This window comes from Magnolia sinica, chromosome 10 (genome assembly GCF_029962835.1).
Source record: "Magnolia sinica isolate HGM2019 chromosome 10, MsV1, whole genome shotgun sequence".
Classification (NCBI taxonomy): domain Eukaryota; kingdom Viridiplantae; phylum Streptophyta; class Magnoliopsida; order Magnoliales; family Magnoliaceae; genus Magnolia; species Magnolia sinica.
The window spans coordinates 67614417-67686505 of NC_080582.1; the positions used below are offsets into that span (position 1 = coordinate 67614417).

General features: G+C 41.3%; 1 protein-coding gene, 1 long non-coding RNA gene and 1 other non-coding gene across 3 annotated transcripts in view; 2 read left to right on the forward strand and 1 right to left on the reverse strand.

The window, feature by feature from the left end:
- Positions 1 to 1136, forward strand: part of LOC131216912 (uncharacterized) — a 3376-nt gene extending 2240 nt beyond the window's left edge. The window contains exon 5 of the long non-coding RNA XR_009157112.1: positions 934 to 1136. This is a non-coding gene — a long non-coding RNA (uncharacterized LOC131216912). The remainder of the gene's footprint in view (positions 1 to 933) is intronic.
- A 900-nt stretch (positions 1137 to 2036) lies between these two features.
- Positions 2037 to 2107, forward strand: LOC131217979 (small nucleolar RNA Z267). The gene has a single exon (XR_009157559.1). It is a non-coding gene; the product is annotated as a small nucleolar RNA Z267 (small nucleolar RNA).
- Positions 2108 to 25960: 23853 nt separating this feature from the next.
- LOC131216913 (peptidyl-prolyl cis-trans isomerase CYP28, chloroplastic) lies at positions 25961 to 45791 on the reverse strand. The gene is made up of 3 exons (XM_058211523.1): positions 44848 to 45791; positions 27237 to 27476; positions 25961 to 26216 (listed from the first exon to the last, which is right to left on the reverse strand). Exons 1-2 carry the CDS (start codon positions 45638 to 45640, stop codon positions 27268 to 27270), a joined length of 1002 nt encoding a protein of 333 aa, XP_058067506.1. The 5' UTR covers positions 45641 to 45791; the 3' UTR covers positions 25961 to 26216; positions 27237 to 27267.
- Positions 45792 to 72089: the final 26298 nt, after the last annotated feature.

Below are 72089 nucleotides of genomic sequence, written 5' to 3' on the forward strand. Positions count from 1 at the left end.
CAGATGTCTAGCTGTGGAAAAGGGAGACCAAACCATGACAATTACCTGGCATGAAAATTGGCCTATCCATCTGTTAAGTGGGTTCACCATTACATTGAGTTAGATCACGGGCTGTCCATTTATATTGAATGGACAACCCACCTGTTGAGTGAACCAACATCCATTCTAATCCTTGTAATCTTCATGGTGTGGCCCACCTTCTGCATAGCTCTGAAATATGTGACAATTTGCGGAGAAAGACAGGATTGTGCAAGATCTAAGTCACCCATTAGGTGATCCCAATTTGTAGCTCCATGGTTTAGAAAATCAGAATTCTTTTATTTATTTTTATTAAGGAATCATATGAAGAGTTTAAGCACGTGCTTCTTGCATTTATATTTGACAAAGGATCAGACATCTCCTGTGGCAAATGAGGTATGTTGGAAGTTTATCTTTTTCAAAATTAATTAGATAGTTTCTGCCATCTTTGCTCTTGTTCAAAATTAATTCTCGTGTTTATCTTGCACATGATGTGGGTCCTTCATCGAAGCAGTATTAATTTGCTAGAGAACAGAGGAGCAGGGCATTTTGAGGAAAAGCAGGTCTTATTAATTTTCAAGGACGTATGCAATGCGGTATTTGCAATGCATTCGGATTCACCATTGATTGCTCATAGGTAAGGCCCTTTGATCCTTGAGCATTACTCTTTAACCTCTCTTTTTATTGATCTTCTTTCTGTTAATTTGTGTTGATTTATGATTTGAGAAGAACCTTGTTTGGTTCTGATTGTGGTGGTTATCAAGAATAAATTTTGTTCGACAAGAAATGCGAGTCCAAGAACGAGCTAGTGTGTTTCTAATTGATGCATATATGTCTGCAATACAACAAACTATTTCATATGACAGGGATCTATGCCGAGCCCAAATGTTGTTGACTTTGCAATGATGTGGTCAGGACACAGATGGTTTACACAAAGCGTTGGAAACAGTTGCTGGAAGTGAGGTGAGTTTTTTTTTTTTTTTTGTTGATTTTGATGATGATGCAATATTTATTTATTATTTTAGAATATAGTTATTTGTTAAACTCATTATCATCTTTGGCATTGGCTTCTTTTTATTAGTATCTTGGCAAAAGCTAACTGACCTGTTGCCTGCCTAACATCATGACTTTTATGGTGATTCCAATGCATTAGGACTTCTATCATTATTTGCAGTCCTTGGTCTCTGTTGCATATGACCAAATCATTTAAGTGTACTTTCCTTCATCTTGTTACCTATTAGTGATACCCCTAAGTTCCCTCCAATTCATTCATTTCTATTTCTATCATTCCTTGTCTTGCCACTCATCCATATCAACATCCTCATTTTAGCGCCACACGTCCTATGGACGTGTTGTTCCTTAGTTGCCCAACTTTTTGTCCCATAAAGCATGCTTGGTCTTATAACCATCCTATAGAATTTCTCTTTCAGTTTGAGTGGTACACGGCGGTCATATAAAACTCCAAGGGCACATCTCCATTTTTTAATGTTAGAATTCTATGGGCAAACATCCTTCTCAATCTCTCCACTCTCATGAATTATTGACCCAAGATATTGAAAATGGAAGTAGAGGCTCGATTCTAAAATATTTTATGCTTGCAATAATATGCCAAAAGGAATCGTGGTTTGACTCTGTTAGTATTCAGGAGTCTGACTCAGATGATGACTTCATCAGCATTCATGGGGGTGAAGTTCAAAATTCTGTCTGCATTTCATTTAATGATATAATGCTAAGAGGATTATACATTTGACTAATAACTGATTTTTTGCTTTGTCCCTAGACTGCTTCCCTTCTGTAAGCAATGCAATTGGGAATATCTCAAGTGCACAGAAGCTACACGCATTTCGTTAGCTTGTTAGTACACACCCATGTTAGTACACACACTCCAAGTTAGCCACCCCCACTAGGGATCGATACCAAGACCTCAAGTGTTGAAACGAGGTATCTCCACTCACTCTGCCAATTGAGCTATGGATCTAGGTGTGGATGATATTTCCAAGCTTGCGCTTGAATTATTTGAAGTGCCTATGATGGATTTAAATAAACTTTTGAGTTATAACTATGAAAAAAATATGATCAGAGGCATGTCTATTTATCTTTATTTTTTTCTTAATTATTCTCTACTCAATTTCAGATGATTGCTTTCAACTTAAAGAATGGAGGCTTTATTACTAGAACTCTATTTATAACAATTCACATTTATTTTAGAAATATTTGTGCCCGTGATTTGTTTGCTTTTTATGCAGATTTTGAATATAAGGCTTTATCAACATGCCTTGGCTATCTTCTCGCGTTAATTACAACAAGAAGTGTGTTCGCTTGGTAGTGTTCTTTCGTGTCTAAATTTTTTGATTTCTTTGAGTTGTCCCATAATTCCATTCTATTGCAGTTTCCCCATGCATTTTACTTGTTTACATCGATGTTGATAATACATATGGCATCACTTAAAATATTATTTTGAAGACTGCATTGTCTAGGTAACATTTATGTATGTCATTAAACCACATGGATTCTTGTACTTCCGTGGATTTCAGGGATATTTGGTGAATTACCTTCAAAAGAAAGGACGTCTATAGCCTTCTAAAGCTCTGAGATTTGCTCTTGATATTGCTTGGTAAGCTCATAACTTGATATTTGGCCACCGACTGATTGTTTTTTAATTGAAGATGATGTGGTTTTCATTGACTTTGTTGGTGACAGCAAGTAATCAAAAGCTATATCGCTTTTCCCTTAGTTTTCTTTTCTTTTGTGGGGACCTATGATATCACCAAACCCACAAGATCTGACAGTGATGTATAGCTTCATCTACAATTGGGTCAGCAACTTGGACAATCTGGATTTCTGAATAGCTAAAAGTTGTAATTTATCATGTGTATCATTACAAGCTATGTAGTAGATACTTTTTATTTATAGAATTCTATATGAATATCTGCATCTCGTGTTCTTTGAACTGACTCTGAACATGTCTCATCACATTCTGGAACCAGCCAGCTTGTTTTCACCACATTGCAAAGTGGGACTGCATGGAACAACTTCCCGACAAATCAACAATCATTGTTTGGCGGTCTAAAACACAATGAATGGTGATTTGGAGTGTGAGCTAATTTTAACTGCTAATGTGTGCTACTTCATGAATATAAAATTGCAGTTCGGTCCTCTTTAAGCTGGATTGGGCTTGGGCTGACCCTCTGGTTGGAATTGGTCAGGTCAAGTATGGTTACCTGATTTGCCAATTTTGCTTCTATCCTTGTGCTTCTCTGTTGGAATGTAACTCTTTAGAGATGGTAATATTTCAATGTGCAGTTAGTGTATGTATAACATTCAATTTGAATATATTGGATTTATTTTTTGTGCAGTTAGGAAAATCTTTTTCCTTGGGCCACCCAAATGCCAAGATTAGTGTCCTCCATGCAGCCCTGTCTTTTGAAGCCCCCAAATTATTTAAATCTTGTGATGTGCCGAACAACATAAACCCATTGTAATCTCCCTTTGTGCAGGTTCTGGACCATGGTGAGAAGATTGAGCTTCTGGTAGACAAAATAGAGAACCTCCGCTCACAGGTGGTGATTTAGAGTGTGAGTTAATTTTAACTGTTAATTGGTGCTGATGCCTTTTACTGCTACACAGCTCACCAAAGATCGACAGAAGAAACCAATCCCTTGGAAACAATGGCAATCATTGGCAACAAGGAGATCATTGACATTAACCAAGGTATGTTAGTTGCTTAGACTACTAGGATACATGTGGGTCACATTTTCTTTTTTTTCTTTTTTTTTTTTTCTTTTTTACTTTTTGATAAGAAAGATTTTCTGTGTGGTTACGGTTTGTCGGCCGCTGCTCTATAGCTACGGATTTAATCCATAGCTTTTGACAAAGTTTCTGGTTTGTAGCAAAAAAGTGACGATTTAGCGGCGTCCAGCACAACCGTCAGTAAAGGTCCTGACCGTCGGTAAAGCCTTTACCGACCGAGGCTTTACCGGCTGTTAGCTAACCACGGGCAAAGGATTTACTGGCGGATTTCTGGGCCTTTGCCGGCGGTTTTGACCGCCGGTAAAGGCCAGTTTTCTTGTACTGGCATCAAAGTAAACTCTCTTTGAAATTGGAAATATGGGATCCTTATAAGAGTAATGCTTCGCACGCATGTACACAAGGTGATTCGAATGATGGAATTTGGTATAATACTGATGAGACCGATGAGGTTAATATTCAAATGTATTGATTTGACCAATAAAGGATTGGGTCATTCCAAGAGACTTCTTGGACAATGGGACCTATATTTTGGACAGTTTAGATCAGGCATCTTCAACCGCACTACCGATTCTGTGTCCATCTTCATTGGGTTTGCATGTCTGATGCATCACCTCATGAACTTTTTAAGCGCTTATCATACACGACGTGAGTCCAAAATCTGAACGGTTCATGTGATGCAGCAGCCCATGAAACCCACAGGACCCAATTTTTTACTTTGATCCAAAACTTTGGTGGGCCATAGAAAAAGAAAACAGTTTCCTCCCTTGATTTGCATCGCATAAGCGCCATTGTTAGCCACACCCCACTTGGGAATTGATGCCAAGAACTCACCATTGAAATGAGGTTATCTTCCCTCAGTCTATCACCATTAGCTACTCACGTTATATACACAGAATAATGATGCACAGCGCTTTGTATGAGCTTTCAAATACAAAGCCATCTTTTGCATCGAAGTCACAGCCATGAAGAACATTTAACCATGTAAAAGATGGGCCACACCAGAAAGATTACCTCGGGGTGAAATCATCCACAGATCAGGTGGCCACATCTCTGAATCAATGGACGGTCAGTGGTCTAATAAAAGGTGTACTGAATGAATCAGCGTGATTTTCGCAGCAGGAAATCATCATGGTATGACCCATGTTTTTGGCATGGGTTGTATGTCTTACACACATGAATAAAATTTAAGATTTTTACCGCAAAATTCATAAGCAATCAATATTTTACCAAATAATACCTCCACCACCACTAGAAATTACATGGAAGTACTTTTTAAGGAATGAATTTTTTTTATTTTTTTTAAATGCTCATATTCAATGTTTCTTTAAAAAAGTAGTAAAAGTCAGGACTCATGGGAGCACATGATATGCATATAACATCTAATGCGTCCGTCCATCATATGCATCCCGCCATGGTGATAGGATGAACAATATATCTAGCCAATCAGATGATAAGATGGGATACACTTGAATTGGGATTATTTTTTTTTAACGGTTTATATTTTTTTGGATGGATAGACCTATTAGTACACTCACGGTGCACACATGTTTGTCAATCACGTGACTAATTGTGTCAAGTAGTCGGATGGGTCCTTGGCAAATGCAAACCAACGATACAACTGGAGTAAAAGCCCAAGCTACAAGTTCAAAGTACAAAGAAGCTTCTATGATCTTAATCTTACCTAAAGATGATCCTAACCCAAATAAGAAAACTCACTTAGATCATCTATTCAATCCATTCTAAGTTTGTATTTTCTACCCTTCTAGACTTGGCTTTAGGAAGTTTCAAGTCGTTAAATGATTTAAAGGACAAGAATTTAAAACAGGAAAATCTATCCCAATTCAATTGGAGAATGGCACCTTCAGTGCCACCGAAAGTACCCAAAACAGTCCAACGGTATTCCAAATTTATTCGGTACCATTGATTGGAATTTTGGTCCCACCGAAGTACAAATTTTCGGTGCCACCGAAAGTAACGAATTTCATCCAGCAACTTCAGGATTTAATTCGATACCACCGAGTGATATTTTGGTGCTACCGACTGTAATTCGGTGCCACCGAAGGTTCACTCTTTAAAACCAAAAAGTAGTCATTATAGATCCGTTAGGACTTTTTTCTTTATAAATATAGGACCCGGAACTTTATGGAAAGTGTGGATTTAGGCATTTCAGAGTCTCTAATATATCTCAAGCTTATCTCACTCATCCTAGACTCTATCTACACGAGATTCATGTTCCGTCATTGTGATTTCTTACTTCAATGAGCATTCAAAGCTCCTATTATGAAGAACTTGATCTCTAGCCTGTTTTAGAGTACAAAGATCAAACCCATTGGGAAATCCTGTCTCTATGATACTCTAGAACATCCATTAGTTGAATCTCTTCGGAAATCCACTCATAACATTTAATAGGAGATTCAACCCACTCCTATTACCTTGGTTACCTTTATAGGAACATCATATCTAAGGTACTTGATAGTGAAGCTGATACAACAGGAAAATTGCAGCATCGTTATCGAGAGAGCATCGAGGAGATGATTCAAGCATGAGAAAGTGAAGATCAAGTAACCCAAGACAAGCTACAAAGGGACTCAATCCGATAAGTAAGTGTCACTATTAAGAGTCCAAAGGTTAGCCTCCTTCCTTGTGAAGGATTGACGCTGAGAGTTTGTTATCCACAAACTCGTTTAGGTGCCTTGTGTGGGACCTTGGTCAGTATGCCTAAACATGGGTGCCTAGTGTGAGATATTGGCCGGTGTGCCTAAACGTAGGCGCCTAGTGTGGGACCTTGGCCGTGGGGCCTAAATGTAGATTCTTAGTGTAGGACCTTTGCTCGTGTGTAGAGCATAAATTGGAGAATCCTTTATGTAGGGCCGTAAAGGTTTATGGTGAACCTGATTTAAAACCATTGATAGTGAAATCCGGGACACTATAGAATATTACGGCTGTCAGGAGTGGAGTAGGCATATAGCCGAACCACTATACATCCTTGTGTTTGGAATTGTCATTTACACATCTATTTAATCATGATAATATAAGTTTGAATGCTTGATTATTTATACATGATTGAATGATTGCTTAAGATTAATAGGTAGCATATTCCACACACAAGTTCATAATGTTATAGGCTAGTTACTTTATTTGTATATCTTGAGTAGCCTATGTGATTGGACCTTCTATTGGCTTGGAAGCCTTTAGAGTTACATTGCCTTGCTTAGTGTTCACACCCCAAGTATACGGTTGTGATGTAGTAATAATCTCGGTAAGATCGAGGTTGAATCCACAGGGACTGAACCTTGTATGTTATCTGAAAATAACTAGAATAAGATGTAATCTAAATCAGTTGAATATGAGGGAATAATAGTGAAAATATTAATATAAAATTTGTAGAAATTAAGGTGAGAAACTAGGGATTCAGAGGATCTACTTGTAGAGATTAGGGAAATCTACGCTTGATTCATGAACTCAACTGGACTTCGAGTCCCATCTTCATCCAGTTGGAAGATATATCACTAAAGCTCGATCTGAACTAATTTTCAAAGAGATGAAGGGTATGAGAATTAGAGTCGATTCCATCACAAAACCATGCCCATGAGACAAAGTAAACAAAACTAAACCAATTCACAACCAATCAGAAGATGTATGAATGTTAGGAAGGATTCTCAACCATGTCCAAGGGGTGATGGTGAACAACAAGGCTTCCTAACCGCATAATCAGAATGGTGAAAAGGAATTACTTAAAGCCATCGCAGATCCATTGTAATGTAAGTCACAACAAACCATTAAAAACTACAGGTAATTCCTTACAATTAAACTAACATCAAAGTAGTTCAACCAACATAATCCAAGCCATAGAATCTTCTCATCACGCCACAAGCTTCACCTCTTAGCCATAGCTAAGAGGTTTAGCCCAACATGATTGGACCAAATCTCGGAAGAATCATAAAAAGACCGTAAATAAAACAAATAAACAATTCTAAAATTATTCTCTTTCTCTCTCTCTAACTGACGTTCCCAGCAACTGATTGGATTGTTCCCCCTCTCTTCTTTCCTGTCTCTTTTTTATAGCAGTGGAAATAGTAGGAATGTCGGTGGAGAGACTGAGAGAGAGTCGGCTGGAACTTACGCACAAAAGGCAGTGTGAAAGCCTTCTTTACGCAAAAAACAAGCCACGCCCCCTGTTTTACGCACCAAAGAACGGATCAGATCTGCTCCACTTTCCTTTCTTTATTTCTAAAGAAATAACGTCCCCTAAGAGGGTTTTTGACGGCCTACTCAATGAACGAATTAGATCTTCCATCCGATCAACGACCATGATCGTGTAATCGGCCGAAAATTGTCGGTTTCGGATGTTGAAATAAAGCCTGCATAACAAGACTTACGCTGTGACGTTGATGGGGCTCATGATCAACGTCTGTTGGGAAATCCACACCGTCCATTGAATTTATGGCAAAAAATCAGTGGGGAAGGGGTGGTTTTGGTCGAGTTTTGATGCGTCCAGTGATGTTTTGCTTCCACCATCCATCTTGCATTTGATCGCGATTTACACGTGTGTGCATGCATGGGAACATAAGGACACCTAGGCGAGGATTAAGCCCCCCTGGACACAATGGACGGTCCAGATATTACAAAGGGATGATGGGTGGGGCCCATTAGTGAAAAACAGATGGACAGCATAAAGACGTTGTCCGTTCTTGTGTAGAGGAGAGAGAGGAGATGGGTCAGCTTATGTTGACCGGACTCTCCGTCCGGTGCATTGCAAGTGCACGTGCAGGTCCACTATGATTCCTGTGAGAAATCCGCTCCATCCATTTTCTTTGTCGTCCCATTTAAGGGGTTGAGAACAAAATTGGGGCATATCCAGATGTCAGGTAGGCCCCAAATCGCTGATATGTGGGATGATCTGTCTGTTGGTCCACTTATAGAGGGATCCAATGACTGAAAATTGACGTGTATAGTTAATTTATGGTCCTCAGGCCATATATAAAGTTTTGAGCTAAACGGATGGCGAGAACCTTGTGTTCTTGCATTCAGGATGACTTTCAGGCTTGTTTAAATCCCACCACTTGATTTTCTCGGATCTTTGGTGTGTAAATGCTTCGATCTCAGTCCCTTGGGGTCCGTCCCTTACCTTGGTGACTTCTGAGCATTAAATCCATGCTTTTAGTGTCCTTTTTTCAGTCCAGGCTCCTAAATACACCTTGCATCACAAACACAATTAAAATATGGCGTTAAACGGTATCATGTTCATGAATCCAAGTAATAACTGGGGTCTAATATGCAATATTTGACCCTCAACACTTAGTTCAATTGCAAATCAGTTTAAGTTAGGCAATAAAGTTTTAAATTGATATAATCAGCGAAAAGCCCTATTCATCCTCCTCTAGGACTCTTGAACTATTCCATACTTCTATTACAGCAGTCTAAACCGCAATTTCAAGACCCACCTAATGATTGGATCCGCTGTACTTTTAGCTCATCTAATAAAAATAAAAATAAAAAATAAAAAAGTTGGTGTGAATGTGCTATACAAGTTGGATGTCTGACACATGTGGCGTGGGCTAGAATTGTGGATTGTTTACTTTATTTTAAAGAAATAATAAAGGTCCTCAAGGAACCTTTTGGTAAAATCCACATTTTTGAGAAATTTTACAGTAAATCCCATAAAGATATTAAAAATGCTATTTTCATTTCTTAGAAACTCTCAGACACGCTTGCATGGATTGCTTAGCCAAAATGTTGTCAGAGAAGATGTCTTAAATCTTCTGGGTTACTCGACCGGTCGAGTGGGCTGCTCGACCGGTCGAGCAGGTCACTAGGCTAGTCAAGGCCATCTCGACTCGAAGTCCAGCGAGTACAAGTTTTGGGTGTCCGAACTGCTCGACCAATCGAGGGTCAGGCTCGACCGATCGAGGGTGCCCTTCGACCAATCGAGGCCTTGGCTCGACTAGTCGAGGTTACGCAGATTCGAGTACGGATCTTGTGCGGATTGTGGAAATCTAAGGCAGTTTCGCAAGGGTGTAAAAGTGAAGTTTCCTAAACTATAAATAGGGGTCCCTAGGACTATTCTAAAGTATTCTAAGGCTAAAGATATTCTAAAGGGTTTTAGGGTTATCAAAGGGTGTAGCAAGGGTGAGATTCGAGGTTGTTCGAATTGGGTAAGTCCTCTCTCTTTGTAATTTCTATTTTCATAGTGAACATCTGTCGCTTTGTGCCATGGTTTTTTCCGTAAGGGTTTTCCATGTTAAAACTTTGTGTTATCTTGTGTGCTTGGTGTCATTGGATTGCTATCCTATATCTAGATCTGTGTGATTCTGCAGCAAAAATCCCAACAAGTGGTATCAAAGCAATCGTTGGGGCGCAAATCTAAATCTAAGAGATTAGTAATAACGGCAAGCACTACGTATGATATTAAGAAGTACTCAGGGAAAAATAATTTTGAATTATGGAAGATCAAGATGATGAGTTCCTTAATCAAGCAAGGCGAAGATGGTACTCTTGAGGAGTGAAAGTCTATTATGATTGATGATAAATGGAATACACTTGATAAAAAGGCATTATCATCAATCCGTTTATGTCTTACGGATGAAGTTCTCTACAACGTCATAAGGGAAAAAACTATGGCTAAGTTATGGGCGAAGTTAGAGGATGTCTATGTGAAAAATTTCTGAAAAAATCGCCTACACTTGAAGTGGCAGTGGTATAACTTCAAGATGGCAGAGGGTGGAGATCTGGAGGCTCACATCAGCAACTTTAATAAATTAGTTTGCAAATTGTTGGATATGGAGGAAGTAATGAAAGATAAAGAACAAACATGTATGTTGTTGAATTCTCTTCTGGCGTCGTATGAGTCATTCAAGGACACTATGTGCAGCACGAAGAAAATCCTTAGTGTCAACACCGTTATCTCAACCCTTCAAGGGAAGGCTATGAGAAAGCTAAACGGCGACATGGGGATATCTTCTGATGCACTATTTACAAGGGGTAGGAATTCTGAACAAGGTATAGGTTCTTCAGGTTCTAGATCCAAATCCAAGGGCAAGGGCAAAGGAAAGGTAAAGTGCTAGAATTGTGGGAAGGAAGGACATGTGAAGAAGGATTGTGAAAATCCTAAATCGAAAAGAGAAGATTTTGAGGCTTCGTACAAAGAGCCCAATGTTGTGACGTCAGATGGATCGAGTGGATGTGATGGTAATATTTTGTCTGTGTTTACGATCAGACGGTCATACAATAATCGTAAGAGCGAGTGGATTGTAGACATAGGGTCATCTTTTCACATGACTCCTCATCGGAGTTGGTTCACCAGCTACAGGGAGTACGATGGTGGACAGGTATTTATGGGCAATGACATTGCTTGTAATGTTGTGTCTGTTGGTTCGGTGCACATCAAGATGTTTGATGAGGTGGAGCGTACCTTGACTGATGTCAGGCACGTTCCTGATTTGAAGTAGAATCTGATTTCTCTTGGTGTGCTTAAGGCAAAAGGATGCAAGTACATAGGTATTGATGGTGCTCTTAAGCTATCTAAGGAGGCACAGGTAATCATGAAAGTGCAATGACTCGATAACACGTACAGGTTGATCAGGAGCACTTTAAAAGGTGGAGCTGAAGTGGATGTAGCGGAATCCACCTCTGCACGTATATGGCATGCTGGGCATGACCACATGAGCGAGCAAGGCAGGAAGGCTGAGACGCGCAGACAGAGATACAGAGCAGCTGGAGCAGCCACTTGTGAGAAGAATCACACAGCATGATCGTAGGATATCGGTGTGGTACATGGATTACTCTAATATCGCAGGGAATTCATCTTCTATTCAGATGGCTCTAGTTGAGCCTTTTGCTAAGAAGTGTAAGGTAACTATGGATGATATGATGGATTCGTTGTACCAGACCAACACATGGGAGCGGGTAGACCTTTCAGTAGGCCGGAGAGTGGTCGGATGCAAGTGGTTATTCAAAAGGAAACAAGATAAATACAAAGCAAGGTTGGTAGCGAAGGGTTATGCTCAGAGAGAAATAATCGACTTCACAGAGATATTCACGCCGGTGGTAAAGCAAGTATCTATCAGATTCGTGTTGGCACTGATTGCCCAATACGATCTCGAGCTGGAACAGATGGATGTGAAGACTGTATTCCTGTACGGGGAATTGGAAGAGCAGATTTACATGAAGTAACTAGAGGGCTACGAAGTTAAAGAAGCAAAGAATAAGGTTTGCAGGTTAATGAGGTCGTTGTACAGCTTGAATCAGTCATCTAGGCAATGGTATAAAAAATTTGATTCTTTCATGGTGAGTTAAGAATTGATAACATATAAATTGCCAATTATGACATGTTTGAAATCAATGTACTGAAGACTCGGTTAAGTGGGACATTCAATATGAAGGATCTGGGGGGCTGCAAAGATAGTTCTAGGCAATGAGACTGAAGGAGAAGTAGACTTTGGTAATCACAGGAGGAATACTTTGTGTGTAGATATTGATCAAGGATGTGATGGGTCAGGTAAAGCCAGAGAGCGTTCCCTACGTGTCTCTCCTCAATTTTTCCTCAGGATATGTCCCAAAACAAATGAGGAAAAGTAGGATATCTCATGAGCCTTATTCGAATGCGGTTGGCAGTGTATGTCATGGTCTGGATTAGACCGATTATTTCACAGGCTATCAGTGTTGTGGGCAAGTACCCCGGCAAGCAATATTGGGTAGCGGTGAGATGGTAAGAAGACTACATCTTTCCTTTTGAAAAGACAAGAACAAAGGTGCTTGAGTACGTGGATTTTGATCCGGCAGACATGCTCACCTAGATCGTTCCTGAAGAGAAGTTCAAGTTCTGAGCTTGGCGATAGCGGAAAAGAAGGACGGAGTGTACACAAGAAGCTATGATTCAGAGATAAGAGAAGAGGGCAGCAAGATACACGTTTGAATATTGAAGACATGGTGGAGATTGTTGTTAGAGAAGATGTCTTAAATCTTCTGGGTTGCTCGACCAGTCGAGTGGACTGCTCGACCGGTCGAGCGAGTCGCTAGGCTAGTCGAGGCCATCTCGACTCGAAGCCCAACGAGCATAGGTTTTAAGTGTTTAAGCTACTCGACCAGTCGAGGGTCTCGATCGGTCGAGGGTGCCCTTCGACCGGTCGAGGCCTCAGCTCGACTAGTCGAGGTCACGCAGATTTGAGTCTGGATCTTGTGCAGACTGCGGAAATCTGAGGCGGTTTCGCAATGGTGCGAAAGTGAAGTTCCTAAACTATAAATAGGGGTCCCTAGGGCTATTCTAAAGTATTCTAAGGCTTCCTAAAGGTATTCTAGAGGGTTTTAGGGTTATCAAAGGGTGTAGCAAGGGTGAGATTCGAGGTTATTCGAATCGGGTAAGTCCTCTCTCTTTATAATTTCTATTTTCATAGTGAAGATCTGTCGCTTTGTGCTGTGGTTTTTTTCCATAAGGGTTTTCCATGTAAAAACTTTGTATTATCATGTGTGTGCTTAGTGCCATTAGATTGCTATCCTAGATCTAGATCTGCGTGATTCCGCAGCAAAAATTCTAACATAAAAAGAATGTGTATACTAACTTTAGATCCATTCCACAATTTTGATAAGGCATGCAGCCTCCTTCACCACATGTAGAGATGGCCCACCTCGTCAACAGACATAATGCGTCCTTAACGGTCTTTAGGTCGTTGCTACAGTTGTTTTCTCTTTCAAATAAATCGTCATCTGTCTGGTAAAATAATTGAATGAGTAAGCTTAAAAAGGAAAAATAAAAAGATGTTCCAGAAGACTCACGTGAAATTGTCTTCTAAATAGAATGGAATTGTACAATATCTCATCTTAAAAGATCTAAGGCATCCAATGGCCCATTTGGGACGAAAACATTGTAATATTGGTGGACGGGGCTGGCTAGTGCTTGGTGCTCTGTGGGCCTCACCATGATGTATGTGTTTCATCCATGTCGTCCGTACATTTTTCAAGAACATTTTACGATTTGATCCCCAAAACGAAGCAGATCTAAATCTCAGGTGGACCACACCACAGGAAAATAGTAGTGATCCAACATCCACCATTAAAAAACCTATAAGGCCCGACATCCAACCTGTTGATCAGGTCATACAGACCTGGATGAAGGTAAAAAACAAATATCAGCTTCGTCCAAAACTTTTATGTCCCCCAAGAAGTCTTTTTATGGTGGACGTTCAATGAACACTCTTTCCTGTTGATGTTATTTGTTTGAGATTTGAATCTAACATAAAATGATATGAAAAAATGGATGGACGGCATGGATGAAACGTATACATCATGGTGGGGGGCCCATAGAGCACAGACCACTAGCCATTATCTAGTGGCAGGGTCACTAACCAAACCACGTCCACTGTTGGTGGGATGTTTGGCATTGTGTCAAAAGGCAGAACTGGAGCAGACGGTCAGACGGGTTTTGGATCAGAACCATCTAAGAAGATTGGCTGTTTCACTTGAAACCGGGGTCCAATGTGGTCCACCGATTTTCTTAAAAAGAAAAGAAAAAAAGAAAGAAAAAAAAAGTGCTACCAAAGCCACTATGCTAGATGCAATTTCTTAGGCCCAGTCCACTGCAACGCTAGGGTCTGCTATGATTTACGCATGACATCCAATCTGCCCATCATGTGCACACACTCAGGTTATTCATGGTGCCCGGAAATCTGGTAAATCCAAAACTCAAGTGGGCCACACGGCACGGAAATGATAAGACGTGGATGCCGTCCATTGAAAACCTTCCATATTGTAAGGGCTGTTTGTTAAATCTAAAGTTGGAAGTCTGAATCTGAGATCTAAATCTAAAGTCTGAATATGAAGTCAAAAACTTAGTATTGAATTTATAACAAACTGTTTAACTAACATATGAAATGTTTCGAATACGTTAATTTAACATATTTGCTCTTATGAAACAATCATGATTGAATCCCTATCATTAAAATCTTAATGGATTCAATCAAAATGTTTATTTACCAACCTATTGAGGTCTTGGTATCGATCCCCTAGCGGGGGTGGCTAACCTTAAAAAAATAAATAATTAAATAATTAAAATTTTAAAAAAAAATAATAATAATAATAATAAAAAAAAAAAACCTATCGATAAGGTTTAAAAGAAACACCTAGATGAAGTGACCACACAAATATCATCTCAATCAAAAGCTCCCGTAGCTTGCAAGAAATTTTTAATGGTCATTTACTGCTTTTTCTTGTACTATGGCCCATCTAAGATTTGGATCTGCTTCATTTTTTGAATCATGTCCAAAAATGAGCTTTTAATATGGATGGATAGCATGAATGTTCACATACATCATGGTGGACCACACAATCAAGTCCCACTTACCTCGGTGGATCCAGATTGCATACTAACGACGTCAATAGCCCCTAGCTATTGGATGGTATTGTGTGGCCCCCATCATAATGTAAGTGTTTATCCACACCGTCCATCCATTTTTCTAAATCATTTTAGGGATAGATCCCAAAAATGAGGATGATCCAGATATCATATGTGGCTTAGAACTTTTTTGCCCCATTAATGGTCACTCACCACTATTTCCTACCATATGGCTCGGGGTGTACAAGAACCGAGTTAGCTCGATTAGCTCGCTTGACTCGACTCGAAAAAGCTCGATTCAACTCGGTTCAAGCCGCGTCGAGCTGATTTTTTGAGCTCAAAAATGAGTTCGAGCTGGCCCCAGCTTGTGTGAGACCTGTACCCTATACCGTACTGTTCTGGAGGCTTACGCGGTCCTCCTGGTCAAATTCTAGCGACTCGTGATCTGTAATTGGTAGTTACGCGTGACCCTAAGTCATATCCCATTTTTCAGAGTCGGCTCGACCCGAGACCTATACCCTAGCGACCGCGCCATCGCCGCAGTTCCGATGCCGCGTCTCGCGTGCTGAGACGATACCTAGGCCAGGAGTTGTGGGCCTGAGAATAAATCGAAGAAACACCGCAGGCAACGTGTGCACCGTTTCCAGGAAGATTCCTGGTTGAGAGAATGGAATCTCTACCCATACCCTCCTCTTTCCACCAAGTCAACCAAGACCTTACCTTTCCCATACTTTTCATGCCAACAAGGCAATGCTACCCATACCCCATCTCATCTCATGCCCAAAAAGTCAATTAGCTCTATCTCTCATCCATACACTCCATGTCACTCATTCCTCTCTCTCTCTCTCTCTCTCTCTCTCTCTCTCTCTCTCTCTCTTTCACTTCCCCATTTTCAAGCAAGCACCGTCCAAGGCATGAGAGATCTATGTGAGAGCTTTGTGTGGCCCACTTCTTACCTCTCATCTCCGCCATCCAACCGTCCAGACTCCATCATTCTCCGTCAAAGTCGAAGCCGAGGAGCTTAGCTTGCCATTGATCTAAGAAGAAGCAGAAAAAGGTGGGTGCTCATGCCTTAGATCTCAACATTTGATGAAAATTCCATTTGTGATGGGACCTATTTGCATGTATGTGATTGTAAGTAGAGAGGGGCCCATAGTGGCGGGGCCCCTTCTCACTATGTCTCTCTCTTGTAATGGGTGTGGCCCACTTGATCTCTACCATACAAAGCTGTATGGGCTCACTTAGACGGATCTAGCTGGTGAGCCATGTGTAAGTGGACCCACCTTGATGGACGTATTGTCGTCCATGGAGTAACGTCCAGCAGCGGAGGCTACTGGACTGGGTGAAAGGAAACATGCATCAGATTTAATTCAAAAGCTGGAGGGTCACACTCACATGGACCCTATCTTGATGTATGAATCTGATCTGAACCGTCCACCCTTTTTCCCATTTCATTTTAGGCATTGAGCCAAAAAATAAAGCCAATCCGAATATCTGGTGGGCCATAATGTAAGAAACAGTGGTTTTGGGTGATTTAGACTGTTAAGGCCTGCTGTGATGTTTTATATGCGACTCGTAGTTGAGGCCCATTGTATTGCATTTGAGGGCCAGGCGATGGAGCCCATTATGATGTATGTATAAGCCCATGAAAAAGACCCATTGTGATGTATTCATGCCCCATGATGCATGACCCATTTGATGTATTCGAGACCCATATGTAGGGCCCACATGTCATGTATTTGAGGCCCACGAGCAGGGCCCGCCTGTTGTGTATATATAACCCTTGAGTAAGGCCCATTGTGTTGTATATCAGGCCTTTGTGTGAGGTCGTAGGCCCATTATATGTTTGGCTCTATGTGGGTCATTCCTTGGGGGCAATGTTGGTTAAATGTCCACATTGTCGAGGTCGATTGTTAATGCCGATTGTTGATACCAATTATGAGTATGTGACATCATAGCATCACGATACATGCCCATACGTATCATCTGCATGTTTGTTATGAGATGTGGTTGATCATTGCATATGTCATTGAGCATGTTGTTATGAGACTCCCTGATATGCAGAGGTTATCTCACATGAGCGCGCGGTATGCGCAGGATTGATGCATGACTGGATTGTATGACTCATGCATCTCGCATTATGACTACTATACGCCCTAGCGACATCAGGGCCATAGCCTCCAAAGGCATATCGTGGATGGCCAAATGGGACACCAAAAATGTTTGGTTCTATCATATAGCCGCCATAGATGTCCCTGGGTGAAAATTCCTAAACCTCCGTGGCCAGGAAACGCCCCAACATCGAGACCGAGTGGATATATATGAGCGCACGAGGGCCACATACCAGTAGGCCGCATCTCCCACTGTGTCGTGGTCGGTTGGGAGGGGGTGTGACCATACCCGCCTGAGTGAGGGGGCAATATTTATGTTGAGTTTGACCAGCTTGAGGAATGAGTCCGCTATCGACGAGCCGGGCCCGATATTGGCAGGCGGATAGTGAGGTCTCTTCCACTTACCAGTTGTGCGCTCAGATAGGGGCGGCAAGCTGGCGTAGTGTAATAGACCCCGGTGATGATCCCAGAGAGGAACTGTACTGATATGTGGATTTAGTGAGCAGGAGTTGCATACTCATTCATGTATTCATTCATTCACTATCCACTCGGATTTGTGGGGCGCAACTATTTGTTACGTGTGCCCTCGCAATGGCCAGGATTTCGGTTAGGGCGCGCGACTAACCTAAGATCAGGAGTTTACCACATTAAGTCTGACTATCCAAATTTAAGTATGGGACTGGTTTGGATAGAAGTCCCTTGTGATGGACCCCATAGCCCACGATACTACGTACTATCATCCCGACTTCACACTCCAGCATGGTCATTCCATTTGCACCGCATATTGCATGACATTCGCGGCATATGACATTTTGGGTTATCGTGTCCTTGCATTTATATGGTATAGGTACGGCTGACGCTATTTGTGTTACTCATCAAGAATGTATATTGTATTGCATCCTCTACATCTGATAGTTGGCTATCTACGATTTCTCATTTGTATAGTTGTTCTACATTGCATATTCTGACATTGATTGACTCACGGACTTGTCCGTATTTTCGCTTACTCTGTTATCGTATGATTTTTGATCTTGTTAATATTCTGATTACTATGATAATTTATGCTCTTGTCAATATTTCTACTTATTTCGACATTATACAATTTATGGATTACCAGTACTTTCGATATTGTGTGATTTATGACATTATATCCTCGGTATCTAATATTTGGCTCGCTTTGACTCCTAATTTGCATAGTTGATTTATGATGTGTACCTTGATATTGTACGATCCATGGACTTGTCGGTACTTCCACTTAATTTGATTACTCTGATATGGAATACTTTGCACTTACCTTGTGCACACACTTACACCACCCTCTAAGCTTTCTATAAGCTTATGCATGATAGATGCATGCAGGTGATGTTAGGTTGCAGCAATGTTGAGCTTAAAGCGTGCGGCGGTCTTCTGGGGCTTGGTTTTTATTTATGTATTTCCTTCCAGCATCGTACTCAATTGATTATATTAGTGGATATGTGATGATGATGTTGCCTTTGAGAATTAGGTAATCTTGTGGTTATGCTTATTGCGAGTTAAACAAAAAAAAATCCTTCTTATAGGATCCCAGGATCGGAATCTGGTGTATGAGCATTGGGAGCCGAGAATGGGGTACTACGGAGGCTGTCGACACCGGATTCGGCGATCGAAGTTCTTGTGAATCCGATTCCCGGGTTTAGGGCGTGACAGAAGTTGGTATCAGAGCATAACTTGGGGATACCTGAAGATAACATCACATATCTGCTGATATCTACCTTACACTCTATAATTGTTGAGAACTTTGAATGGTCAGATTCCCGAGTTCGAATAACTTAGGTATTTTCTGACATAGCTCCCTACCATTGAGATTGTGAGGCTGCTTAGTATTCGAGCTTCGATCATTTTTTTTATTATTTATTTTTATATTTTTTTATCCGAGATCCAAGATTAGTGGGGTCATCATATCATTAATGAGACATTTTGAGAGCGAGAGGTTCAGATTAGAGAGCGCTATTTGTTTATTTATAATAAGTCGATGCTTCTTATTCCGTTGCTTTGTCCAGCGTGATAGTAAATTTCGACGACAAAATTTTTATTAGGAGGGGAGAGCTGTGAGACCCGTACCCTATACCGTACTGTTCTGGAGGCTTACGTGGTCCTCCTGATCAAATTCTGGCGACTCGTGATCTGTAATCTGTAGTTGCGCGTAACCTTGAGTCATATCCTATTTTTCAGAGTCGGCTCGACCCGAGACCTATACCCTAGCGACTGTGCCGTCGCCGCAATTCCGATGCCGCGTCTCGCGTGCTGAGGCAATACCTAGGCCAGGAGTTGTGGGCCTGAGAATAAACCCAAGAAACATTGCAGGCAACGTGTGCACCGTTTCCAGGAAGATTCCTGGTTGAGAGAATGGAATCTCTACCCATACCCTCCTCTTTCCACCAAGTCAACCAAGACCTTACCTTTCCCATACTTTTCATGCCAACAAGCCAATGCTACCTATACCCTATCTCATCTCATGCCCAAAAAGTCAATTAGCCCCATCTCTCACCCATACACTCCATGTCAGTCATTCCTCTCTCTCTCTCTCTCTCTCTCTCTCTCTCTCTCTCTCTTTCACTTCCCCATTTTCAAGCAAGCACCGTCCAAGGCATGAGAGCTCTATGTGAGAGCTTTGTGTGGCCCACTTCTTACCTCTCATCTCCTCCATCCAACCGTCCAGACTCCATCATTCTCCGTCAAAGTCGAAGCCGAGGAGCTTAGCTTGTCATTGATCTAAGAAGCAGAAAAAGGTGGGTGCTCATGCCTTAGATCTCAACATTTGATGAAAATTCCATTTGTGATGGGACCTATTTGCATGTATGTGATTGTAAGTAGAGAGGAGCCCATAGTGGCGGGGCCCCTCTATCTCACTATGTCTCTCTCTTGTAATGGGTGTGGCCCACTTGATCTCTACCATACAAAGCTGTATGGGCTCACCTAGATGGATCTAGCTAGTGAGCCATGTGTAAGTGGACCCACCTTGATGGACGTATTGTCGTCCGTGGAGTAACGTCCAGCAGCGGAGGCTACTGGACTGGGTGAAAGGAAACATGCATCAGCTTTAATTCAAAAGCTGGAGGGTCACACTCACATGGACCCTATCTTGATGTATGCATCTGATCTGAACCATCCACCCTTTTTCCCATTTCATTTTAGGCATTGAGCCAAAAAATAAAGCCAATACGAATATCTCGTGGGCCATAATGTAGGAAACAGTGGTTTTTGGTGATTTAGACTGTTAAGGCCTGCCGTGATGTTTTATATGCGACTCGTAGTTGAGGCCCATTGTGTTGCATTTGAGGGCCAGGCGATGGAGCCCATTATGATGTATGTTAAGCCCATGAGAAAGGCCCATTGTGATGTATTCATGCCCCATGATGCATGACCCATTTGATGTATTCGAGACCCATATGTAGGGCCCACATGTCATGTATTTGAGGCCCACGAGCAGGGCCCGCCTGTTGTGTATATATAACCCTTGAGTAAGGCCCATTGTGTTGTATATCAGGCCTTTGTGTGAGGCCGTAGGCCCATTATATGTTTGGCTCTATTTGGGTCATTCCTTGGGAGCAATGTTGGTTAAATGTCTACATTGTCGAGGTCAATTGTCGATGCCAGTTGTTGATGCCAATTATGAGTATGTGACAGCATAGCATCACGATACATGTCCATACACATCATCTGTATGTTTGTTATGAGATGTGGTTAATCATTGCATATGCCATTGAGCATGTTGTTATGAGACTCCCTGATATGCAGAGGATATTTCACATGAGCGCGCGGTATGCGCAGGATTGATACATGACTGGATTGTATGACTCATGCATCTCGTATTATGACTACTATACGTCCTAGCGACATCAGGGCCGTAGCCTCTAGAGGCGTATCGTGGATGGCCAAATGGGACACCGAAAATATTTGGTTCTATCATACGGGCGCCATAGATGTCCCTGGGTGAAAATTCCTAAATCTCCGTGGCCAGGAGACGCCCCAACGTCGAGACCGAGTGGATATATATGAGCGCATGAGGGCCGCATACCAGTAGGCAGCGTCTCCCACTGTGTCATGGTCGGTTGGGAGGGGGTGTAACCTTACTCGCCTGAGTGAGGGGGCTATATCTAGGTTGAGTTTGACCAGCTTGAGAAATGGGTCCGCTATCGACCAGCCGGGCCCGATATTGGCAGGCGGATAGTGAGATCTCTTCCACTTACCAGTTGTGCGCTCGAATAGGGGCGGCAAGCTGGCGTAGTGTAACAGACCCCGGTGATGATCCCAGAGAGGAACTGTACTGATATGTGGATTTAGTAAGCAGAAGTCGCATACCCATTCATGTATTCATTCATTCACTATCCACTCGGGTTGGTGGTGCGCAACTATTTGTTATGTGTGCCCTCGCAATGGCTAGAATTTCGGTTGGGGCGCTCAACTAACCTAAGATCAGGAGTTTACCACATTGAGTCTGACTATCCAAATTTAGGTATGGGACTAGTTTGGATAGAAGTCCCTTGTGATGGACCCCATAGCCCGCGATACTACGTACTACCATCCTGACTTCACACTCCAGCATGGTCATTCCATTTGCACCGCATATTGCATGACATTCGCGACATACGACATTTTGGGCTATCATGTCCCTGCATTTATATGGTCTAGGTACGGCTGACGCTATTTGTGTTACTCATCAGGAATGTATATTGTATTGCATCCTCTGCATCTGATAGTTGGCTATCTACGATTCCTCATTTGCATAGTTGTTCTACATTGCATATTCTGACATTGATTAACTCACGGACTTGTCCGTATTTTCGCTTACTCTGTTGTCGTATGATTTATGATCTTGTTAATATTCTGATTACTATGATAATTCATGCCCTTGTTAGTATTTCTGCTTATTTCGACATTATACAATTTATGGATTACCAGTACTTTCGATATTGTGTGATTTATGACATTGTATCCTCGGCATCTAATATTTGGTTCGCTTTGACTCCTCATTTGCATAGTTGATTTATGATGTGTACCTTGATATTGTATGATCCATGGACTTGTCGGTACTTCCACTTAATTTGATTACTCTGATATTGATTACTTGGCACTTACCTTGTGCACACACTTACACCACCCTCTAAGCTTTCTATAAGCTTATGCACGATAGATGCGTGCAGGTGATGTTAGGTTGTAGCAATGTTGAGCTTGGAGCGTGCAGCAGTCTTCTGGGGCTTGGTTTTTATTTATGTATTTCCTTCCAGCATTGTACTCAACTGATTATATTAATGGATATGTGATGGTGATGTTGCCTTTGAGAATTGGGTAATCTTGTGGTTATGCTTATTGCGAGTTAAACAAAAAAAAAAAATCCTCCTTATAGGATCCCAGGATCAGAATCTGGCGTATGAGCGATGGAAGCCGAGAATGGGGTACTACGGAGGCTGTCGGCACCGGATTCGGTGATCGGGATTCCTGTGGATCCGATTCTCGGGTTTGAGGCGTGACAGCTTGTCTCGACTCGGATCGAACCCAGCGCGAATCGAACTCGGATCAAACTAGTTTGGTGACTCGGTTACTTTGATATTGATGTTGCTCACAAGTGTTTGATTAAATGACTCAACGAAGTGGGGCTGGTGGCCCTTTTTTTTCTTGATTTTTATGTTGCTTAGAAGGTGTTTGCTAAAATACCTGTAAAACCATTGTAGTTGTTTTACATACATTGGGATTTTGAAGGTGCAGTTCAGGTGTTCGTGAAAATGCTACAAAGGCGAACTTGGCTCGAACTGCCCAAGCTGCTGACCGAACCAAGCCGAGCTGGCCAGTCAAGCTCGAGGAGCGAGCCAAGCCGAGTTCGAGCTGAGGCCAGCTGGACTCGTTCAACTCGATGTACACCCCTACATATGGCCCACTTGATAATTGGATTTGCTTCATTTTTTGTATGATGCCCCATAATGATTTGGATACATACATCAAGGTAGGCCCTATGTCTAGGGCCAAGGTCGGTGGCATGCCCCAGAATCCGACGTGGATTAGCTACTGTCAGGTTGAGTAGCCAGGATCGCTGAAGTTACATCACCAAGTTATGTGGGTCCCATCATGATGTATGTGTTATATCCACGCCGTTCATCCATTTGTAGAAATCATGTTAGGGCATGATCCAAAGAATGATTCAAATACAAAGCTCGAGTGGACCCCACCACAGAAAATAGTGGGAAGAGTGACGCCCACCATTAAAAACTTTTAAGGGCCAGAAAAGTTTTCGATCAAGATGATATTTGTTTTTTCCCTCTTTTCATGTCTGCGTTAATACATGAACAGGTTGGATCTCAAGTAAATATCATGGTGGACCTTAGGAAGGTTTCAAAGATGGGCGTCACTCTCCACACTGTTTTCTATGGTGGGGTCCACTCCAGTTTTAGATCTGCCTCTTTTTTTTTGGAGAATACCCTAAAATGATCTCTCCAGATGGATGGACGGTGTGGATACAACACATACATCATGGTTGGACCCACAGTACTTAGTGACATAACTTCAGTAGCTAATCCGCGTCCCGGAGCCACCACCGGGGATGGGACCCCGGACTATGGAGCTCACAATGACGTGGGTACCTTAAATCCACACCATCCAGCCATTTTGAAAGTTCATTTTAGGACATTATCCTAAAAATGAAGCTACGTTAATTTTATATGGACCACACCATAGGAAACCGTCGTGATTTAAAACTTCATGATTCCACTGAAATGTTTATTTGCAATTCAACCTGTTGACAAGGACGCAAATGAAGAGACCACACAAATACCATCTTGATCCAAGACTTTTGTGGCCAACCAGAAGTTTTTAATGGTCAATCACCACAGTTTCCTATACCATGGTCCATATGGGATTTGGAGCTGCTTCATTTTTTGGATCATGCCCTAAAATGAGCTTTCAATATGGATGGACGGTGTGGATGTAGTCACATACATCACAGTGTGTGCCCATAGTCAGGGGTCCACCGGGGTCTCACCTGATCCGATCCCCCAGGTGGGATTGCGTACTACCCTCACTCGGTGTAACTAGAGATGGACGGTCTTGTCAAAGGGTTGTATATGGTGTACCATGATGTACATGTTTTATCCACACCGTCCATTCATGTTTCCATATCGTTTAAGGGAAAAGAACAAAAAACAAGCCAAATCTAAGGCTTAAGTGGGCCACACTACAAGAAACAGTCAGAGTTGGGTGCCTACCATAAAAAAATTTCTTGGGGCCACATAAGCCTATGATCAAGCTGATTTTTGTGTTTTCCCTTCCTCCAGGTTTGTGTGAACTTAAACAGAGGTTAGATGGCAAATAAACTTCACAGTGGACCCTAGGAATGTTTCAACGGTGATCATTCCATTCCATTCCCACTGCTTTTTATGGTATGGTCAACTTGAGGTTTGGATGTGCCTTATTTTTTGGGATCATGATCTATGACGATATAGAAAAGTTGATAGACGGTGTGGATCTAACACAAAGCATAGTAGGCCCAGAAAAGTGCCACACAGTAAAAAGTTGGGTTATGTTTTCTGCAAATAAGAAAGTGCATGACAATTTTGGAATTAAAAAAATATATATACAAAGGGCATTGTCCATTCACCATTAAGCTAGACCTTCATTGCTGAAAAAATTCATCCAAAATACATGGACTGTTTTCGACGTTCCTTGTTCAAAATTTTCAGCTTTCAGCGTTTCCAAACAGGCCCAAAGGAGGTGTCATTGCGTCTTTTATATGCCATTCAATCTAATTCAGAAAGTCCGCCTAATTCATCTTATTCTCAAGCAAAATCCTCCAGCCGCCCAGGTGGGCCCACCTATGGTCTCCAATGAGCATTGATAGGGAAGGTTCACGGTGGATCGCATCATGTATGGACGGTCAAAGGCATATCGAAATGGACAATGGGAATGTTTGCATATAACAATGTTGCACCTAATCAGCTACCTTGGATCATCTCATCACGGGTGATTTTACTGTCACCTGCAATCCATAATGGCCCACCATCCACCAGTCCAATATGATCACAGGTTGGGCCCACAGCTGAATTTGAACTGATGGTGTAAGGGAAGAAGATCATGGTGGTTTCCAGGTCATTTGGAATCCACAACAATACACCAAGAGAGATTTCCCATGGAAACATTGGAGCCATGCAAAAGGTGGGACCCCACATCATAAAGATCACCCAGGAAGAAAATAGGATGATACGAAGTTAGAAACCACAGACAGCATCAGACTCAATGCTCATCTCGCTAGTTTGATTCCTAGCCAGCCCACCTTTTAAATTTATTACAAAACCAGTTTTACAGGGTGAGGGACTCAGCTCCAGTCACCACGAGTCGCATCGAGTCAGCTGAATTCAGCAACTCAATTGGAGTAGTCCTCCCAAGTTTGGGCCATTCAGAACTAGAACCGAGTTTACTAACGACTCAGCTTGATATCTTGCTCAGCCGAGTTGACTCGGCTGAGTTTCAAGTTGAGTCGGCAAGTCTTAGAACTATGCACTCGAGTCTGTTTCGGGCTTTCAGCATAAGAGACTGCCTCTGCATCAAAGAGACCACACCTTTGTCAGATTGTCCCAGCACAAACTGACAAAACTGTGTACGATTGTGCAAGATCCAAATGTTCCATTAGGTGGGTAACAGAAAATACCCAAGTAAAAAAACCAGAAATCTCGACTTGACTCGATGTTCATCTGGGTTTGAGTCAACTCAAAGACTGGACCCGACTGGATTCAATATTTAATAATTATAAATTAAATATATTTGGAAGAGTTAAGAATATTTTAGACAGTTACATGAGGTATAAGTACTATAAAAGGAGAAACACAAAACCAAGAATTTCATGGCTTGCCGGTTGAGAGTGCATGCTCACCTTTTAGAGGTCGGAGAGTTCGGATTCCTCATTTGCATCTTTTCTCTTTTAATGGAGAATGGTTTGACATGGCGGGTGGCCTGGCCCAAGTCACCACAAGTTGCGTCAAGTCAACCTGAGTCAGAATGAAGTCAATCTCACAACTGAATCACCTGCTCACTTGCCTCAAAATCTCGCTGAGTCGAGTCAACTCAGCTGAATTTCGAGTTGAGTCATTGAGTTCTAAAAATTATGCTACATAAATCTTGGTTTCCAAAAATTAGTGTTGTACTTGTACTTACTGGCCACCCTGGAAGTGAAGAGGCCTCAGTTTTTATTCAAAAAAATCTAAAACATGTGGCCCACCAGATGGAAAGTCCGGATCTTACGCAGACATGTCATATTTGTCCGTGTGCTTGCACTATATCTCAAAACATTTGCGTGATACAGAGAACAACCATAAAACGACAATTTGGTGAACAGAGCAGTGATGTCTTTCAATTCAGTGCAAATTCCTCTATGGGCCCAGGTGGGCCCACCTATGATCAGTAGCGACCATTATTGAACAATGCCGCTTGCGCATGTTTCTGGTTTTACCATGATTGGATGGTCAAAGTCATTTGACTAAGCACATGCAAATCAAGGGCTGAGAGTTTTCGCAATCCATGGTCCAGATGCATGAGAAGAATGTTTTTTTTTTTTCAATCTAAGCTATTGGTTTGGTGCTGAGTCCTGCAAATTCAACAGTTCCTATTTGCAAACATTGCATGCCAAATCATGATGCTCGATCAAAAGAAAAGGCATTTTTCAGTTGGACCCAGTGATCAACAGAAACGGCATATTGCCATGCCCCATCCTTCTGTAATCCAATCAATTCATATGGTGGGATCCATCACAGAATAGGGCCATGCCAGAATAGGGCCATGCCCCAATAGGACCATTCAATGTCGAGATTTTCAGGCATCTCCAATCCATGACGAGGCTCGTGTATGTTTTTGAATCACCAGAAGGTGGGCTCCACATGAAGAACATGCAGGGCCTGGAAAATTACTGGAATGAGAGAGAGAGAGAGACGGAGAGGGAGAAAGAGGGAGAGAGAGAGAGAGAGAGAGAGAGAGAGAGAGAGAGAGAGCAGAAGGCAATGAAATGCACATACCTCGGGGACATGGAATGCTTCACAAATGTACTCAAGGCAAGCTCGGCGAGAGTGAAGGCTTTGCCACTTTCAGCTCACCACAGTCGCTGATAAAAACTGTTTTCAGAGGCCGGTTCCAACTCGTACGAGCATTCTGGGCTCTCTCGTCACCAAGGAATTCGGCAAAATCATTGAATTGACGAATCCGTTCAGCTGGCTTATAAGTAGGGATGGTTGCTACGCTTGCCACAACATCAATTCCTGAAGCCATGCGCATTGAAGAATGAGGGATGATATTCTCGCTTGATATGCTTAGAACTCATAAATGCATCAGGAATGACATGTTTATGAACCAAGTGGTCCACTGGTCCTACTTAGCTCTTCATGCACTTATAAGATGGGTCCCATCATTGACATGACATGGCACAAAAATCAGGCCAGCCCATAGCCATACATGTAAGAATGCACCCGAGGATTTGAATGTTGAAGAAACTTGATAATGGTCCATATTTAGCAAACTCATCTGGCCTGCCTGATCAGGCCTGCTTTTTGTAACAGGTCGAATAGCATGAATACGGAGCTCACAAAAGGTGCATGCAGGGCTAGCAAATCTCTATAAACCAAATAGCACGAAAGAAATCGTTTGCCAAAAATCTGTGCATGACCATCGCTAACTGAATCCACTAGTAATACCATCCAGAAAGGTAAGGAAAGACAAACAAAGGAACTCAAGGGAAGGCAATACTTCACAATCCCAAAGCCCAGACTTCTAATTTTAAAGAGTAGAATCTCCTGGTAATGCACGCACACACATGCACACACATACGTTGTTTATATATACACACACACACACAAACACACACACACGGAAACGCTCACCTGCGAACCAGTTCATACGTACTACATACGAACTTTTTTGAGAACCCATCATACGTGATGTGGATACAAAATCTGAACCGTTCATGTGAAGCAGCACCTCGTGAAACCCCCCGGGACCAAGTTTTACTTTGATCTAAAACTTTGATGGGCCATGAAAAATGAAAACAGTTTTCTCACTTGATTTGCATTTCTCTTTGCTACGGCCCACCAGAATTTTAGATCAAGGTGAAAATTTGTCACAGGGGGTTTCATGGGATTCCGCATCACATGGACCGTTCAGATTAGATACTCATGACACGTGTGCAAAGGTGCGCACGTGCGTAGGTGCACAGGGGAGCATGACTCTATATATATATATATATATGGAGCATGACTCTATATATATATATATATATATATATATATATATATATGCATGTAATTAAGACAGGAGGGGAATCCCCAATACAAAGAGCAGGGCAGGGCCCTAGCACCATTTGAAACGAGGACAAAATAAATGTTTAACCCAGCAGAGATGGTGTTAAGTCTCTTGGAAAACCAAAACAAGTGCAAAGGAACAAAGACATCCCCTTTAGCCCAGATCACAATATAAGTAGAGGTGCCTTCAAATCCAATTTCCTTGTCGCAAGTGTGTGCGTGCCCAGATCACAACAACTCTTCCTTGAGATTTCTTCTTAAGATGGCATTTTATACCTGTTTTCTGCCCAGCATAAGTCTGCTATCTCTATGAGAGTTTCTCTATTAGCTGCCACACTGAACATGCAAGGAGACCCTCTGCAAGCAAGCTTTCACCTAGCTATACATCCTCCCAAAACCAAATTCTACACCCTCCATTCAACATTAATATAAGTCCCCTCCCATAATACTTTGCCCCATTGCTAGCTTATATCCCCCCCAACTTGCAGATTTCCCTCCCCAGTTCTGATTTGGTTCAGTTGTTCCCACTCTTTGGATCCCATCCCTTGCTGTCCAAACAATACTTCTCCTCCACCATTCCCCTCTAGAAATCATATGAAATCTCCACCACCACTTGCCTAACAGACTCCAGTTTCTTTCCTTGACCTTGCCTAGCCCCAAGCCCCCTTCACGTTTTGTCCCCTTTTTCAGCTCTCCACACCCAGCCCAAAGAAAACAAAACTGAAGTCTCTCCGAACTCTCATCACTGCAGCTGGAACTTTGAACAAGGACAAGTAGTAAATGGGAAGATTTTCCAATGCTGCCCCCAAGGGAGAGTTTTTCTTCCATCTCGCTAATATTTTCTCAATCTTTTAAATGACTGGATTCCAATGGACTTTGCTGACACTATGGCCCCAAGAGGAAGACCGAAGAATGTACTAGGAAAGGCCCCAATTTACATCCCCAAATAGCAGAAAGACATAGCATTCACTTCCCAGAAGCTTCTGCACCCACCATTACATTCTTATGTAGAGTTACTTTCAAGTCCCGAAAATTACCTCAAAACACCTCAAACCCTTCTAGATTCTAAATCTGATCAGCAATGGCCTTGCACTTTTCTTTTTTTTTTTTTTTTTGAACATTGAATATTTATTAACAACCTGGCTGAAGCCGAAATTTACAAATGTACACAGAAAACAGAAATTTACAACTCAAGCCAACTCTCTGGAAAAAGAACAACTGCCTTTGACACAATCGCTCATTCAATAACATTACTTTTAGGCCTAGTAAACACCTCTAATACTTGCCTTTGACACAATAGACTTGCACAGTACCAACATATGATCAATGAACTGGAGGTGGGAAATAGAAAAAGCAGGACTAACTTGAAAATCTCTAATCCAATTCCCCTCCTCTGCCTTCAAAATCAAGCGACTTAGGCCTTCAGCTACAGTTGAGAATAAAAAGGGAGATAAAGTATCTCCCTGCCTTAAACCTTGAGAGCAATAGAACAGGCCCACCGAAGTGCCATTAATAAGAATTGAAAGGGACACCAAGAAAACCACTCCTTAATCCATCTACCCCTTCTCACCAAAGCGCATCCAACTCGACATGTAGTAAGAATTGTCAATCTACATGATCATAAGCGTTCTCCATGTCTATTTTACATAGTATCCCATTCTACTCGATTTCTTTCTAGAGTGAGTGCACTCTTTAGCCACCAATACCCCATACACAATTTCTCTCCAATAAGAAGGTGAAATTATCTACGGCATCAACACCTTTAGATGCTTGGCTAACACCTTGGATATAATCAATGTTCGAGTTGTCGGTATCGCTAAAAGTTTCACTGGAAAATAATTCTTCACCTTCAAAGATGGGTTGTTTTATTCTTTCTACATAAAACAACCACTAGACAAATCTTCCAAGTAGGGATGGCAATGGGTAGGCGGTCCAATCCTGTGGACCAGGGCCTAGGCCCCTAAACTTGGCCTAACCTGAGGGCTAAGCCTAGCTTTATTGATGGGGACATCTGGCCCGCACTGAGGAGGAGCTTCAACGAGTTGATCCTGACATTTTGGAGCGGTTCAGGAGTTTTGTTTCACCGGTGACGAAATCTTTGCTGCCGGGGAGAGTTGATGGGGACATCTCGCGCATACGCACGTACGCAAGGAGGAGGGCCCCACCATCAATCTGGATCGATGACGACATCCATGGAAGACCTCCTAGTTAGAAGACTGTGTTTTGGTTATTGGAGTGGACCCGATCATCAAGTGGATCCCACCATTGGATCTCATGATCATGGCCCACTACTATAGATGATCTAGGACTTTGAATTTTGCTTATTATCATTATTAGGAACATCATGAACGGTTTAGATTGCTTTAATTAGTTGTTATTTTTGTTACTTCATCTCTAAGTAATAGTGTGTGCACATGGCACAGCATTTAAAGTAGGGTTTTCTTATAAATAGGCAATCCCTTATAGGTTTTTTCTCATTGAAGATTATTAATAAAATTCTGCGTTTTCATACTTCTCTAATTCTTTGAGTTGTGGAAATCTAATTAGGTGCGAAACCCTCCCTTCTTCGAATGGCTAACTACCATTGTGCGAAGCCACATCCATCCCAAATTGCCCCCACCTCCTACCCTCAATGTTCATCCTCTCCTACAGCCATCCAATCTTCAAATTCATCTTTATTTTGCAATCAATCATTCTCTATAGCAAATTTTTAGAATCAGGCCTTACAGGAGGGTCGAAACTTCAGCGGAGCACCGTGCTCAAACCAATCATCCGATTGCCGTGAAACTTGGTGAGTGGGTGGCCCATCCCTAGCCGCCAATCCCTCGTTGGCCCTTTTTGGGTTCGTGGGCCCCACACACATGCGGGCAGCAATCCACGCACGTGTGTCAGGGGCCAGCCTACTGTCCACACGTGTGGACTGATTACAGGTTCTCTCTTTCCTCTCTTTCACTCCTCTCTCACCTTATTTCCCTAACTCTAACCCTAGATAATCCTAAATCCCAAATCCTATTCCACTTTTGCAAACTCTAGGTTTTCCCGATTTGAAACGTGTGAATCCCTTGGATTGGGAAGTAATCCTTTGCATGTGTGGATGAATCTTTTCTCCTTTGAGCGTTGTTTGGTCTATAATTTTAATTGATTCAGCCCTAACATGTGTAGCTTGGACCTTCGTAGATTCCCCTTGTTGAATGCTTGGCCTTATGCGGGATGTGGAATTTTTGTGATTGTTTCTAAATTAGTATGATCTAAAGCCTGAAATCTTGCATGTCATATTTAATTTTCATGTCTTGCATTATATATATATATATATATATATATATATATATATATATATATATATATATATATATATATATATATATATATATATATATATGCCAATGAATAATGACCCAGCCTAACTGGTTGGCCTTGTCTAATCATCAAATGAGACCACCATTATATAGAAAAATGGATGGTTTAAAGATATTGTGGTGGATGAATGGATCTCATTCACCATACATGGGTAGTTTAAAGACACTCATTGGATAGATCATGTTTGAATGATCCAAACCATTTAATGATGGGATATGAGGTAGATAGAGCATGCCCAATAAAAATTCTTAGATTTGATTATTTCAGATCTTTGATCGCTTAAATCTTTTCCTTCCAGTCTGTAGAGCTGGCCTGGCCCAACCCGCCTTGTAGAGCCAAGGCTAAGCCGCTAGGGCTTAGGGGACCAGGGCTAGCAGAGAGCCAATCCCTAGCTCGGCCCAATGCGGCCCCTACTTCCAAGATGTGCTCTATTATGAGCATAGGAACAAGACTACCACCCAAGAGTCTATGCACAACTGTAAACACACTAATTGTCCAATTCACATTGAGAAGTTTGGAAGTAACTTCAGACCCCACGAGTTAAAAGAACAATGGAAGAGGTAATCCATAATAATGTCACCTAAATTGCCAAACCCCGTACTTGGTCTTCCCCATAGGTTTGCTCCTTATAGGTGAGGGTTCAATTCCCCTGCTTGGCTTTACCCGATACACGTGGTTGTGGGTGATTGCGTGTATCCGCAGGGATTAGTCTCACTTCAAAAAAGAGGTGGGGACACCCTGTGTCTTCAAAAAAAAAAAAAAAAGCCAAACCCCTACATTTTCCATTCTGAATCCCACAAGCCAAATTATCGGTTATTTGTGATCCAGATTGCTATTTTTATTGGTCTGAAATTATTTTTCTATACTCCGAGTGTAGATTAACTTGTAATATCAATCTAGATTCATAACATAAAACACATATATAAATTATGCATGCCTATTAATATTCATCATTTCATATATAAATTTACTGGAGCGGCCCACAGGATCCTATCCCAAGCGGACCACAAATTAGAGCAAGTACCATACCAAGAAAAAAGCACCTGTTCCCATGCCCCATACATGAGCAATTCACAATCCGCATAACCTTAATCCATAACTTCATATATTTCACCCCTACCATGGAATCAAAAGCTTGGTTATGTAGTTATTGGTGATTATTGTATCCTAAATTGTCATTGTACCAGAAATGCCCGAGGAGGAAAGTGATGCCCCTTCCCAGAACAAGAATAATCAGTGATGAGGGTCGAATATTGCATATTAGACCCCAGTTATTGCCTGATTTTACGTACATGATAATGCTTAATGTCATATTTTAATTGTGTTTTTATTGCAGGATGTAATCAGGAGCGTGGACTGAAAAAGAGTACTAAAAGCGTGGATTTGACACTTCGAAGTCACCAGAGCAAGGGACGCACTCCAGAGAACCAAGACTGAAGAATTTACATGCCAGGGATCAGAGGAAATCAAGCCGTTCACGTTAAAGAGGCCCGAAATTGGTGCAGAATGCAAGATCACATGGTTCCCGCCACCCGATTGACTCGAAAATTCATGTATGGCCTAGGGACTATAAATTAACCGTACACGTAAAATTTTAGCCATTGGATATCTCGAGAAGTGGCCCAACGGCCAGATCAGCCCCTTAATTCATTAAGTGGGGCCCACCTGCTATCTGGATATGCCTCAACTTTGGATTCAACGCCTTAAATGGGGATACCAATTAAATGGATGGATTAGATTTCTCAAGAACATCCACTAACATCGCGGTGGACCCCACTCGAACAGAGTGTGCATAGTGCACAAGTGCACTAGCCGTGCACGGCAAATGCGGAGACTGTTTGACCGTCTCTAACCGAAAAAAAAAAAAAAAAAAAAAAAAAGGAAAGAAGGAAATTTCCTTCTTCCTTCGTAATGAACAGACTGCGTCCGTTTTGTAGAAGCTGGTGGGCCACCTCCATCATCCGGACGGATTATCTAAGCCGTACATCATGTAGAGGGGCTCGAAAGAGTCGAACCCATGCTGACCGTTGGTGCCCATGTGTACACACGTGCTCGCTACAGAGGCCACAAACGGACTGCCCTGCAACGTTCAAAAGTGATTTTATTGTGATTTCTTCTCTAGGCCGCGTCAATGGAAGTTCAAAACCATCCATTCTTGACTGAAATTTAGTCCTGAATCTAATGGATGGGGTGGATTTCCCTGAAAATGCTTCTGTGGAGCCCATCGATCACGACAGCGAAAGAGTGCGAAAGCTTTCGCACATCCGTGAAAACTGACTTTTCCAGGCGGTTGTGGGCCACCATCTTTGATCATATGGCAGATCTGAACCGTCCATCGTGTATAGAAGTCAAAAAACGTCCCAAGAGACGTTGATTTTACAGACATAATACAAGGAACGCGAGAGTTATGAAGCCCCAAACTTAGCTGCGAAAAGGCTTTCGCTGCGCGTGCGATAGCTTTCCAAATCCGATTTCCACCACTCCAGCCACTCCAACAGCTATAAAAAGAGTTCCAAAACGTGGATGAGGGGAGCCAGAGCTTGGGGAACTTTCCAGGGACCGTCTGCACAAGAGAGAGAGGGTGGAGGACGTCTTCACATTGTTTTTAATTTTTGTCTTGCTTTTGTGCTTTCTTTTTCTAAGGGATTTTAGCCTCACCACCACCATGTCAGGCTAAACCTCTTAGCTAGGGCTAAGAGGTGAAGCTTATAGCATGATGGGAGACTTTTAGCTTATGTCTTTTATTTATACTGAACTGATGTTGATTTTGGTTTAATTAAGGGAATGTTTTTAGTTTTTAATGGTCTATTGTGACTAAAATTACAATGGGTCTGCGATAGCTTTGAGCATGTTCCTTTCCTTTTTATGTTTATGACGTCAGGAAGCCCTATTGTTCACCATCGTCTCCTGGGCATGGTCGGATGACGGTACCCTTCCTAACCTTCATACATTGTTGATTGGTTAGTAATTAGTTAATTCTGTTGTTTACTTTGTCTCATGGGCATGGTTTGGTGATGGAATCCATTCTAATTCATATACCTTTCATCTCTTAAAAACTATATCAAAGGAAGTTCAGTCTTGATCTTCATGAAGATGGAACTCTAAGTCCAGTTGAGTTCTTGAAACAAGCATAAGATCTCCCTGATCTCTATAAGTGGATCCTCTGAATCCCTAGTTCCTTTCCCTAAATTGTTTAAGTTTTAGATAATTATTTCATCATTATTCCTCAAATTACACTCGATTTAGATTTCATCTCATTCTAGTTCTAGTTCTAGTTAGTTTCAGATTACATACAGGTTTCAGTCCCTTGGGATTCGACCTCGGTCTCACCGAGTTTATTACTACATCACAACCCTATACTTGGGGAGTGAACAATCAGCAGTGCTAACAATGGGCAGATCGGGGTTAGCCCCAGCTCAGCCCTAAAGTCCTCTAAGTCTGCCCTCGATCAAATCAAGCTGAAAGGACCCTAGCCCTACAAGGCCAGGGCCAGTCTTGTAGGGAAGGAGTTAAATGATCAAAGGTTTGAAATAGTCCAATTTAAAATCTTTTCTTATCACTTTTTTTGGTGGGGGAGGGGTGTCATATAAACGGTTTTCTTTATAAGCACATGCCCTAAATACAACAAAGGTCATTAAACTACACATGTATGTTGAATGGGAACCGCTAACAAGTATCTTTAAACCATCTATTCTTTTTACGATGATGGCCAACTTGATGATTTGGCCGGGCCAATGGGGCATTCATCACTAGCTAGGGCATGGCCCAATGTGGTGGATACTAAGCCTATATTTCAAGCTCAAGCTTGCCCCTCAAGCCAAGTTTTGGGGCCCTGGCCTACAATGTCAAGTTGGGCCACAGGCCATCCCCATCCCTACTAATCAAGGTAAAAACCACCTACTACATACTCAAAGGCGTAATAAAATGAATTGATGAAAAAAGGCACAATTTCCCCACTTCTAAACTTCCAAGGTATGTTGTAACCAAGGTATCCCGTATCGGTATCGGTTGGCGTAACGGTGCCCTCCGAAACCGATACGGATACGGGGGCGTAACGGCGATACGGGGGCGTAACGGCCCGTAACTTCGCAAATTTTATTTTTTGCCAAAAAAATATGAAAAAATATGGATTAAATCCGGAATATTCTAAGCATTCCAAAGATGCATTCATTTATAAATTGGAACATGTTTATGATGGTGTAACGGTCCACTCTTTGGTGAGAAGTTGTATCGGACTGTCTGATTAATTTTTTAACCAGGTAACTTGAATTTGACTACAAAATTCATATATTTAATTTTTTTAAATATGTAATTTATATACATAACAACTTGATATTATTTCTCCCCATAGTTCTTTAAAAAAAAATGAAATTAAATTCAGGTAGATGGCGTTGCCAATTTGGGGCTGACTTGGAGGGCCAATCTATTCTCCAAATCAACCTCAAATTCATGTCATTTATTGTTATTATCCCACTTATAAATTGGTGGACATTTATTGGATAATGAATCATAAAATAAAAATAAAAAATCAAAAGGCCCTATTTTAAAAAATAAAAACTCACAAATTAACAATTAAAACTATTCAAATAATTTGATTTTGGAATTGTGAGTTAGCAATTGCAGTCCATAATTTAATTGTCAAATTTTAAGTTAATATATGTCTCGTGTACAATTTTTTAAAGCTTGAATTAGGAGGGACTCAGATGTGAAGTGCAGCACACGTGTCAAAGTTTTTTGGGCCCCACCAGTGATGAATGTGTTATATCCACACCGTCCATCCATTTTGCCAAATAATTTTAGGGCATGAGCCCAAAAATGAGGCACATCCAAAGCTCAGGTGGATTGCACCATAAAAAACAACAATAATTAAATGTTCACCGTTAAAAATTTATTGGGGCTAGAAAAGTTTTAGATCAAGCTGACATGTGTGTTTTCCCTTCATCCACGTCAATGTGACCCAATTAATAGGTTAGATTGAAAATAAACATTACAGTGGACTTTAAGAAAATTTTAATGGTGAACATTCTATAACCACTATTTCCTATGGTGTGGTCCACCTGAGATTTGGATATTATTAATTTTTTGAATCCTGACCTAAAATGACGTGGCAAAATGGATGGACGATATAGATAAAAAATATACATCATAGTGGGGCCCACTCGGGTCTGATCAGATTGGATGGAAAATAAACATTACCGTGCGCCCTACAAATTATTTAACCGTGAAAATCATTATCTCTGTTGCTATTTTTGGTGTGGTCCAGATGATCTCTGGATATAATTCATTTTTTGGGTGGTGTTCTAAAATGATCTCTGAAAATAGATGAACGGTGTAGATGTAATAAATACATCACTGTGGAGCCCAAATAACTTTGATCTCCTTTGAACCGTTCGTACAACTCGGAGCTCGAGGACTGTCAGCGCTCGTCTTTGCGTGACACGTACCTACAGCAGTAGCAGCTAGCTGCTGCAAATTTTAAAAAAAAAATGGAGAGAAGGAAACAAAAAGAAAAAAAGAGGGAAAGAAGAGAAAAGAAAAAAAGAGGGAAAGGGGGAAAGAAGAGATTGAGAGAGAGAGAGTGAGTGAGAGAGAGAGAGGAAGAAGAAGAAGAAGAAGAGGAAGAAGCCGCAGCACTCAGCAGGGCGCAGCCGCAGTTGCTCGAGAAGAAGAAGAAGAAAGAGAAGAAGAAGAAGAAGAAGAAAGAGAAGAAGAAGAAGAAAAGAAAGGAAAAAAAAGGTAAGTTTTTTTTTTTTGTTTTTTGTTTTTTTTAGGGCCCGTCACAGCCGTTACGGGCCCGTAACGGCCGTTACGGTCACGGAATTCCGTAACGGCCGTTTCGACCCTATATTGCGTAACGGGTCCCACCGTTACCGTTACGTATCGGCCGTTACGGCCGATACGTAACCGATTTGGGATACTATGGTTGTAACGGAAATGGTGGGCATAAGTAACAGTCCCCACCATTTTCCTTATGTATCGGCCATAACGCCCTATATGTAATGATAATGGACATAATTGCTATGCATCATGGGACCAAAATGGCTGTTACAAAACAAGAGAGGGGGGGTTACAGCCTGTATTGTAACAGTAACAGCAGTGGTCGTTACAACCACTATTATCGTTATGGAACACCTTGCTTGTCATGCCCCCCATAATGGTTGAAATTTTTTTAAGCCAAAAGAGAGGAGAGAGAGAGAGAGAGAGAGAGAGAGAGAGAGAGAGAGATCTCAAATAATTAGAGAACTCCAAATATGTATTCCTTTTTCTTTTTTTTTTACCATGCTTATAATGGCATAGCAGTCCATTATTTGGTAAGAATGTTGTCTTGACCTGTCTAATGATTTTATGAACCTAGCAGGCTTTAGAATCACTGAAAAATCCAAAATTTAATTTCCTAACGATAACCATAGATAGCACGCATGAGTGAATGATTCGAAGGAAAATCAACCAAAATAAAAAAATAAATAGCAATTATGGTTAACATTTTTTTCAAAGGCTCAATTGTTTTTTTTTTCAAAGGCTCAATTGTGGTTACATGAAAATTTTAATGAGCCTAGCAGGCTTTAGAATCACTGAAAAATCCAAAATTTAATTTCCTAACGATAACCATAGACAGCACGCATGATTGAATGATTCAAAAGGAAAATCAACCAAAATAAGAAAATAAAAAAATAAATAGCAATTATGGTTAACATTTTTTTCAAAGGCTCAATTGTGGTTACATGAAAAAAAAAAAATTGCAAGAATCTATACATTTAAGAATCCTATGAGTGTCTCTATGTGTGTGTGTGTGTGTGTGTGTTTCAAGCATCACCAATAAGTTTTGGAAAACTTTTTTTTTTTTTTTTTTTTAGGGGGGGCTTCTTTCATAAAATGCATTGTTCATCAAAAAATTAGCCAAAATATAAAGCAATTAAAAAACAATTGTTATTAACATAACCAAAAAAAGGCATGAATCTATACATGTGAGCATCCTACATATATTCCATGCATCAACATTAAGTTCCAAAGAAAAATAATATTATTATTTTTTTCATAAAATACATTGTTCATCTGAAAATCAGTCAAAATTCAAAAAAAAAAAAAAAAAAAAAAATCTTAAAATATAGCAGTTATGGTTAACATGACAAAAAAAAAATAAAAAATGCATGAATCTATACAATTGAGCATCCTACATATACTGCATATATCACTATTAAGTTTCAAAGAAAAAAAAAAAAGAAGCATGTTTAGGTATTCTTTCATAAAATACACCGTTCGCCCAAAAATTAGCCGAAATTAAAAATAGCAATTGTGGTTAACATGACAAGAAAAAGGCATGATTCTATACATTTGAGTATTCTACATCTATTTCATGCATCAAGTTTTAAAGAAAAAGAAAAATGCATTTTTGGGGTTTTTTTTAGCATCCTACATATATTTTATACATCAACATTAAGTTTTTTTTTTTTAATGCATTTTTGAGGTTTTTTCATAAAACGCATTGTTCATCCAAAAATCAGCCGAAATTTAAATTTAAAAAAAAAAAAATCAAAATCAAAATCAAAATCCGCAATCATGGTTAAGATAATGACAACAAAATGCATAAATTTGTATCATCTAATCCAACAAGAAAATAAGAAATTATATATATATATATATATATATATATATATATATATATATATATATATATATATATAATACTTATATCTTTTTTTATTTTTTATTTTTCCAAAATGGAGCACGATGCTTCAATTCATCCAAATCAGTTTTTAAAAAAATAAAAATAAAAATAAAAAACTTTTTTAAAAAAATCCGTAATACGTTGCAAATAAGGCCCTGTTTGATGGTGAGTAATTCCTTGTAGGCAAAAGGAAATTAGCAATTATTACAAATTACTTTACCTACCTCCTTACATAAGCTGCATTTGACTGCAATGATGGCATTTTTCCATTGTTTGATTTATCCATGGGAAAATTATAATATAGCCTTTTTACATTGCTTCAATGTCATATCATGTTCAAAATAAACTAATGTGGCTATTTGATTAGAGATTTTTTACTATAATTACATGAAAAAGAGCAATGATTACAAATTATATTTTTTTTCCTCCTTAATATATTTGCATTTGACGGGCCATTTGTTTGATTTGGTTGTGGTAAAAACATAGTGATGAGATAATTTCTTTTTACTACAAGGAATTACTCAATATCAAACAGGCCCTAATGTCAACAAAATAAAGATTGCTTGAATATATGAGAGAATTGAAAAGAAGTGAAAAACATTGCTAATGCAACGACTTAAATAGACCAAAAAAATTAACTGTTGTCAAACCATTACAAGGGATAATCTAACGTTACGGGTTGTAATGGTACAGCCCATAACAGCCATTACGTGCCCCTTGTAACAGCCATTACAGTGCTTTTTTTGTTTTTTTCTCGGGTGCCTATTACACCCCTGTATCATGTAACAGCCCCAACAATACCGCTATGTAACAGCCATTACATCCGCAACAAATTCAGCACACTTCGCTATTATCCACATAAGTCATAGAGATGCAAATCTCTTTAATTTGCTCAAAAACCCAAATAAATCTCATTGGATCCTAATTTTAGAACCCTTTGCCAGAAAGGACACCAAATATAATTCCTCGACCCGGCCACCACCAAAACCAATCACTTGTGATTCCTGGCAACCACAGACTCAAGAGGAGCTCACGACACCCTATTTCCTCCTGAAAACTAATTTTATCTACCACACAAGCCCTCAATCAAATCCCTTCCTAAATTCTACACCTTGCTAGCACAAAACACCCACGACCCTCTACTTCTAAAAACCCCTCTACGCAAGGTTGCAACTCGGTTTTGGAGTGTGGCTAGACTATGTAGCAACATTTAAATTGATGTATTTGCAATGTGTTCCACTTCTTTACATATCTCTTACATATTCAAACAATTCTAATCCTTTTTTCACCTTATTTACAACTTATTTATGGGCTAAAATAAGGTTTTTTTACTGACATGAGTGAATCAAAGCTCCTCAATCCATTGTGGAAAATTTTTGAAAAAAGAGGAAAGGTATTATATTTTTTTTAAAATTCTTATTGGATTAAATATAGAATTCTCAAATATATAGAATGCACCCTGGTCCATTTTGGAAATTTTTTTTGAAAAAAGAGGTAAGTATTATATATATTTTTTAATTCTTATTGGATTAAATATAGAATGCTCAAATTCTTTTTGACCAGCCATTTGTTTGATTTGGCTGTGGTAAAAACATAGTGTGAGATAATTTCTTTTAACTACAAGGAATTACTCAGTATCAAACAGGCCCTAAGGTAAAAAAATAAAAAATAAAGACTGCTTGAATATATGAGAAAATTGAAAATAAGTGAAAAACATTGCTAATGCAATGACTTCAATAGATTTTTTATTTTTTATTTTAAATAGCCATTTTGAAACCATTACAAGGGGTAGTCCAACGTTACGGGGTGTAATGGTACACCCCAGAACAGCCATTACAAACCCCCTGTAACAGCCGTTACGGTGCCTTTTTTTCTCAGATGGCTTTGTTTTTTATGACAACAGAGTGTCCCCGCCCCTCTTTTTAAGGAGAGACTAATCCCTACCGTTACACCCCCGTATCCCATGACAGACCCCACCAATACCATTATGTAATGGCCATTACATCCACAACAAATTCAGCACACCTTGCTATTATCCACATAAGTAATAGAGATGCAAATCTCTTTAATTTGCTGAAAACCCCAAATAAATCTCATTGGACCCTAATTTTAGAACCCTTTGCTAGAGAGGACACCAAATATAATTCCTCAACCCAAAGCCTAAACCAGTCACTAGTGATTCCTGGCAACCATGAACTAAAGAGGAGCTCACGACACCCTATTTCCTCCCATAAGCTAATCCTATCTACCACACAAGCTCTCAATCAAATCCCTTCCTGAAATCTACACCTCACTAGCACAAAACCCCCACGACCGTCTACTTCTAAAAACCCCTCCAAGCAAGGTTAAAACTCGGTTTTGGAGTGTGGCTAACCTATGTACGAACATTTAAATTGATCCATTTGCAATGTTTTCCACTTCTTTACATCTCTCACATATTCAAACAATTCTAATCCTTTTTTTAAACCTTATTTACAACATATTTATGGGCCAAAACAAGGTTTTTTTATTATTATTATTGACATGAGTGAATCAAAGCTCCTCAGTCCATTTTGGAAAGATTTTGAAAAAAGAGGAAAGTATTATATTTTTTAAAATTCTTATTGGATTAAATATAGAATGCTCAAATATATAGATTCATGCCTTTTTTTGTCATCTTAACCAGTGTTCAAAATATCGGTATTACATTACGTATCGCATCCTTGGAATACAGATTCGTATCGGTTATCGCACGGGATATATCATTTGTATCGGGTAATTATTGCACTTTTTGGGAAACATGGGGAAGCACTGGGAAAATGGTTAAATTTTTCAATGAAACTTCAGGGATTGTTGAAAAAGACCTTAACACACACTTTTAAATCATAACATCTCAGAAAAGAAGTGCGCATTATAGGTTTTGTTTGTATGAGATCCTAAGCTATGCATTATCTGACTGAACTAATGCAACTATATTCAAATTGAATGCATAACATTTAGAGTATATGTGATGATAATTTCATCAAACACTCCTAAACACTTCGAAATTAGTCTCAATTGATAGCTGGTTGAACAAAAATTTTAAAAAATAATAATGTTTTATTAATTTTTAATTAAAAATTGATTTTTATTTTCCAAAAATCGACAATGACTTAACAAATCAGTAGATCAGCCCTCATACATGCTTGATTTCATGTTTAAAGTGCAACATTGCAAACAATTTGGAAGAAATTTGAGAAATTTTTATTTTTTCCAATTTTCTCCAAATCGGATCACCTACACTCAAATTTCGACATTAGAGTGTATGTGAAGATCATTTCATGAAATACTCCTAAATACTTCGAAATTAGTCTCGATTGATAGCTGATTGAAGGAAATTTTTGAAAAAAAAAAAAAACATGGAGAACATGAAGAACCAATGGATATCAAAATCAGAGCTTGAACTCTATGATTTTCATGCAAAACATGAAGAACCAATGGATTTATAACCATTTGACACTAATTTAACATAATTTCAACAACAAAAAATGATCGAAAATTGAAAATGCTCACTGGATCGAACATGTGAGATATATCGACAATACCTGTGCATTTCATATCACACGGGTGGGATATAAGATATATCACGGGATATATCGGCCGATATCATCGATATTTAAAACATTGATTTTAACTACAATTGCTTTTTTCTTCAGCTTACTTTTGGCTATATATATATATATATATTCATGCCTTTTTTCTTGTCATGTTAACTATAATTGCTATTTTTATAATTCTTTTGAATTTTGAGTGATTTTCGGATGAATTGTGGTAGTCATAAGGAAAAAATGAATGGATATGGTGTAACTAGTCCACAAATATGGAATATATATATATATATATATATATATATATATATATATATATATATATATATATATATATATATATATATATATATATATATATAGATGCTTGTAGTTTTGCACAATTAGATCTTGTTCTTCTCAGTAAGTCTGGGTCTATGATGTTTTTGGCTCATTAAATGTTAGCAGTGTATTTTCTGGAGAGAAAAAAAATATACATTTTTTTCAAAACTTATTGTTGATACATAAAATATATGTAGGATACTCAAATGTTCATATTCATGCATTTTTTGTCATGTTAACAAGAATTGCTATTTTTTATATTTGTTTCGAATTTCAACTGAGTTTCTTTTTAAATTATTCACTCATGTGTGTTGTCTATGGGTAATTAATTATGTAAATAACTAAATATAAATAATTAATTGACAAATCATTCACTCATGTGTTGTGCATGGCTACTATAATCTGTGATATTACATATTTAGGAAATTGTTTTTTAATGAATTTTGCAATCAATCTTTGCCATTCAGGTACATAAATCATCAAACAGGCCGAGAAAGGATTCTCATAAAAAAGTAAATTGTGTGCCATCATAAATACTATCGAAACCCAAAAAAGAGTAATTGGAATCCTCTAATTATTTGGGATTTTTCCATATTTTCTGGGTTTTTTGGCTTAAAGAAAATTCCGACTGTTAATAGAAACAGTGGGGACCATTACGCCCACCATTTCTATCACAGCATACCTTGATTACAACTCATGCCAACTTAGTCAAAACCATTATGAATCATTCTGACTTGAACAGAAATATGTTTCATGTAATTTACTTGGAATAGTGACTTGCAAAACTGAGTAAACCAGGTTTTGGGCTGAGTTTTGATCCCATGCCTCTTTAAGTTCCTAACACATTCCTGAAGCCCATGCTCCCCCGCATGCTTTGCCTCCAAAATCATTCCAACTCCTTCCTTACTCTCCAACGGTGTTCCTCAAAGACCATGGTTCATCTCCAAAATCTCAGCATCGAATTGAGTGCAAGGAAATCAACCAGAATCATATGATCAACAGCCCAATGGGCGATATATCCATGGCATCTCCAGGCTTTAATCCCATACAAGTTAACCTACAATCCAATGATACTGTTAACTTGATGAGCCCCACCATAGAAGGACTGCTCTACAAAAATCTCCCAAAATGGAAGGTCATAGTCGTGCAATCACTAGCCTTTTTTGCATCAAATGTGGATCGTTTCTATATTATTTCTAACCATCTGTTTTCAGACTACTGATCAAAGTGTTAGAATTGCCCCATCCCTGAAAAAATTCAGGTCATTGCACATTCGCAGTGGATCCCATCAAACCAACAACATGGATAACCAAACAACAGAAGCCCATTTGTGCAATTCCAATTGATCAGGGGTAAACTTCAATCAATAAAGACCACAAAAGAAAAACTGATAGTGATCAACAACAAAGAGCAAACAGTTACTGACCTTCAAGCACCTCCCCAAACACTATATTCTGATTATCAAGCTCCGGGCAAGGCCCGGGCCCCGTCGTAATCAAGAACTCGACGTTCCTATAATTCGGGTCCAGCTTTATCCCGTCCTCATCATCGTTCTCCGACAAGCACAGCGACAATGTCCCCGGTCTGGAGTGCTTGAGCGAGAATGATTTGGGGTCAACGCTCTCCGGGTTCCGCACCAAATCCAGAGGCGGCTTCACCTCGCCCTTATCCCTGCGTCCCTGGCGGCCCGCCACGAAGTACTGGCCCTGGAAGATCTTGTGGACGAGAGTGCCCTTGTAGGTGGACCCGGAGGAGCCAGTGCACAAGGATTTGAAGTTGGCGACAGTGCGGGGAACGACGTGGCCATAGAGGCCGAGGACGACGCGGCCGAGGGGGACGGAGTCGGAGCATGCAGCGGGGCCTGCAGCGGCATCGCCGAGGGTGGGTTCGGGGATGAAGGAGGTGGGGCAGAGGGTGAAGTCGAGGAATACACGGTCGGTGATGGTGGGGGAGGGTGGTGGAGGGATAGGGGCAATTTGCTCATTCGGGAGGGGAGGGATATTTTGGTCATTTGCGAGGGAAGGGAGGGTGAAGGAGGTGGCTGTGGAGAGGAAAAGGAGAGAGCGGCGAGTGAGAGAGGAGGATTTGGGAATGGGGTTGTGGGTGTTTTGGGAATGATGGGAGGAGAAGGATGGGGGTAGTTTGGGAAGAGATGGACGGCGGAAATTGGGTTTTGGGTGGAAGGAGTGGGGTATGGTTGGGATGAGGGAGGAGTCCATGGAGATGTGTAGATGGGCATTTTTGGGTTTTGAGTATGGAAATCAAGACAGAGAATGAGGGAGAGAGAGATGGGTCCTCCTCCACTCAATAACAAGAAAAATCTTTTCTGGGTAAATCCATTGATGAAGAATGTTGATGGTGTTTTTCAGATTGGGGCCCACTGTCTGTCGATCCAAATGGTGAAGATGCGAGCGGATTGCCTATGACCCCTGGGACAGAGATATCTGTGTGCCCAGAGCTGTATGGGCCTGTAGAGATATCCGTGACAAATCCACTCCGTCCATCTGTTTTGAAAGACCAAAATAGCACAGGATTCTAAAAATCAGGCAGATCCAAAACTCATGTCGGCCATGCCATACGAAACAACGGGTATTGAACTCCTGTAAATGACAGAAGTTTTGTTTCATGATGATATTTGTTCCTATAGTTTATCTGATTGGTTATAATTATATGAACGGTTTGGATGGCACATGAACATCATGGTCAGCTCCAGATAGGGTAGACGTTGTTGTGTCCCACTGACTGCGGTGGATTGGGACCATCAGTTTTACTCACAATCGAATGAATGTACAGGATCATCCAAACTCAAGTTACTAAGGAATTACTACAAGTGCATAAAAAAATTCATTATTACAATTTTATAGAACTGCAAAATTACATCTTTGCATTCTAAAATAACTTAATCTTGTAGGCCCAATCTTACCTAACCCATAACAAGTTAAACTAACATGGTGGAAGTATGATTATAAGAACCGTTTGGATACTACCAAAAAAGTTACTTTTTCTATTCACAACAGTACAAAAGTAACTTATTTTAGGTAAGTAAGTTTGGTTTACGATCACTTCTAAATAAATTTTTTATTTAAAGTTACTTAATCACTTTAGGCATAACTAACTTACAATCCAAACAGCCTCTAAATGTTTGTTGGCCTAATCCCAAGCTTAAATGAGAGAGAGATATTAATACTTCTATTATAAAAACCTTCAAAAATCTAAATAATAGGAATTCATATCTTTTATTTGTCACCGGGATTCTCTATTTTTCTAGATTGTGATTGGTCCAAATTATTATCGATGTTTTCAGCACTACTACATCAACTGCATTCTGTGATGACGTGGCCAATCACATTGTAACAAACAGAAATACTGGGCTTCTAGCAAGCAAAGAATCCGGATTCAAACAATAGATGCTTTTACAAATAATGCCTTTAGATTTTAATAAGAAGAGCAAAATCTGCCAATGCTTGCCAGGAACTCAAATACCCTGACGTCTTTGCAAATTTGCCATAAATCTTTCCATGCAGTTTCATATTATAAAATTGCCCTTAAACTCTAATGGGTCTAGCCATGCTAATGGATTGTTTTACACTGTCATACTCAGCCAGACTGAAAAGCAGGCTTGAATTGTAAGCCTGATACCTCAGCCCAAGTCCAGCCCAAGGTGGGTTAAGCACGAAAGCATGACAGGCCAACCTGACCCATTGAACAGCCCTAACTTAAATCACAATATTAGTAATTTTTTAGTTTTTAGCATTGTGCATGCTTGGGATGTTTGACATTTCTCTCAAAATAGAATTTTTCTCAATTTCATGAAAATACAGTGTAATGAACTTTCATATTCATTCAACCACCCAATTGTGCATGCCTATTTCAAAGAGAACATTAAATGATTGAAGGAACAAAATATTCCAATCTGAGACATCTTTTCTCATTCCTTGCCCACGGCCAAACCCATGGCAGAAAACACGAGGGGATTAGGTGCTGATTGTGGGGCCCAGATGGAAGTATTTGTAATATATCTATGCCATCCATCCATTTTTCAAGATTATTTTAGGGCATGAGACTAAAAATGAAGCAGATTGGAAATAGTAGTGATTGAACACCCGACATTAAAAACTTCCTAGGGCTAACCATGATGTTTATTTTCCTTCTAACCTGTTAGTAAGGTCACTCAGACCTAGATGAAGGGAAAAAATATCTAACATGAAGCTTTTGTGGCTCATAAGAAGTTTTTAATGGTCTCAATCACCATTGATTCCTGTAGTGTGGTCTACCTGAGATTTTTATCTGATTTATTTTATATCTTATGCCCTGAAATGATCTGAAAAACGGATTGACCGCTTGGATATACTACACACATCAAGGTGGCCCCACGGGCAGTGCCGCGGCTATTCCACTAGGCAACAACACTCTTAAATTGGATGCTATCCGTAGCAATGAACCCAGCTTGGTTAATTGCAGCTTTTTCCAGCTTCAGTTTAGTGGATCAGAACTGTCCACCTACCGTGGGCTTGAAAAAGGACGACAAGATATTATGTGAAGGATCCTAGATGTGATCTGGTGACCTTTAAGTGGACAGCAATAGTGGAAACGGTCAGCGGCCCCCCTATGAGGGGGAAAATTTATGGTTGATGGCTGAGATCATCCATTGTGTGCATATCCTCAGTGTGGCCCCCCTAATAGAAAGTAATGATTGGATGTTCGAGTCGCCTTTGAGCTTTGGAGTGTGATTAGAGTTGAGAGCGGGTCATAGCGGACCAAGTCCAAAATATTGTGTATGTTGGGAAAATGGCGGAATCACGTAGAGATGAATCTAGGTTAGCAATCCAAAAAACACCGAGTAAAAGGAAAGAGAACACAACGATTTAATGTGAAAAACTCTTTTGGGAAAAAACCACAGTACAAAGGGACAGAAATTCACTATGAAAGTAGAAATTACAAAGATAAAAGGCTTACCCGATTCGAATATCACCCCTGCTCCACCCCTCTGAAACCCTATAACTATTTAGAAACCCTTGGAATGCCTCCCAATCCCGTTTACACCCATATATATAGCCTTGAAAAGAATCCCAAACGAAATCGGAAACAAATCCCACAAATTCGCAATTTTGCGAAAAATCTACACAGAATCTGATTAGATTTAAGATATCAAATACAACGATCTTCACCATGTCTTCAATCTTCAAACGTGTAGCTCATTGTCCTCTTCTCTTATCTTTGCCTTACATCATAGCTTCATCAATATTTCTCGTACACACTCCATCTTCCTTTTATACCATCGCCAAGCCCAGAGAAGTTGCATAGAACTTGAACTTCTCTGTAGGAAAGACTTTGGTGAGCATGTTTGCCGGATTCACATTAATGTGAATCTTCTCCAGAATTACGCCTTCTTCTTCAAGCACATGTCGGATAAAGTGGTGACGAACATCAATGTATTTAGTACGAGATTGATTAATGGAATTTTTAGCCAAATTTATAGTGTTTTCATTGTCACAATTAACCGGCACGGCTTCCTGCTGAAGCCCCAATTGATTTATCATGTCTCTCAACTAAACACATTTCTTAAACTCTTCTATTACCACCATATACTCTGCTTCGGTCGTGAAAAGAGCTACCACGGACTGAAGCTTTGACATGCAACTAATTGTTCCACCCGATAGTACAAACGAGTAACCTAAAGTCGACTTTCTGAAATCTACACTGCCTGCATAGTCTGAATCCACATAGCCTACTAACTTTGCCCATGTCTTCTTAAAAGTTAAGACGAAGTCTTTTATACTTCGAATGTATCGAAGTAGCCATTTCACCGCTTCCCAATGTTGTTTGCTGATGTTTGACATGTATCTGCTCACAACACCGACTGCCTATAAAATATTTGGTCTTGTACAGACCATGACATACATTAAATTGTCAATCGCATTCAAATAAGGCATATAAGACATAATCTGTTTTTCCTCATTTGATTTAGGACATTGTTTTAAGGAAAGCTTAAAGTGACCCATGTGTAGAATGCTCACCGGCTTTGTCTGGTCCATCCCATACTTGATCGGCACCTTTTCAAGGTATTCTACTTGTGATAACCACAGCTTACTCATCTTCCTATCTGTATGAATATCTATGCCGATAACCCTCTTTGCAGCCCCTAGATCTTCATCTCGAATGTCCCTTATAACTGAGTCTTCAGTACGTTGATTTCAGACATATCATGACTGACGATCAACATATCATCAATATACAATACTAGGATGATGAATTTGTCATCACTCGGTGTCTTATAATAGACATAGTGATCATATTCACTCTTAGTAAATTTCTGACTCAATACTAAAGAATCAATTTTTTATACCACTACCTAGGTGACTGTTTCAGGTCGTACAACGATCTCATTAACCTGCAAACCTTGTTATCTACCCCTTTAACTTTGTAGCCCTCTGGTTGCTTCATATAAATATGATATTCCAACTTCTTATGTAGGAATGCAGTCTTGCCATCCATTTGTTCCAACTCAAGATCGTATTGGGCAACCAGCGCTAACACGAATCTGATAAATACTTTCTTAACCACCGGTGCGAATATCTCTGTAAGTCGATTCCTTCTCTCTGAGCATACCCCTTTCGCTATCAACCTTCTTTGTATCTATAATGTTTCTTTTTAAATAATCACTTACATCTAATTGCTTTTCGGCCCACTAAAAGCTTCACCAGCTCTCATGTGTTGTTTTTGTGCAACAAGTCCATCTCATCGTCCATAGCTTCCGTTCATTTTTCTGCGTCAACTCATTAATAGCCTCTTGAATAGTAGACAGGTTCCCCTCATCTTTAATGAGGGCATATAAAATATTAGAGTCCTCCCTTTATTTTGTTGGTAACCTGTGATCACGTGGTGGGTTTCTTCTTAAAAGTGGTTGCTCCACCTGCTCTTGTACTTTTGTCTACACATCTGTCTCTACCTGAGTATCATCTGTGTCAATTTAGACGTCTACGATCAACCTTTCTGGTTCCTTTTGCTCCTCTTGATCAATCTTATGGAATAGGGAGCTTTCATCAAATCTGACGTCACGGCTAGTGAAGAGTTTGCGTGTGACCTCGTCGAATAACTTGTAATCTTTCACACCAACACCATAGCCAACAAAGATGTACTTTTTGTGTCACCCCCAAACTCAGAAAACGGGCTCACAAAATTCTCGATCGCCGAATCCGGTACCGACAGCCTCCTTAGTGCCCTATTTTCGGATTCCGGCACTCTCATGCCAGATTCCGATCCTGAGATCCTACAAGGAGAATTTTCAGTATGAATTTTTTTTTTATAATGGAGCATAACCACAAGCATAACCAAGTCACAAAACAACATCACCACATATCCACTAAATCAAAAACTTTAAGTACAATGCAGAAAGGGAAATACAGGGTGATCAAAAAGCTTCAAAATAAACTAATGCGCACTCCTGCCTCAGCGTTCCTGCTGTCCAACGACACCTGCACGCAACGGTCGTGCATAAGCTTACAAAAGCTTACAGGGTTGTGAAAGTGTGTGTAAGGCGAGTGCCAAGGGTACAATAACAGAGTAAGGTGGAAATATGCGGTAAGTCCATGAATGCTATCAGTTGTACTAAAGCTATATGATGCAAGACATGAATGCTATCGGTCATACCAAGGCCATGTGATACGAGGCCTTTGTAGCCAAATGTCATATGCGAGATGCAAAGCAAGCATGCCAGTCCTCATCAAGTACACATATCAGTACAGTTCCTCTCTAGATATCACCGGGGTCTAGTACACCTTACACTGACTGCTTCCTCCCTAGCTGCACAGTCAAGCAAGTGGAAGAGACCACACTATCCGCCTGACCAGTAGTCTGCCAATACCTACCCGGCTTGTCGATAACGGACTCATTTGTGAGCTGGTCAAAATTAGCCTAGCTTATAGCCCCCTCACTCGGGCAGATAAGGCCACACCCCCTTCTAACCGACCACGACACAGTGAGAGATGCAGCCTACTGATATTTGGCACTCGGGCGCTCATGTATCCACTCGGTCTAGACGTTGGAGCATCTCTTGGTACCAAAAAGGTTCTAGGACTTTCACCCAAGGACATCCTAAGTGCCCACAGTACTAGAATCAAGCATTTTCGGTATCCGATACAGCCATCCATGATGTGTCTGTGGAGCCGCGGCCCTGATGTCGCTAGGGCGTGCAGTGAATCGCACAATGCGAAATGCATGAGTCACACTGTTAGTCATGCAGTAATCTCGCGCATACCACGCACTCATATGGGGCACTTCATCTCATAAGGAGTCCCGTAAATGTCTCAGCCCAACAGCTTATGCAATGATCAAACATTCCTCATATCAAGCATACATATGATGCGTATGGGCATGAATCGTGGAGATATACTAAGCATGTTACAAAGTGGTGAACTATCAACAAGTATGGGCCTATCAATGGGCCTTAAGGAGAGTTACAATGCGGACATTTAACCAACATTGCACTTACAATGTTGACGTCAAACCAACATTGTTCCTAAGGCATGGCCCACCATAAAATATCATTACACAAACCATAGGGAATCACACATTGTAATAGACCTATATACATCTTATTGGGCCTCGACCCATAGGCCTCAGATACATCAAATGGGCCGCCTCATATGGGCCTTATATAAATCAAGTGGGCCGCATCAATGGGCCTTATGTACATTGCAATGGGCCATATCCCATGGGCCTTTGAAAACATCACAATGGGCCTCGTAACATGGGCCTCGTGTACATCAAAGTGGGCCTAATCATATGGGCCTTACATTCATAACAAGGTGGGCCTCAACAACGGCCTCATACACATCAAGGTGGGCCTCGATAATGGGCCACAATTACATCAAGATGGGCCTAATAACATGGCCATTTATATATCTTAAATGGACCACACCAATTGGGCCCCATGCATACCAAATGGGCCACACCCAAATATAAGTGGAGATAGTGATTTTTCCACCATTAAGGTTCCCAAAGCCCACCCTAACATTTATTTTCTATCCAATCCGGTCATAAGGTCACACAAACCTGGATTAAGAGGAAAACACATTTCCAATTAATCCAAACTTTTGTGACAACAAAGGATTTCAATGGCAAACTGTTCAACCCCACTGTTCCCTCTGATGTGGGCCACCTGAGTCTTGGATGTGGATGAAATTTGGAGGGGGCCCACTGATGGAGGTGGCCCACCATATGAACGGGTCGGATGGCAAATATACATTATGGTGGGGCCCACGTCAGGGGCCGTGGGACTCTGCTGTCCGCCCACCCGCCTGGCGTGCTGGCATCTGACAGTAGCAGCAGCAATGCTGCCGCTGGTTTGTATATTTTTATTTTTTATGAAAAACTTAAATTTTTATGATTTTTTAGAGGTAGGGCCCACATCTGCTGAATCCAGGTCCGCCAATGATTCTACCATGCATAACAAATCCATCAAGCCCAATATTGGGCATTACCGTTGAAACTCACCTTAGTTTTTCTACACGCCGAAAAATGCCCAATATTGGGCTTGATGGATTTGTTATGCATGGTAGAATCCATTGGCGGACCCGGATTCAGCAGATGTGAGCCCCACCTCTGAAAAACCATAAAAATTTTAGTTTTTCAAAAAATACATATATATATACAAACCAGCGGCAGCATTGCTGCTGCTGCTGTCAGACGCCAGTGTGCCAGGCGGGCGGGCGGGCGGACAGCAGAGTCCCACGGCCCCTGACGTGGGCCCCACCATGATGTATATTTGCCATCCGACCTGTTCATATGGTGGGCCACCTCCATCAGTGGGCCCCCTCCAAATTTCATCCACATCCAAGACTCAGGTGGCCCACATCAGAGGGAACAGTGGGGTTGAACAGTCTGCCATTGAAACCTATTTTTGGGTCCACGTAAGTTTTGGATTAAGATGGAATTTGTTTTTCTCCAGCGTCCAGGTCTGCGTGACCTCATGGACGGATTGAATGGCATCCAAACATTATGGTGGGCCCCATGTGGGACCCACAATGATGCATATGTTTTATTCATACCGTCCACAGGCAGTGGACGGTTGGAGCCCACAAGTGATGTATGTGTTTTAGTCACACCGTCCAGGCAGACGGTGGGACCCCCTTTATGTGTTTTATTCACACTGTCCCATGACAGTGGGGTCCATCATGATGCATGTGTTGCATCCAAGCCTCCCAACCATTTGGAAAGCTCATTTTTTTGGGCATGAGCTGAAGAATGAGGCAGATTTAGGATCAAGTGGACCACATTGCAAATAGTAGTGGGGATTGAGTCCCTACCATTGAAATCCTTTGTTGTCACAAAAGTTTGGATTAATAGGAAATATGTTTTCCTCTTAATCCAGGTTTGTGTGACCTTATGACCAGATTGGATAGAAAATAAATGTTAGGGTGGGCTTTGGGAACCTTAATGGTGGAAAAATCACTATCTTCACTTATATTTGGGTGTGGTCCATTTGGTATGCATGGGGCCCAATTGGTGTGGTCCATTTGAGATATATAAATGGCCATGTTATTAAGCTCATCTTGATGTAATTGTGGCCTGTTATCGAGGCCCACCTTGATGTGTATGAGGCCGTTGTTGAGGCCCACCTTGTTATGAATGTAAGGCCCATATGATTAGGCCCACTTTGATGTACACGAGGCCCATGTTACGAGGCCCATTGTGATGTTTTCAAAGGCCCATGGGATATGGCCCATTGCAATGTACATAAGGCCCATTGATGCGGCCCACTTGATTTATATAAGGCCCATATGAGGCGGCCCATTTGATGTATCTGAGGCCTATGGGTCGAGGCCCAATAAGATGTATATAGGTCCATTGCAATGTGTGATTCCCTATGGTTTGTGTAATGATATTTTATGGTGGGCCATGCCTTGGGAACAATGTTGGTTTGACGTCCACATTGTAAGTGCAATGTTGGTTAAATGTCCGCATTGTAACTCTCCTTAAGGCCCATTGATAGGCCCATACTTGTTGATAGTTCACCACTTTGTAACATGCTTAGTATATCTCCACGATTCATGCCCATACGGATCATATGTATGCTTGATATGAGGAATATTTGATCATTCCATAAGCTATTGGGCTGAGACATTTACGGGATTCCTTATGAGATGGAGTGCCCCACATGAGTGCGTGGTACGCGCGAGATTGCTGCATGACTGACGGTGTGACTCATGCATTTCGCATTGTGTATCATGATTCACTGCACGCCCTAGTGACATCAGGGCCGTGGCTCCACAGACACATCGTGGATGGCCGTATTGGATACCGAAAATGCTTGGTTTTAACACTGTGGGCACTTAGGATGTCCTTGGGTGAAAGTCCCATGTAAGACCTGTATCCTAGCCCGTACCATTCCTTAGGCTTCCGCGGTCTTCCCGATCAAATTTCGGCGACCCGCGGCCTATTATCGGTGTTTACGCGTAATCTTGAGTCACGTCCTGTCGATCTGAGTTGGCTCAACCCGAGACCTATACTATTGCGACCGTGCCGACGCCGCGATTCCAACGCCGCGTCTCGTGCGTGAATACGACGCTTAGATCATGAGATGTAGCTAGCGTATTGTAATAGCTGTGGACCACACATTTGCAGGGCCCACACATATCACAATGGCACCATTTCCTAGGTTATCATGAGGTGATGTCATCACCCCATGCCAAGTAATAAATGCTTACAAGCAATTATGGCATTTATTTTCCCTATAAATCAACCCTAGCATTTATGGCCTTACATAAATTAACTACTCTCCCTCTCTCTCTCTCTCTCTCTCTCTCTCTCTCTTCTTCTTCTTCTTCTTCTTTTCCTCCCCCTAGCAAGAGAGAAGGTGAAAATGTCCATGGCAACTCTCCCATTTCTAGCCACATTCACCTTAGATCCCCTTCAATCCTGCCATTAGAAGCTCATCTCCACCGTTGAAAAAGATCCTAAAAGGCTTGTGGACCCGAGGAATTGAGGAAGGAGTCAATTTAGAGGTGGGTACTTCTCTCTCCATCTCTCTTATTTCTTTTGTGTGATGTGTGGCCCACTTGGATGGACCCTACCTTGATGGATGTCTCATCTAAACCGTTAAAATCATGTGGACCCTACCTTACAGATGACGAGAAAACACAAATATCAGATCCATCGGTGAGCCACATTCATGAGGGACACACCTTGATGAAGCATGGGCCTACGTTCATGTGGGACCCACCATGGGCCGTGTTTATCCATGTCGTCTAGCGTCCCTGGACGCTGGACGTGAAGCATGGTGAGTGCGTGTGCAGACATGGGTGTGTACTAACAAGCCATCATAATAATAATAATAATAATAATAATAATAATAATAATAATAATAATAATAATAATAATAATAAACAATATATATACAAGTAACGTCAATGCCCTTTTTAGATTTTTGGGTGGGTCACTTGTACAGGCTCCACCTTGATGTATTACGTTAATCCACGCCGTCCATTCCTTTCCCGACTTCATTTTAGGCGTTGAATCAAAAAACGGAGTCAATCCAAGGTTCTGGCGGGCCATACCATGGCAAATGGCTGTTTTCACCGTTGAAATCTCCCTTGGCATTCATATATATACTAAAAAAATAATCAATATTGGGCTCGTTGGATCTGTTATTAGTGGTAGAATCCAATGGCTAAAATGGATTCACGTGGAGTGGGCCCCATATATGAAAAACCTTAAATTTTCGATTTTCAACAAAAGAAAAAAAAACACAACCACAGGCAGCGTTGCTACCGTTGCTGACAAGAAAGGACGTCAGGCATCCTGCGCTGCGGGCGCTGCGTGCGGACGGACCAGGGACCCACGGTCCCAGCCGTGGACCCCACCATGATGTATGTTTACCATCCACTCCGTTCATTAGGTGGGCCACTTCCTTAAGTGGGTCCCCTCCAAATTTCAGCCACGTCCAGCACTCAGGTGGCCCACATCACAGGGAACAGTAGGGACTAAATGTTTGCCATTGAATTCCTTCTAGGATTTCAGATAAGTTTTGGATCTAAAGCAGGTGGGCCATGTGGGACCCACCTTGATGAGATGTATATCTACACCGTCCGATCAGGGTGTGGCTATCAGTGAAGTACGAATTGACGGTGGAGGGGGGGGGGGGGCTGACAGTGAAGTGTTAGCTGACCGTGGGGTGTACTCACCTAATGCATCAATATAAATATATATATATATATATATATATATATATATATATTATATTGCTATATATATAAAGGGGGGTAGCCATTACGTGGGACCCACTTCTGTTGTTTTCTTCAGCTGCGGCGTGCAACCTTTATTACGGTCAGTGGCATAATAGATGGGCCACGCCTGATGCGTGTAGCATACGCACAGTCCAGATGAGCTAGACGGTGGGACCCACCCCTAGTGTGGGGCTCGCCTGGATGTATGTGTTAGTCCAGGCCATCAGGGTCTGGACGGTGTTAGTATATTAAATATATATAATGTGGTGGGCCCTACATGGGACCACCGTGCTATATGTGTTTGTCCTTGTTGCTCAGCAGCGTGGGATCCACACACATGTGTGGACTCCACTGTGATATGCTAAGATGGGAAGAGGGCTCGCCTCTAACGTTTGGGCGGGCCATCCACACCGTCCATTGTTTGTGACGGTGGGGACCCAACCAACACGTGGGGCCTACTCTAACATGGAAGCAGAATGGCTGGTATACCTACACCGTCCAGATGAGCTGGATGGTGGGGTTCACCATGATGAATGGATTTAATCAACGCCACCGTACTTGGAGGCCCACTTTGGAGTATGTTTTGTATACACCGTTCATCCAACTAACGTGGGACCCCACCTTGAGTTACGTGTTGTCCACACATGTAACACGTGTGACCGTGAGATGGCCAGGCACGTGGAAATCCACCCTGATATCTGTATTTTTTTTCCCAAGCCATCCACTTGTTTTACCAGATTGGGCCACTATGATATATGTCTTGATCCACACCATTCAGTCCAGTGGACAGTGGTCCCCATCATAATACATGCATTGTATATTCACGCCGTCTGTCCAACTGGGCCCTGGTGTGTGTATTTAGCCACGCCGTCCATCTGTATGTGGGACCGGCCATGACGTAAGTGTTTCATCCACGCCGTCCCATCCATGTATTGGGCGTGGACCCTATACACGTGGTCCACCTTGATGTATGATTTAATCTACACCGTCCATCAGGTTGTGACGGTGAGGACTCCACCATGATATGTGTTATATCCTAACCTCTAGGTCAAACAGGGCCTGCCTCAATGTATGTTTGATCCACACTGTTTGTGGGACATGTGACCCACCTGATGTATGCATTCTATATCCACACCGACCAGCTGGTGGGGCCCATTTGCTGTATGTGTAGGGCCTACCTATTGTGTATTTGAAGCCCATGGGTTGTGGTCCATTGTGATGTATTCGAGGCCCAATATGATGTATATGTGGCCCATTTAGTGAGGCCCGTGTAATGTATTTAAGGCCCATGTGCAGGGTCCACCTATTGCGTATTTATGGCCCATTTGGCGAGGTCCATCGGTATATATATTTATGGCCCATTTGGTGAGGCCCACTAGTGCGGCCCATTGATGCGGCCCACTTGGTGTATACGAGGCCCACCTTGGTATATTTGTTGCCCATCCATGGGGCCCACCTCGATGTATTTGTAGCCCATCCATGAGGCCCAACGTGTTGCATATGAGGCCCATGTAATATAACCCACTTGGTGTATCTGAGGCCCATGGGTCGTTTCCCATTGTGATATATACTTAGTTCATACGTCGTGGCCCATTGAGATGTGTTTTCGACCCATTTAGTGAGGCCATTGTGAAATATTCCTACTCATGTGATGAGGCCCATCGAGATGTATTTCTAGCTCATTGATGCGGCCCAATGATGCCACCCACCGTGATGTGCATATTAGGCTAATGGTGCGGCCCAATGTATCGACCCACGGTGATGCGTAGGCCCACGTGCTGCGCGTGTAAGGCCCACCTGTGATGACTATTTGAGGCCACCTGTCGGATATTTGGGCCCACCTTATGTTTGACTCTACATGGGCCACTACTCGGGAGCAATGTTGGTTAAATGTCCACTTTGATGGGCGATGATGGTTGAATGTTCATATTGTGACCTTCCCATAGGCCATGTTCGACCAATCAACGAGGCTGATTATTGACCGATTCTGATTGACGTGACTGATTTGCCGATTCTGATTATCGACTACCGATTATGATTGTTGTGGTCGATTGGCTGATTATCGATCAAGGCCAATCATCGTGGCCGATTGTGGATTTCGATTGTGATGTATATTCTGCCTGTAGGTTGAGGCCCACTATGATGTATAAAGGCCCATGGACGTGGCCCATTGTGATGTATATGTAGCCCATGTGATGCGTATTAGCCCCATGTGACGCGGCCCATTATGATTGTACGAAGCCCATTGTGGTGTGTTTGAGGGCTAGGCTATGGAGCCATTGTGATGTATGTTAGGCCCATGTGAAAGGCCCATCGTGATATGTATTAAGCTCTTGAGTAAGGCCCATGGTGTTCTATATTTGGCCCTTGTGTGAGGTCATGGGTCCACTATATGTTAGGATCCATGAGGGCCATTCCTTGGGGGGCAATGTTGGTTAAATGTCCACATTGTCGGGGTCGATTGTCGATGCCGGTTGCTGATACCGATTATGAGTATGTGACAGCATAGCATCATGATACATGCCCATACGCATCATCTGCATGTTTGTAATGAGATGTGGTTGATCATTGCATATGTCATTGAGCATGTTGTTATGAGACTCCCTGATAGGCGGAGGTTATCTACTTGAGCACGCAGTATGCACAGGATTGTATGACTCATGCATCTCGCATTATGATTATTGTACGCCCTAGCGACACTAGGGTCGTAGCCTCCACAGGCGTATCGTGGATGGCCAAATGGGACAACGAAAATATTTTGTTCTAGCATACGGGCACCATAGATGTCCCTGGGTGAAAATTCCTAAACCTCCGTGGCCAGGAGACGCCCCAACATCAAGACCGAGTGGATATATGAGCGCCCGAGTGCCGAATACTAGGAGGCCGCGTCTCCCACTGTGTCGTGGTGGTTGGGAGGGGGTGTGGCCTTACCCGCCCGAGGGTAGGGGGCAATACTAGGCTGAGTTTAACCAGCTCGTGAATGGGTCACCTATCGACATGCCGGATAGGTATTGACAGACCATTGGCCAGGAGGATAGTGAGGTTTCTTACGCTCACTTGGACTGTGCGGCTGGGAGAGCGGCAGTGCCATTTGGAGTGTACTAAACCCCGGTGATGATCCCAGAGATGAACCATACTGATATGTGGATTTAGTGAGCAGGAGTTGCATACTCATTCATGCATTCATTCATTCACTATCTACTCGGGTTGGTGGTATGCAACTAGTTGTTACATGTGCCTTCGCAATGGCCAGGATTTCGGTTGGGGCGCGTGACTAACCTGAGATCAGGAGTTTACCACATTGAGTCTGACTATCCAAATTTAGGTATGGGACTGGTTTGGATAGAGGTCCCTTGTGATGGACCCCATAGCCTGCGATACTACGTACTACCATCCCGACTTCACACTCCAGCATGGTCATTCCATTCGCACCGCATATTGCATTACATCCGCGACATACGACATCTTGGGTTACTGTGCTTCTGCATTTATATAGTCTAGATATGGCTGACGCATTTGTGAACACATAAGGAATTATATATCCCATTGCATTCTCGGCATTTGATGTTTGGCTCTTTATGACTCCTCGTTTGCGTAGCTGTTATATATTGCGTATTCTGATATTGATTGGCTCATGGACTTGCTCGTATTTCCGCTTACTCTGTTATCGTATGATATATGATCTTGTGAGTATTTCTGTTTACTCTGATAATTCCTGCTCTTGTCAGTATTTCTGCTTACTCAGATAATTCATGCTCTTGCTAGTATCTTTGCTATTCCGATATTGTACGATTTATGAATTACCAGTACTTCCAGTTTGTATGATAATGGCATTGTATTGAATACTTGGCACTTACCTTGTGCACACACTTACACCACTCCCTAAGCTTTCTATAAGCTTATGCACGATAGATGCGTGCAGGTGTTATTAGGTTGCAGCAGCGTTGAGCTTGGAGCGTGCAGTTGTATTTTGGAGCTTTAATTTTGATATATGTATTTTCCCTTTCAGCATTGTACTCAAATGATTATATTAGTGGATATGTGATGATGATGTTGCCTTTGTCAATTGGGTAATCTTGTGGTTATGCTTATTATGAGTTAAATGTACAAAAAAAAATCCTCCTTGTAGGATCCCAGGATCGGAATCTGGCGTATGGACGCTAGGACCCGAGAATGGGGTACTACGGAGGCTGTCGACACCGGATTCGGTGATCGGGATTCCTGTGAATTCGATTTCTGAGTTTGGAGCGTGACATTCCATAACCTTTTTGGTACCAGGAGATGCTCCAACATCTAGACCGAGTGGATACATGAGCGCCCGAGTGCCGAATACCAATAGGCCACGTCTCCCACTGTGTCATGGTCAGTTGGAAGGGGGTGTGGCCTTATCCACCCGAGTGAGGGGGCTATAAGCTAGGCTGAGTTTGACCAGCTTGCAAATCAGTCCGCTATCGACGAGCCGGGTAGGTATTGGCAGACTACTGGTCATGCGGATAGTGTGGTCTCTTCCACTTGCTTGACTGTACATCTAAGGAGGAGGCAGTCAGTGTGAGGTGTACTAGACCTCGGTGATATCCATAGAGGAACTATACTGATATGTGTACTTGATGAGGACTGGCATGCTTGCTTTGCATCTCGCATATGACATTTGGCTATATAGGCCTCGCATCGCATGGCTTTGGTATGGCCGATAGCATTCATGTCTTGCATCATATAGCTTTAGTACAGCTGATAGCATTCATGGACTTACCGCATATTTTCGCCTTACTCTATTATTGTACACTTGGCACTCGCCTTACACACACTTTCACCACCCTCTAAGCTTTTGTAAGCTTATGCACGACCGTTGCGTGCAGGTGTAGTTAGACAGCAGCAGCGCTGAGGCAGGAGTGCGCATCAATTTATTTTGAAGCTTTTTTATCACCTTGTATTTCCTTTTCCGCATTGTACTTAAAGTTTTTGATATAGTGGATATGTGGTGATATTGTTTTGTGACTTAGTTATGCTTGTGGTTATGCTCCATTACAAAAAAAAAAATCATACTGGAAATCCTCCTTGTAGGATCCCAGGATCGGAATCTGGCGTATGGGCGCTGGGAGCCGAGAATGGGGTACTGCGGAGGCTGTCGGCACCGGATTCGGCGATCGAAAATTTTGTGAACCCGTTTTCTGAGTTTGGGGCATGACAGAAGTAGTCATTCCCTTAGTGAAGGTGCAGTGGAGCCATCATAATGTGGATGAGGCGTCTTGGGAGCGCAAGGCGGAGATTCGATAGCGCTATCCCCATCTTTTCGATGGATGAGGTCATGCAGACCTGGACGCTGGAGAAAAACAAATTCCATCTTGATTCAAAACTTACGTGGACCCAAAAATAGGTTTCAATGGCAGACTATTCAACTCCACTGTTCCCTCTGATGTGGGCCACCTGAGTCTTGGATGTGGATGAAATTTAGAGGGAGCTCACTGATGGAGGTGGCCCACCATATGGACGGATTGGATGGCATCCAAACATTATGGTGGGCTCCACGTGGGACCCACAATGATGCATATGTTTTATTCATACCATCCACAGGCAGTGGACGGTTGGAGCCCACAAGTGATGTATGTGTTTTAGTCACACCGTCCAGGCAGACGGTGGGACCCCCTTTATGTGTTTTATTCACACTGTCCCGCCAGAAAGTTGGATTAGGCCCATTTTTCGGCTCAACGCCTAAAATAATCTGGAGAATGAGATGGACGGCTTAGATTTATAGCATACATGAAGGTGGGGCCTATATGAGTTGGCCACCAAGAAGCTTGTGTATTAAGCTTCTATTTGTGTTTTCCATGCACGTCCAGCATCCCTGGACGCTGGACGGTCTGGGCCTATCACACACACAAGGTAGGCCCTGTTTAGGTGGGCCACCAAATGGTGGGTAGTGTGGATACAATACATATAAGGTGGGTCCCACCTATAGATGGTTTGGGATAAAACACACGCCTTATGGTGGGGTCTATTCGGGTGGGCCACACAATCACACCAACATCACATGAAAAGAAGAATAGAAAGAAAGAGAGGGAGAGAGAGAGAGAGAGATAGAGAGAGAGAGATACACGTGTGATGGAGGGACCCCGGCACTATGGGCCCTCCGTTTCAAGCATCCAATCATACATTAAGTGGGTCCCATCGCATATGGACCCACCAAATTGAAAATCAACGGTGGAGATCCTTTCTCCACCAAAATAGAAGGTCTAGATGACCCTATTCATTCAAGAAAATAAACATCATGATGGGGTCCATGGAGAATGGCCCCATCATGGAATGATCTTAAGCATCAAGGTGGGCCATTGGCCACATTAAGGGTCCAAAGTGAGATCCATACCATTGATCGGTAGGCCTCACTTAGCCCATCATAAGAACATGAAAATCTAGCCTATAGAAGCACCCACCGTTGATCTTCTCGGTCCATTGGAACGCCAATCTCCTTGTGTTTCACTTTAACAGTGGAAGATGAGAAGTGAATGGCTAGGATGATGGGTTTTTTTTGGAAATGGGAGAGAGAGTGATGGATGTGAGGTGAGTGATGTGAGATGAGTGATGGGTGAGGTGATGGATTGGTTGACTTTGTTAGTTGCTTAACGGTTGCTTAACTTGTGGAGAAAGAAAGTATGAGTGCTCTTGTACTTGACATGAGGTGATGGATGTGATTGATTTGACATATTGTAGAGATTCTTTTGGGATTGCAAATGCGCGACGTTTTCTTCGAAATAAACGCCGACTCACATCTCCCTGCCAGGGTATCGGATCGGTGCGCGAGTCGCGGCGTTAGAACCGCGGTGACGGTGCGGTCGTAATAATACAAGTCTCGAATAAAGCCGACTCAATTCTATAGGATACGACTTAGGGTCATGCGCAAACGTTGATTTTCAGTCGCAGGTTACCAAAATTCGACGGGAAGGATCGCGAGATTCGATGGAACAGTACGGACTAGGATATGGGTCTTACATTTTAGCTCTATGGTCTAGCTTATCTCTCTCAACTGACGGTATATGAGAGTAAGCCTCACAACCAAATATGGGTAAATTTAAGTAGTTTATCTTATAACCACTCCATACTTCCTTTAGAATTTTACATTCTATTGCCGTAGAAGGACACCGGTTCACTAAATAACAAGCCGTGTTGACGGCCTCTATTCATAGGTCCTTGCCCAACGCAACATTACTTAACATGCATCGGGCCCTCTCTAAGAGAGTTCGATTCATCTGCTCAGTCACACCATTTTGTTCAGACATGTGGCGCACTATGTTGTGCCTAATGATCCCTTCATCCTTGCGATATTCATTAAACTCAGTGGAAGTAAATTCTCCACCATTATCCATCTTTAAAACTTTTATTTTTCGCCCTGACTATTTTTTCACAATTGTCTTCCATTGTTTTAATGTAGTGAAAACTTCTGATTTATGTTTCATGAAGTAAACTCAAACTTTCCGGGAGTAGTCATCAATGAATGAAACAAACCATGACAACCCCCCAATGAAAACCTCTGGCGATAGCCCCCATACGTCAGAGTACATATAATTAAGCACTCCCTTACATATATGTTTTATAGATTTAAAAGATAATCTACATTGTTTACCATATATACAATGCTCACATATATCTAAATCAGAATTATTAAATATATGGAATTAAGTAATGATCAGATAGTACATTCATGCCCCACTCGCTCATGTGGCTCAGATGAGCATGCCACATACGTGTAGATGTGGAATCTGCAATAGCCACTACCACTCTACCTACTGAAGTACTCCCGATCAACCTGTAAAGGTTTCCGTGCCTTTACGCTGTCATAACCACGAGTGCCCCTTTTGAAACTTTAAGGACACCATTAAGACCAATGAACTTGCACCCTATAGCCTCGAGTGCACCGAGAGAAATCAGACTCTTCTTTATATCAGGAACGTGTCTGACATTAGTCAAAGTACACTCTATCCCATCAAATATCTTGATGCTCACCGTATCAATAGCTACAACATTACATGCACTGTTATTGCCCATAAAGACCTGTCCACCATCGCATTCTCTGTAACTAACGAACCAACTCCAATGAGGAGTCATATGATATGACGCTCCTGTGTCAAGGATCCACTCATCTCTATGATTTTCGTGCAAGTGTCCGATCATGGACATAGACAAAACATCACCTCCACTTGCGTCTTCATTAGATGTGACAACATTGCCTCCCTTAAAAGAAGCCCTGACTTTTCTTTCTTTACTTTAAGATTTGTACAATCCTTCTTCATATGTCTAGTCATCCTACAGTTCCAGTACTTCAATTTTCTTTTGCCCTTGCCCTTGGATTTGGATCTAGGTCTTGAAGATCCTGTATCTTGATCAGTATTCCCCGCCTCTCGCAGACAATGCATCAGAAGATATCCCTAAACCACTGTTTATCTTTCTCATAGCCTTCCCTTTAAGGGCTGAGATAACGGTGTCCACACTCAAGGATTTATTTAAGATGCACGGTGAGTCCCTGAATGACTCATATGATGCCGGAAGATAATTTAACAACGTACATGCCTGATCTTCATCTTTTACCACTTCCTCCATATCCAACAACTTGCAAATCAATTTATTAAAGTAACTGATGTGGGCCTCCACATCTCGACCTTCTGCCATCTTGAAGGTGAACAACTATAGCTTCAAGTGTAGGTAATTGTCAATGAATTTTTTCACATAAATATTTTCTAACTTCGCTCATAAACCAGCTGCACTTTTCTCCCTCAATCCATTACAGAAAACCTCATCCGTAAGACACAAACAGATCGAGGATAAGGCCTTCTTATTAAGAGTATTCCAATCATCATCACTCATAGTTGGCTTTCGTTTCTCAAGAGCATTATCCTCACCTTGCTTGGTTAAGGAACTGATTATTTTGATCTTTCATAACTCAAAGTTATTTTTACCCGAGTATTTCTCAATGTCATACCTAGTGTTCCCATTAATGCTAATCCTTCAGATTCAAACCTGCGCCCCAACGATATCTCTGATACCACTTGTTGGGAGAACGATGGAATCACACAGAGACGAATCTAGGATAGCAATCCAAAAAACACCAAGCAAAAGGAAGGAGAACACAACGATTTAACGTGGAAAACCCTTTCGGGAAAACACCACAACATAAAGCGACAAAAATTCACTATGAAAGTAGAAATTACAAAGAGAGAAGGCTTACCCGATTCGAACAACCTCGAATCTCACCCTTGCTCCACCCATTTGAAACCCTAGAACTATTTAGAAACCCTTGGAATGCCTCCCAATCTCGTTTACACCCATATATATAGCTTTGGAAAGAATCCCAAATGAAATCGGAAACAAATCCCACAAATTCACAATTTTGTAAAAAATTTGCGCAGAATCTAATTAGATTTATGGCATCAAATACAATAGTCTAGTCCCGATGATGTTGGATTCAGATTCGATGGTGACCCTTTTAGGTTCGAACTGGTAGTGGTAGGTACTATGTGTACTCGACCATGATGTATATGTTTTATCCATGTCGTCCATCCATTTGGGAAAAAGATGAAATATATTGTTAAATTGGATAAATTGGTTAAGGGAATTGATGGATTTAGGTATAATGTAACGCCCTGGATTTCAGGGGTCAAGTAGGAACTCAGCTCCCGAATTCCCGGGTGCCACGTATGCCCTAATGGGCTTTAAATTCCAATGCATCTGGGTTTATTTATAAGAATATATTGTTAAATTGGATAAATTGGTTAAGAGAATTGATGGATTTAGGTATAATGTAACGCCTTGGATTTTCAAGGGTCAAGTAGGAACTTAGCTCCCGAATTCCTGGGTGCCACGTATGCCCTAATGGGCTTCAAATTCCAATGCATCTGGGTTTATTTATAAGCAATGGCGGGTTTAGCAAACCATAAGCATGAGAATATCATAAAATATAAATATGGGCTGCTAAACAGGTAAGATATGCAAAATACAGTACCAAGAAAATCCAACCGGGAACTAAACCCACCCAGATAAATATCCCATGATGACAGGGCCCTGACCCATGTTCCGCGACCATCCAAACATAACTAGAAGAAACTGCTGAAGTCTGGGAGTGCATCCGCTCGTCATCGTCGTCTCCACCGACATTGTCCAGCGCGTCCTGCTCCAGGGTACCTGCATCTATATCGGATTCTGGTTGGTGTTTTAAAACACCATCCCAGAGTGGGAGTAAGTAGCTAACTTAGTGGTACCATTAGCAATAGGCATACGAATTATCATGCATAGGATACATTTAATGATAGGAAGCAGCATAGAATCCTAAACACTGTTGTTAATGTAAATACATGGTTATGATATGATGCATGCTCCTCACCAACCAGCGCTCCCTCAAGTGACGACATCTAACGTTCGCAATGAAATAACACTCCCTCAAGCGACGACATCTAACGTTCGCCATGAAATAACACTCCCTCAAAGGCGACCTCGAATGCATAATCGCCAACAAATATAATGTAATGTCGTAAAATATGTTAGCCTGATTAATTGGTTAAGTTTATTCATCCAGCAGGTTAGGAAAAACCGGAATACCAGTAGTGATGTTATTGCCCTAATCCGGTCGCACAGCTTAGGGGTCGTGGTCGTGTGACTCTCGTGACCCTTAACCCTATATATTGGGGTCATCAATCCCGAAAGGAAGTATAAATAGAGACGAAATCAATTGGAACTTAAATGTCCTACTCGCGGTCACTGTAAGGAGGTCATCACCCCAGCATAGGCCGACAGCACCGGTACAGTGTCCCATACCACCGTTCCCAGCTCACGAGTCTAAGTACTCAATAGATACTACGGGGAGGCTCGTCACCCCAGCGTAGGCCGATAACACGGGCATAATGTCTCATACCACCATCCCCGGCTCATGAGTCTTGTGAGCCATAGATTACAATTAATAGTGTGCGCAAAGGTCTTAGGGTACTTTGGGTTCATACAGGCGTGATCAAATGTGGTTAACATATAAGGATGGCCGACCTAAGAGTCAATATGCCCCCCACAAGTTGAACTATAAACTAAACGGCCTGAAACAATTTACAGCTTAACTAGTCAGGCCAGATTTACCCGTGGGCTGATCCAACAATGGGATTCCCAAATAATTTTCGCTTATCAGCCAATCTATGAGAGGATAAATTCACAGATGGATAACATAAATTTAGCAAATTCAGGAATGATTTCACAAATGGTAACAAAATTCAGTATTCTAAGTATATGAATAACAACACACCAATCTTCACCAAACTACGAGGATCATGTCCAATATATTCTAACAATTGTAACAAGATGGACAGCAACATGCAAAACTCAACCTAAATTTATAGATTATGCATATCATAATCCAGCTTATACATCACATGGGCAGTCATATAACAATACACCGAAGTTTATCTTCCATATATCAATCATGAAGCACTCAATTCAGTCGTACATCGAATATTAAGGCAAGTAACTCAACTGGTCAGCCAATTTACAACATTACATGCCTTCACCCAACAATAATTAATCACAAAAATCAGGAAATCAACCACCAATCAGCAATATTTTGGGGAAAATTAAATATTTGTACCTTACATGAGCATGTAAATCAACAAGTCACACATTTGGGGGTATTAGGGTTAAACCCCTTCCCATAATTTTAACAATTCCTAGTCTATTATCCCATTCATGCAATCCAAATGAAATTTCAGCAACATGCACAACATTGCACCATACACATTCATTAAACCTACGCTAGGCGCGATAATCGGAAGCCTTTGCAAGCGTCCTAATGTCGCTAGGTCTGCAAACTCGACGTGTCAGGGCCCTACGGTGCAAGAAAATGGTGGTAGGATGTATGCATGTAGCTAAAATTAAAGGAAACATGATTTGGAGCCCTATCTTATCTTAAATTGAACGAAATCTTGCTCCAACAGCGATTTGGGTTGGCGTTTTCCAGCAAGAGGGAGGTGTAGGTGGTGGGATTCCCAAATCCCAAAAGTCATCTTTCTCTCTCCTCCCTTGCTCTCTCTCTCTCTCTCTCAACTGTTGGGGTTTATGGGAGTGAGAGAGAGTTAGACTTTTATATGTCTAGAATTATTTCAGTTGGCCCTATAGTTTAATGCAATTTCCCAATGCCCCTATGGGCCCATTTCTGGTTATTGGGGCCATCAAGACGGCCCGCTGGCCCATCTAATTTATGGGACCTAATGAAGGGCTGGGCAAAGTTTGACGGCAAACGGATGCAGTGTTTTACCGGAATGACCCGATTTGCGATCAACGGTCACTGATATTCGATTAACGGTCAGATTTTGCGTACAAGTGTAGAGAAATATCTTCAACCTATGGTGCAAATTTGGGTGAAATCCGATGGGTGAAATATCCTAATTTATTGTCCTAAGTAGTGGGGCCATTTGTTTTAAAATTCAGATTTTAGGCCTGTGGTAGGGAAAGTTACACTTTACAAGTGATGACTTGACAGTGTGAATCATCTATTTCCGAGCGTCGTCTGAGTCTATCGTTCGCGATGGACCACAAGCCCAGTGGGACGAACATTACTCTATAATTTCAAAACTAGCAGCCCAATAACGAGCGGTCTAGAGCTTGTTCGGGTAATCAGGGCACTTCTTGAATAAATTGGGTAGGGAGATTTCTTGGGCGCAGTTGATGAGGTATGGATTGACTAAGTTCACAGTATGGCCTATTCGAAATTAGTGAAAGTAGAGATTCAGTCATGATCACTCTAAACCGTCGGCTTTAAACTAAAAGAGTAACTGGGTTAATTCGGTCCATTAATTAAGGTTCGACCCATAGTTGGCTCGAGTTTGAGTAGATCTCTGATTAAGTTACGGTAGTTTGATTAGTTGGTGGCAGGTCGTGTAGATTTGGGTCCTATGTGAACAGATCATGGGGCTAAACTCGATGTTTAAGTGATCGGTTGGATTCATTAGTCTTTACGGTTGATCAATCCTATTTGTACGGTTCTTATCGGTACTAGCCGTGTATAAGCCCATCTCGAGTGTCAAGGGTCAGTAAGTGATGACGTGGCTAGTTATAAAAAAAGAAAATTTTAAGAATTTTTGGTAATTCAAAATAGCAAAAATTCGGGGTGTTACATATAAATACAGGAGAATTAAGGTTTTGAATGAAAGGAAGTTAGGGATTTTGGGTCAATTAAAGAAATTAGAAATTTAGGGTTTGAAATTTTGAAAAAATTAAGGAATTAGAGAATCTAAGGTTAGGGTTAGGGTTTATAGGTAGAGTTAGGGGTGGGGAATCATAAGGTCTTAATGGGAAAGAAATGAGAAATCAATGGATTGAAGGGTTGTTCATACGGTCAGTCTAGGGGCTCTCACATGTGGTTGTACAATCACGCATGTGGGTCATTGATTAGGGTTTTTGGGTACTCAATTGTTGATTTCAATTGGGGTTGAAGTTGGATGATCAAAAGTTAAAGAAAAAGATAATTTGGATGGTTTTGGATAGGAAGGGAAGAAGAGAGATGAAGTTTTTAAGAAAATGCATCTTTTGAATAGAAAAGAAGAGAGATAAAAGACGATAGATGGCACCCTTACACCTCCGTTGAATAAGGAATGAAATCACACCACACCCAAGCTCCAAATCACATGAATATTCTTCAAATCACATGAAGAAGAATGTGGGGTCTTCAAAGATGCATGAACATGTCCATGGGGTCTTCAACATGGGTAGGAATGTGAATTGGGCTGAGTGGGCCTCATGTAATGGTTGTCTAGCCATAAGGAGACTGGCTCAACACTTCTCCTCTGGTATGGTGCTCAAATGTCTTTATCAAATTTCTTCAAGTATAAACTGTCTATTTTTGTCCATATCCATGTGACGGTCTTTTGATCAAGGACATTATAAAGAACGTTGTCCGCTAGACATAATGGGATCGAGATTATAGCCCTTTCATCAAGTTCATCCCGCAATTCATCACTCATAGATACAGGATGCTTCGCCTTACCAAGGAGAGCGTGTTGCAATCTTTGTTGAACTAAAATGCATCTCATCTTAACCTTCTATAGTTCAAAAATAAATTTACTGGTGAGCTTCTCCATTTCATACTTCATGTCATACCCTTTCATCGACATGTATTATATTAGAACTCAAAACCCTACTGTTATCTCTGATACCACTTGTTCGGGATCACATGGAAGCAAACCCGAAATCAATCAAATAAGACAAAATCAAACACAGACAAAAGCATATAGAGATCATATGATTTTTACATAGAAAAACCTTTGCGAGAAAAAACCATGGCATGAAGTGATAATGAATCCATTATGAAAGTAAAATTACAAGAGATGGATGGACACCGATCCGAACAACATCAAAATCCTTTCTCAAAATGTTATTTTTTCTCTGAAACACCTTAGGAATGTCTTAACATTCACTTCTGATCATACCCTAATTTAGATCACACACACACACACACATATCATCATAAACAGAATTAAAAACAAATCACGCTCTTACACAGTTTTATGCGCGCCATCGATGAAACCTTTGATGGCATTGACAACACCTTCGATTCGTCAAGTAGTAACTCTAAAACTGCCTAGCAAGCAACTTGGATTTTTCTAAATTTTCTCAATGGCATCAAGTGGTCTGTTGATGGCATCGATAGATCCTTGATCTCAATCAGATTGCAGACATCTGAAAGCAAATTAAGGCATGTGTGCAATTTCTTTACACCTGACATCAACCATCACACTCGATTAGAGTATCGGATTTTTTTGCCATAAAAATAATTGGAAGGGTTTGTTTTGATGCACCCACAGATTTTGGGTGGGCATTTATTGGACCGAGAAAGGCCCCATGAGGTGACGGGTGGCCATGGTTTCCGTCGGTGGATGAGTCAACTAGCTTGGCCTGCTTTTGAGGTGGTTACATGCCAAACTAAATGGGAAGCAGGTTGGGTTGTAGTTAGAAATGTGTCACGTTAAGTTAATGAGTCGGCTTCGGTAGATCTCTACCTGACCTGCCCATAGATTATAGATAAGTTGGGTCAGCTGGCCCAACCTGATCCAACCTAAAACCTAAAACAAAATAAAGAAGAAAGGTATAAATAATGTATTTATGTATGTATCCACTGAATAGGCCAAGTTATGCATTCTCTTAGCCTATATTTCAATTTTAAACCTAAGTTTGGTCATGAAAGGGCAGGTGGGTCAGTCCATGTGAACCCAAATACAACTAATTGGGTTGGTCAGGTCAAGTTGGGCTTGATGAATTTTAAGAGTATTGGGTCAGGTTATAAGATAATAGGTCATGGGTCTGGTTTGGGCTAGAATCCGTGGTTCGTTTTGTCAGTCAGATATATTTAGCCATAATTAGTCTCTATAATTATGGCATGATTTTGGTGATATGTAAATATTCTGTAACATATTCTATAATTAATAGG

Excerpts from the sequence above, each read along its gene's own strand:
- LOC131216913 (XM_058211523.1), bottom strand. The coding sequence starts at position 45,640 with ATGGACTCCTCCCTCATCCCAACCATACCCCACTCCTTCCACCCAAAA. Across the intron at positions 27,477-44,847 it reads GTTTGGGGAGGTGCTTGAAG|GAATTGATGTTGTGGCAAGC; the intron begins GTCAGTAACTGT and ends GCATGGCTTCAG.